This window comes from Acipenser ruthenus, chromosome 54 (assembly GCF_902713425.1).
Source record: "Acipenser ruthenus chromosome 54, fAciRut3.2 maternal haplotype, whole genome shotgun sequence".
NCBI lineage: Eukaryota > Metazoa > Chordata > Actinopteri > Acipenseriformes > Acipenseridae > Acipenser > Acipenser ruthenus.
Window position 1 is genome coordinate 4,661,704 of NC_081242.1, and position 72,089 is coordinate 4,733,792.

At 42.4% G+C, this 72,089-nt stretch overlaps 1 protein-coding gene and 1 long non-coding RNA gene across 2 annotated transcripts; one reads left to right on the forward strand and one right to left on the reverse strand.

Moving 5' to 3' along the window:
- Positions 1-28,172: 28,172 nt before the first annotated feature.
- LOC117398356 (leukotriene B4 receptor 1-like) lies at positions 28,173-50,284 on the forward strand. Its single transcript, XM_033997365.3, has 3 exons — positions 28,173-28,246; positions 47,005-47,538; positions 48,576-50,284. The coding sequence occupies exons 2-3, from the start codon at positions 47,045-47,047 to the stop codon at positions 49,108-49,110; spliced, it is 1,029 nt and encodes a 342-aa protein (XP_033853256.1). The 5' UTR covers positions 28,173-28,246; positions 47,005-47,044; the 3' UTR covers positions 49,111-50,284.
- A 9,587-nt stretch (positions 50,285-59,871) lies between these two features.
- LOC131723235 (uncharacterized) lies at positions 59,872-68,078 on the reverse strand. Its single transcript, XR_009320189.1, has 3 exons — positions 67,991-68,078; positions 63,507-63,604; positions 59,872-62,990 (listed from the first exon to the last, which is right to left on the reverse strand). It is a non-coding gene; the product is annotated as an uncharacterized LOC131723235 (long non-coding RNA).
- Positions 68,079-72,089: the final 4,011 nt, after the last annotated feature.

A 72,089-nucleotide genomic window follows, 5' to 3' on the forward strand; every position in this document is an offset into this window, starting at 1 on the left:
TGTCTTCATAGACAGGTACTTATCTATGGAGTGTATAGGCTCAAACGGGGCCTTTGTGAGAGCCTCCAGTACAACAACAAGGCTCCACTCGGGGAGAACGGTCTTGAGAAACCGGGTCACCACAAAATGCGCACCCGGAGATACCGAATCTATGGGGGAATGGCACGCAGAGATAGCCACTAAACACACCTTCAATGTGGAAGGTGACCTACCAGCATCAAGCAGTTCTTGTAGAAACTGCAAGGTAACCGGCATGGGGCAAGAGGTTGGGTCATGCTTTCTAGTCAGACACCAATTTTGGAAATACTTCCACTTATAGGCATACAGTGACCTAGTGCAGTCAGCCCTAGAGCTCTGCAGAGTACCCACAACTGCGTCTGATAGCCCTAGGGCTGTCCAGCATTCCTGTTCAGAGTCCAGACCCATAATTGGAACCTCAAGGTTCTGGTTGCAAGAGAGTGCCTCTCGTCTGACCAAGAAGATCCAAGCGAAGCGGGATCTCCCAGGGCTGGCCATGTATGAGCTTGTGACAGGGTGGCTGGGCAGTGACGTCAAGTCAGAAGTAGGAAGGAAACTGACAAACACAAGTTAACAAACACAAGTTAAGAAACACAAGTTCTCCTGAGCCATTGAGGGGCCGCTAGGAGAACTGTGGCAATGGTACTGGCGGGAACACGTAAAGGAGCATCCTGGGCCACTCGTGGGCTTGGGTGTCAACGCAGAGTGGACCGCCGAAGAGGTGGAGGGAATACCACAGAGGGAAATGTGTCATCTCCGCCGAGGCGAAGAGATCATCCTGCGCCTTCCCAAACCATTCCCAAATGCACTCCACCACCGGCGAGAGGAGTCCCCCACTCTAATGGATGCTCACCCTCCCTCGACAGGAGGTCCACTGCCCAGTTCGCCACTCCAGAAAGATGCATTGCTCGTAGGGACAGCAGGTTCCGTTGTGCCTAAATCAGGAGCCGGAAGGTAATGCGAATCATCCCCAGGGACCAGAGGCCGTCCTGGTGGTTGACATACACCACCACTGATTGGTTGGACCAGTTCGGACCAGCACATGTTTCCCATGAAACACTGGAAGAAAGTGCTGGAGAGCCAGAAAAACAGCCTGCAGCTTCAGCATATTTGTTTGCAGGGCTGTCCAATGGTCTGACCAGGTGCCACGGACTCCTCTTCCTTCACAGACCGCCCCACAACCCAAGTTGGAGGCGTCTGTTGTCACCACTTGGCAAGTTAATGCCACTCCCATCCACACACCCCTGCACAGGTGAGAGGGCATCTTAAGACCGCGGAGCACGTGTGAGACACTGTCAGCCGACGGTGTCTGTCGCGCTTGGGGTGTAAGTGGAACGCATTGAGCCACGCTTGGAGTGGGCGCATGCGTAATACACCCAGCTCAATGGCTGATACAGCTGTGGCCATCAGACTCAACAATTTTTGGAACTGCACCAAGGGGGCCTTCGATCTCTGTTGGAAAAGGGAGAGACAACCCTGAATAACTGCTACTCTGTCGTCCAACAGGTATGCGTGCATCATACTAGAGTCCAGCCGGAGCCCCAAGTATGTCATGCACTGCACCGGTATAAGCCGACTCTTTGCTCTTTGATGGTGAGGCCCAGCCTCGCCAGATGTGCGTCACAATCACTGTGTCAGCCACTGCTCCGAGGGCACCAAGCACGATGCGCAACGGGTGCAGTAAGCACTGAGCGCACTGTGTGCACCAGACACCGAGTGCACTGGACAATGCGTGCACCGAGTGCACCGAGGCACTGAAGTACCAAGGGCTGAGCGTGCACTGAGGTACGAGGCACTGGGGGGCAGCTGAAGCAGCGGTGCCTACCCTAACCATGTGTAGTCACACGCCTGGTCAGCGTGTAGCTTATACCAGGGGACACACAGGCTGAAGCCACGGCGGGGGAATCTGTGGATGGAGTACAATGAAATATATACAGTCACAACAATATTACAAGGGAGCAGACTGCTATTGTTGTTGATTTATTTTTTTTGAAGGCCCGACGCACCGAGGTGGGCAGGCCAGGGCAGCCGACGAGGTCTACTCTACAGCGGGTGGAGGACATGGCCTGCTGTTGTTTTGTTTTGTGTCTGGTGCACACAGTGCGCTCAGTGCTTACTGCACCCGTTGCGCATCGTGCTTGGTGCCCTCAGAGCAGTGGCTGACACGGTGATTGTGACGCACATTTGGCAAGGCTGGGCCTCACCATCAAAGAGCAAAGAGTCGGCTTATACCGGTGCAGTGCACGACATACTTGGGGCTCCGGCTGGACTCTAGTATGATGCACGCATACCTGTTGGACGACAGAGTAGCAGTTATTCAGGGTTATCTCTCCCTTTTCCAACAGAGACCGAAGGCCCCCTTGGTGTATTACGCATGCGCTTCACAGAGGACTGCTGGCATCAGACAACTCCTGGCGCCAGAGGGAAAAGGCTTGTAAGGTTTCAATTGAAAATTAAAAAACTTGGACCATAATACAGAAACTGGCACCTTATCCCCACATGACTGCTCTAGCACATCAAAAATGTGTCGAGGTGTACACCTAGACCACTTCTCAAAAAATGAAAATTACTCACTTTATAATATAATCACTAAGAGAATAAACAAATATCCCCACAAGAGGGCAAACAAACACAAAGAAAAGCAACGGCATAAAGTTAAGAATAAAACAAACAATAAGTCCCTTTTTGCAGCCTCAGTAGAAGAAAAATACAGTCCAAAAAACAATGTTTGTCTTTATCTTGTCTTGATCTCCACTGGTATCCTAACTCTGTCTTCTTAAAGCTGGAGGAGAGAGAGAGAGAGAGAGAGAGAGAGAGAGAGAGAGAGAGAGAGAGAGAGTTTAAAATCCATTTATTGAAACAAAAAACAAAATACATAAAACAAGATGAAACCATCACAGCAAAACAACAATTAAGCAGTCAAAAAAACAACCAGTTACAAAATAAATCTTTTTAGAGTGACAAGGTTAAAATAACAAACTGAGCTCCCCCTCCTCACTCACATCACACAGCCCACCCCCCTCACACCACCTCTGTTTAAACTTGTCCAAGTCCTTTACCAAACGGTAATAAAAAAAATCTACCTGAATCCTGCTAACAAGCAGGACTCTAAAAACACTCCAGGCATCAGTAAAACCAGTGGCTAAAATCTTGTTTTTTCAAGATTTATAAATGGCTAACTTCGCTTGACCAAGGATAAAATTAACAAGCACACATTTTTGACGCTGTTTTGATTTGTAGGTGATACTAAAAACAAGTAACGTTTTACTAAAAATAACACCAAAAGATGCCAACAGGTCTGTTAAATGCTGGAAAAATGGTAGTAATCGGGGGCAGTCAGTGAACAGGTGATACACAGTCTCGGAGGCAGAGCAGAAGGGACACTGTTCACTCACTCCAGGCTCTACATGGCTCAAGTAGCGGTTTGTGGCCACAATGCTGTGCAACACACGCCACTGCAGGTCTCCTGAGCGTTTGGGCAGGGGCAGTTTATACAGAGAGTGCCAACTCGGGAGCACGGCCTCGCTCACCCCCAGGTGTGCCCTTGTCACAAAGACGGCCGGAGTGGGTGGCGTCAGACCAGAAGCAGGAAATAAACAGACAGAGAGGTGTGGTTTGGTGAAGCTGAGCGAATGCTTTCGCTCAGCATTTAATAAACAGAACAGAAAATAAAAGGTTTGAAACAAAAACACAGGACACGGCACTTGCGCCAAAATAAATAGACAAACAAAACGTACTAAACACTTAAACAGACAGACGAACAAACACGGTGAGTGAAAACACTTATTATTTACTTATATTTACTTTTCTCCTTCTCTCTCTCCCGTTCTCCACTCACCGAACACCCAACCCCGAGTGAAAGAAGTGTGCATCTATATATACTGTTGTGCTGGGATTCAATCACTAATTAATTATTCACTTGAATCCTAGCACGTGAATTAATTCTGTGCAACCCCGTGCTCACATACTATCTTTAACCAGCACATGAAGTGATTTGTGCCCTCCTCGTGCCTAAATACAAATCTACACTCTTTTTAAATACACGTGAAACACAGACCCATTTATATCCCGTGTACCAATCTATACACCAACATTAACACACACACGCAACATACAACACATAATATGCACACAGGGGCGGGGCACATTGCCACATATACCCCCCCTGTGCAAAGCACACATGGCCTCAACGGCCACCTCCCCCCTTAAAAATCCAGCAGTCCAGGACAAAGTCTCGGGCTGGGAAGGGAGGCTTCAGTGGGCCCATGGCTGGCCATGCTGTCAGCAGACGTGCTGACAGCTCCCAGACTGACTCCTTCAGCCGGGGCAGTCCTGGCAGCGGAAAGGCTGCTTGGGGAATGGTCTCCTGACCTCCCCTCTTCTTCGTAGCCAGCAGCTCCCTCTTCCGGGGCTCCGGCCACAGTATCTTCTGCAGCACAAGTGCTGCAGTGGGAGCAGGTCTCCGGACCTCCTCCACAATCTCCGGCAGCGAAACTGCTGCAGTGGGAGCAGGTCTCCTGACCTCCCCCACGATCTCCGGCAGCGAAACTGCTGCTGGGGTTGGTGGTCTCCAGACCTCCTCCCCCTTCTTCGTGGCCGACAGCTCCCCTTTCTGGGGCTCCGGCCACCGTATTCCCTGTGGTGGAGGTACGGGAAGCAGAGACAGCTCCTGCTATTCTGCTTCTGGCAGTGGCGGAGGCAGAGGCAGCTCCTGCTCCTCTGCTCCTGGAAGTGGCAGAGGCAGCTCCTGCTCCTCTGCTCCTTGCGGTGGTGGAGGCAGAGGCAGCTTCTGCTCCTCTGCTCCTAGTGGAGGAAGCGGTGGAGGTGGCGGAGGCAGAGGCAGCTCCTGCTGCTCTGCTCCTTGCGGTGGAGGCAGAGGCCATGGGGCTGATGCTGGCCACTCAGAGGGAGGCTGTGGCGGTGCTGGCTCCCTCTGCTGTGGCGGCTGGGCTGGTGTGCGCCGTGCTCCCTTCAGCAGCATAAATAGAGGCTGCTGGGGGACACCATCATCCTGCCCTTCTCCCCCCCAGAAAAATTCAGGGGGTTGAGCCTGTAATTCCTCCCCTTCTGGCTCTTGGGACGGCAGCGATGGCTCCTCCCCCTTTAGCTCTCGGGATGGCAGCAGCAGGTGAACCAACAGGCATGCTTCCCTGCTGGTGTAGATGGGGACAGCAGGCATTGTTCTTCTGCTGGTGGAGGTGGAACCAGCAGGTATTCTCCCTCTGCTGGCAGCTTGGGTCCTAGGGCTGTGGAAGCCCCGACTTCCCTCTCTTCGGGCTGTGGACGCACCGACTCCTCCCTTTTGGGCTGTGGACGCACCGACTCCTCCCTTTTGGGCTGTGGACGCACCGACTCACCCCTCTTGGGCTGTGGACGTTCGGGCTCCCCCCACTCAGGCGTAGGACGTTCGGGCTCCTCCCACTCAGGCGTAGGACGTTTGGGCTCCTCCCACTCAGGCGTAGGACGTTCGGGCTCCTCCCGCTTGGGCTGTGGACGCTCAGGCTCCTCCCGCTTGGGCTGTGGACGCTCAGGCTCCTCCCGCTTGGGCTGTGGACGCTCAGGCTCCTCCCGCTCGGGCTGTGGACGCTCTGGCTCCTCCCGCTCGGGCTGTGGTCGCTCTGGCTCCTCCCGCTTGGGCTGTGGAGGCAAAACCAGCAGGCATTCTTCCTCTGCTGGTGGAGACGGGGACAGCAGGCATTCTTCCTCTGCTGGTGGACCTGCTACCTGGGCTGTTGTTCCACTTATAACTGCCTCCAGGTAGCTGAGGACCAACTCCACACCTTCCTCCTAGGTGCTTAGAGTGTGTTCCCTTGCATACGCCTCCCATCGCTCGCTGTCCATCAACCGCAGGAACCGGACGGCTACTGGTATAGACTGGGCCTCCAGCCCAGCATTTTCCAGGATCCAGTCCCGCAGTTTGATGGCGTCTTCTGCCATTTTTTTTTTTTTTCTTTTTCATCCAAATATGCGGTTCCTGCTCTGGCCTGAGTCCTGGAGGCGCTGTAGATCCCTCGCAGGACACCACGTGTCACAAAGACGGCCGGAGTGGGTGGCGTCAGACCAGAAGCAGGAAATAAACAGACAGAGAGGTGTGGTTTGGTGAAGCTGAGCGAATGCTTTCGCTCAGCATTTAATAAACAGAACAGAAAATAAAAGGTTTGAAACAAAAACAAGAGACACAGCACTTGCGCCAAAATAAATAGACAAACAAAACGTACTAAACACTTAAACAGACAGACGAACAAACACGGTGAGTGAAAACACTTATTATTTACTTATATTTACTTTTCTCCTTCTCTCTCTCCCGTTCTCCACTCAGCGAACACCCAACCCCGAGTGAAAGAAATGTGCATCTATATATACTGTTGTGCTGGGATTCAATCACTAATTAATTATTCACTTGAATCCCAGCACGTGAATTAATTCTGTGCAACCCCGTGCTCACATACTATCTTTAACCAGCACGTGAAGTGATTTGTGCCCTCCTCGTGCCTAAATACAAATCTACACTCTTTTTAAATACACGTGAAACACAGACCCGTATATATCCCGTGTACCAATCTATACACCAACATTAACACACGCACGCAACATACAACACATAATATGCACACAGGGGCGGGGCACATTGCCACAGCCCTCCACTTAGTATCCACCAGATCTCTCAACTCGGGGGAACAGTGAGATTTTACACACAGGTGGTACAGTTGTTTGGATCGGGTTCAAGGACCACACGTTCCGTCAGACACCTCTCCACAAACCCAGAGACAGCCGGGCTCAAGGAGGCCTTCAGGTCAGCCAGCATCTTCTCCAGGAACCTCTCTGATCTGATACCCAACAACACACTCAGTTCCCTGCTGGACCTCCACCGAAAATCTGTGAATTTAATAAGATGGCCCAGTTTTGTAAGTCCAGCATTTAAAAACACACCACACATAGTGACAGAATTAAAATGAGCGTGATTAAAAATAGGATTAAAAAACAGGGGTTCTTCGAAGATCCACTGGCTGCACAGGGAGGAGTCAGTCCTGCTGGTGTGAAGGAGGTGCCAGGCATTAAACATAGTACTATAAAAAGTGTCCAGTCCTGAGTTGGGGAATCTGTCAGGGGAAATTAAAAAAAAGATGTTTGTCCAAACCTAGCCGGCCTGCCCGGTGCAGCAGAGAGAAGGCCAGCCCCTGCCAGCACAGCCCTGTGCAGTAAAGCAGCCACTGGGCTGCCTGCAGTCGGAAAACAGCCACCCTTCAAGAGAGGTTAATCAGTCCCAAGCCCCCCTCGTTTGAGGGAAGGTACAGCACCACGGGACGCAGCCAGTGATGCCCGCTCCAGAAAAACTGCAACAAGCTCTTCTGGATTTGCTCCAGCAGTCCAGGGGGGGGGATTCAGGCACACCAGTCTGTGCCACAGCATGGAGGCAGCCAGATTATTAATGATGAGCACCCTCCCCTTGAAAGACAACTGGGAGAGAAGCCACTGCCATCTCTGCAGCTGCCCCTGAATCTTCTCCAGCAGCCCCTCCCAGTTTTGCTGCATAAACTGTTCATTACCCAGGAACACTCCCAGGATCTTGAGATCAACTGTATTCCAGGACAGGGTCTGGGGTAAGGAGGGAGGGGTAGAACCCTTCCAGGTGCCAACCAGGTACGCCCCACTCTTGGTCCAGTTGACCCGGGCTGACGAAGCCCTCTCAAAGGTATGGATGCAATCCTGCAGGGTGGCTACATCTCGGTCTCCAGTGACAAAGACATTCAGGTCATCAGCATAGAGTTGTATGGGCAGGGTGTGGGGCAGTGCAGGCACTGCCAGGCCAGTCAGGTGCAGACGGAGCTGATGCAGCAGGGGCTCTATGCAGAGGGAGTACAGCATTCCGGAGAGACAGCATCCCTGCCGAATCCACCTCTGAACTGGGAAGGGCCGACTCAGACTGTTGTTCACCTTCACTGTACTAAACACATTAAAATACAAAAGATTAATATAAGAAATAAAAACAGGACCAAAACCAAAAGCCTTCAATGTGGTAAATAAATATTTGTGATCAACCCTGTCAAATGCCTTCTCTTGGTCAAGCGAAATTAAGCCGAAATTCAGGTTAAAAAGTTTGGATACATTTAAAAGGTCCCGAATTAAAAAGAGGTTGTCGGCGATGGAGCGACCGGGCACACAGTAAGACTGATCCCGGTGCACCACTGACGCCAGACAGCCCCGCAGCCGGACAGCCAGAGCCTTGGAAAACAACTTGTAGTCACAACAGAGAAGAGACACTGGACGCCAGTTCTTAAGGTTACACAAGTCCCCCTTTTTAGGCAGCATGGTGATAACGGCTCGGCGACAGCTCAGTGGGAGTATTCCCTCCCTGATACACTCAGTCAACACATGGTACAGATCCTGACCCAGCAAGGGCCAGAAGTGTTTGTAAAACTCTGGCTGCAGTCCATCGATGCCGGGAGCCTTGCTGTTGGACAGCTGCATAACAGCTTTGGAAAGCTCTTGAAATGTGAGGGGGGAATCCAGTTCACTGCTCTCCCTCTCACTCAATCTGGGGAGACCTTGATGTATTTGTGCCGCATCCAGCAGGTCGCAGCCTTCAGATTTATATAATTCACTATAAAATTCCACTGCCGCCTGGCGCAGCTCCGCTGGGCTGCTCACCTCCTTCCCACAGGGCAGCCTCAGACAATGTATCTGTCTCTGTTCTAGTCTCCTCTTCTCCAGGCCGAAGAAGAAGGCTGTGGGAGCATCCATGTCTCTTAGCTGAGTGAAGCGTGCCCTGAGCAGCGAGCCCTGCACCCTCTCCTCCAGCAGCCTGCCCAGGCACTGCCTCCTTTCCCGTAGGTTCTGACACGCTGTCTCACTGCTCTGGCCATCCAGCTGTCTCTCCAACTCCAATATCTCTCTCTCCAGCTCACTGACTGCCGCTGCCACACACCTAGTGGAGTACTGAGTATACTGTTGGCAAAACACTTTAATCTGTACTTTACCAATGTCCCACCACTGTCTCAGGCTGTCAAAGTGATGCATCTGTGTCTGCCAATTGGCCCAAAATTTTTTAAAATTTTCACAAAACTTTAAGTCTTGAAGGAGTTTGATGTTAAAATGCCAATAAGATTTAACAGGAATTTCAGAAGGTAAAGAAACAGTGGTGGACACAAAGTGGTGATCAGATAATGGCGAAGGGGAAATATGGCAACCAATAAACTTATTGCTATGAGTTCTAGTGGTATAAAATCTATCTAACCTCGCACCAGAGAGCTGACTATGTTGTAATTTAATCCAAGTATATTGTTTAACATTGGGGTGAGCAGTTCTCCAAACATCCACTAGGCTGTGTGTATTTACAACAGCAGTCAGTTTACAGACAGACTGGGGATGGGGTTCCCCGTGGTTGCGATCAAGATTAAAATTCAAAGTACAATTAAAATCCCCCCCCCCTACCACGAGTAAATGTACCGGGTCACACTTTCCCAATAACTCTGATAATTTATTAAAAAATAAAATCCGTTCTCCCACTAGGTTAGGAGCATAAATATTAATAAGATCAATAGAAGTCCCCCCAAGCTTAACGTGCACTCTTAAAAGTTTCCCTGGTATAAATTCATCAATTGATAAAATCTCTGTGCCCAATCCAGGAGAAAATAAAACAGCAACCCCCCCCCCAATGAGATTCGAGCCGTGGCTTAAAATACAATCGCCTTTCCACTCAGACAGCCAGTGAGCCTGGTTAGCGCTGTCTGAGTGCATCTCTTGTAAAAAAAGCTAAATCTGCCCGTTTTTGGCTAATAAAATCAAATGATTGGGCTCGCCTCCTCAATCTCCTGGTCCGCAACCAATGCCGTCTCTGCAGCTCCAGTCGGCTCAGAAGGAGCATCCGGGGTTAAGACAGCGACAGCACCAGCATGAGAACTGGTGCTCACGTCCTCAGCCTTCCCCGAACAGGAGGGTTCGCCCCGGCCAAGATGAGAATCAGCCTTGGCGCTCCCTTCTAGCTCCGAGTCACCCGGAGCGGCAGTATGGGGCGGGTGTGCCTGACCCTGACTGCCACTGTCCACGGAGACGGAGCTCGGCCCTGCCGCACACAGGGGCTGAGACCATCCACTGCTGGCTTGGGAAACGTAACAACATGTAACAACACAAACACTTGCCGCCTGAAAGACATTGCATGTTTAATTTCTTCTGTTTTACAGCCCAGCGGAATCATCTTAAAAGGGGACATTATCTTCCCATATCGAGACAGTTCTCTATCTAACAGTGCATTATCTATAAAAGGAGGAACATTAGAAATAACAACTTTAGTGAGGGGGGTCGACAAATGCATCGCTGTAACTAGGGAATTTCTAACTGAAAAACCCTCCTCTACTATACGATTTACCAATCGCTCCTGACTCAGGAAAACAACAAGGGCCTTATTCATCCTCGAAGCAGATTTAACATTATCAAACCCAACCACTTCTCCCACCGCTAACAGCACCTCTTCCAAAGAAATGGAGCTCTCAGGAACACACCTGAAGCCATGTCTCCGGGTTAAACCACCCAACCCACCCGAGCGAGAACCCATCGGGTTCCGCAAGTCTATCAACTTGTTATATAAATAAATAAACAAACAAACAAACAAATAAATAAATAAATAAATAAATAAATAAATATAATATAGAAAAAAAGAATGCAGTTAGAGCCGACTAGCAACAACTCACACACGCTCCCAAACTTACACGCCCCTCCCACAACCCACAATCCTCAGAGAGAGAGAGAGAGAGAGAGAGAGAGAGAGAGAGAGAGAGAGAGAGAGAGAGAGAGAGAGAGAGAGAGAGAGAGAGAGAAGGGAAGGGAGTATCCACTGGTTCCACCGGGTACATCTAGTTGCTTGACTCTGTAGGCAAGAGCAACACTGTAAAGTCAAGGGCTACTAGAATCAGGAATTATAAAGAGGGGACTGAAAAAAACAACAGGTAAAATACTGAAGGTGGGGCAGAGTACAATGTTGCTAAGGACAGGTTAAATGTTATAAAATACCAAAAAATCAGACAGAGTGCAATGTGACTAAGGACAGGTTAACTATTCTAAAATAATAAAGGTGGAGCAAAGTGCAATGTTGCTAAGGACAGTCTAGTTATAATGGGGGGCTAAAAACAGTTAAAATGACTATAAAATTCTAAAAGTGAGTTCAATCTTACTTAAAATATACTAATTAAAATCTCTAAAAACAAAAGTAAAACTAAAGTAGCATAGGAGCTTAAAATGAGAGGAAGTAATAACTAGTGGAATTTGGCTCCTGCTATAAACACCACAAGCAGTCGCCCACAGTCAGTAAAGTCAACATGCACAACGCTCTCCCCAAAATGCAGCTTCACTTCTCTCAAACTGCTGCTGCTGCTGCTGTTGTCAATGATGATAATGTTGCTGATTCTGGTTAAAAGCCTCAGAAGCTGTCTGTCGATCCGTCCTCGTTCATATATCAGCTTTTTTTTCTCTCCTTGTTCTAACAACTGTCCTTCCACGCACCACCTGTCTGTTCTGCCCCCCCTGTATTCAATTTCCAGTCATTCAGTGTAGCGAGTCACTTCAGGATGGCAATATAAAAAAAAAGACGTGCAACCTTCAAATCAACAGAGATAAATACAAGTCAAAAGCAAAGTACAAAATTTAAACAAGCAAAAGAAAATAGCTATTTAAACTACAGTGAAAAAATGATAAAGCAAAAAACAAAATACTCAAAAGTGAAATCAAATCAATAGTGCAAGGTTATATTCTATAAATAAAACAAATTACAATACAAGTAGATAAATCAAAATGCAAAACTATTACAGTGATCGTCACCCTGTGACATGACTATCTCATCGGGAGCTCAAAGCAACCCACAGACACATATGAGTGAGTCTTGACTGGGCTGACGGACCACCCTGTAGTGAATGAACTATCCTTAAGAGTGCAGAAAAAATAAACCGTGTTCACAGCGCTGTTGTGGTGCATAACCGTAGAACTGTATAAGAACAATATAGGCTATACAATAACTCCACACAGATGGACACACACTGATAACATTTCTCACATTTTTATATTGCACAGTAGGGAGAATATATATTTCAATCACATTGAATATAAAAAGAAGAAGAAAAAAAATACAATTCTCAAGCAGGGCCGGATTTAAGGGGGGCGAAGGTGAGATTTGTCCAGGGCCCAAACTCCAGGGGGGCCCACGAACGAACGCTGCAGAATGGGAAAATTGTTGATCGTGAGTGGTTGCTGTACTCGCCGTCAAAAGGGTGTATATTTCGTCATCGGTTTGAGACTAGGCTATTCCTTTGCCGACCGAGGACTGGAGCTCCCAGGGGGTGGCGCACAATTGGCCAAGCGCCGCCCGGGGGGAGGGAGGGTTAGGTCGGCCAGGGTGTTCTCGGCTCACCGCACACCATTGACCCCTGTAGTCTGGCCGGGCACCTGCGGGCTTGCCTATAAGCTGCCCAGAGCTGCGTTGTCCTCTGACTGTAGCTCTGGGTGGCTGCATGATAAGTCTACAGTGTGAAAAAAAGCGGTAGGCTGATGGCATACGCTTCGGAGGACAGCGTGTGCTTGTCTTCGCCACTCCCAAGTCAGCGTGGGGTGGTAGCGGTGAGCTGAGCAAACAAAAATAATTGGACACTATTAAATTGGGGAGAAAACTACAAAAAAACTAATTGGTGACTACAAAATAAAAAAAAGGTGTATATTTTGCTTTCTGTGCAAATTCTTTTCATGACAGAAAAGTACATTGACTGATTCAGGATTTGATGATTGGAAACACGCTGCTATAAGAGTTGGGGAACATGAACACTCACCAGAACATACGTGATCTATGCTTATGTGGTGTATGAGGCGACAGGAGGCTGGGAGAATTGACACCTCGCTGGAAATTCAGCTCAAGCAGGAGCAACAATACTGGCAAAATGTGCTAAAATGTGTTGTTCATGTAATCAAATTCCTTGCTGAACGTGGCCTGGTATTTCGTTGGGATAATGAAACTCTTGGCTCACCACATAACGGAAACTTTCTTGGAATTTTGGAGCTAATTTCACAGTTTGATCCGTCCCTGTCAGACCATCTTGCCGACGTTTGGAAGTTCAGGAAGTGGAACTTCATCATATCTTTCGTCCAGTATATGTGAAGAGCTAATTGGACTGATGGGGAATAAAGTAAAATGTGCAGTTATTCAAGAGATTAATGATGCAAAGTATTTCTCTATCAGTGTTGACAGCACACCTGATCAATCAGCTTGTCTTCATTATGCGCTACGTAGATGTGACTGATTGAACAATTCTGAGTTTCCTTCTATCACTGATCATTCAGGTGAGAATCTCGCTGATGTCATCTCGAACTACTGTCAAGAACTTTTCAAACTGCAGAAGCCAAAAATATGATAACGTAGCAAATATGTCTGGAAAATACAAAGGTGTCCAAGCCTGGCTAAAAGAAATAAACCCAAATGCCGTTTACATTCTGTGTGCTGGACATTCTTTAAATTTGGTTTGAAACAAGGCAGCTGAGTGCTGTGTGGATGCCATGTCTGTCTTTGGTATTCTAACAGGAATATACAATTTGCTCTCCTCTTCCACTTATCGCTGGGAAATACTTCGTCAAAACCTGGGGAAAAATGGGATTGTTGTCAAGAGATTGTCAGACACAATGTGGTCAGCAAGACACAATGCTAGGGCATTTTAGAAAGGATATGTGCAGATAAAGAACGCTCTAGATACAGTCACTCAAGACAGTGACCATCAACCACCAGAAAGTAGACACATGACTAAATACTTCAGCAGCCAGATGGACCATATAGAAACAGTCAACAATGGAGATTAGATAAAGGGGCATTCAGAACAGAAAATAGGAGGCACTTTTTTTACACAGAGAATTGTGAGGGTCTGGAACCAACTCCCCAGTAATGTTGTTGAAGCTGACACCCTGGGATCCTTCAAGAAGCTGCTTGATGAGATTCTGGGATCAATAAGCTACTAACAACCAAACGAGCAAGATGGGCTGAATGGCCTCCTCTCATTTGTAAACTTTCTTACGTTCTTATTCTAGCTGACTTGTGGGATACAATCCTAGAGAGATTTAATGCAACAATTAGGTCGGTCCATGCAAAAGACATCGAACTGTCACAGGTGATTAAATTACTGGAATCTCTAAAATCATATCTTGAAAACATGTGTAATGTGCCATTCAATTAGCAGTTGTGAAGACATACCGGAATGTAACGCGACGGTAGAGACGACTGCCCAGTGCTCTGAAGTGCGTCTCCATGGCAGAGACAAAATTCGTAAAAATCCTGGATACCCTTTCAACACATTGCCAGCTCCGAACAAAAGCCTATGTCAATGTACACAACGTGTTTGGCTTTCTGACTGAGTTTCAAGACATGTCAGCATATGATATTCAGAAAAAAGCTGCAGCCCTCGTGTCCGCTTATCCTTCAGATTTGGATGGATCTTTCCCAGCAGAAATGCTTCACTTTGCTGAATTTGTTGTGGGTAAAGAGAAGGAGGCAGCTTCTGACCTCCTTCGCCTCACTTTAAATTCCCCCATGATTTCCACATTTTCAAATGTTGCCACGGCTTGGCATATTTACCTTTCCTTGATGTGCACTAACTGCTCCGGTGAGCGGTCATTCTCTTGTATGGGACTTATAAAGAATGAACTGAGAGCCACCATGGGCCAGGATCGTCTCAACTGCCTTGCAATCATGTCCATGGAATGTGACATTTTGAGAAGGTTGGATTTCACTGATGTCATCAAAGACTTTGCATGGGCGAAATCAAGAAGGAGAACATTTTAAAGTGGCGAGTCATTTTTCAGATTGCTTTCAGAGTGCACTGTATTGCAATGTAGTAAGAACGCATAGTAACATTGTATACTGTTATTTAAATTGGTTTTGGGCAATTATATTTTGGTCACAGGGTTTTAAATCATTTTTTTTTTTACTTTAATTTTATTTTTACTTTATTTTGGGGGGGGTGGGTCTCTTCTGCTCTAATAACTCGGGGCAAATATACTTAAATCATTTATAAATAAATAACACATTAACCCTTTACCTGGTCCGACATTGCAATTTTCTTTTTCCGGTCCAATGTCGGACCCTATCCGACATCATCAAAAAGACATAAAAAACAGGTCTCTAGTCTAGATAACATGGACATAAACAAACAAGATAGCTGCTTCTGCATCCAGCGCTCAAAGAATATCACAGACATTTGCAGAGCTTTTTTTAGATGTTCTAGTAATAAAATAATGACTTGGATCGCATTATTGAGGAGTTTGGTGATAAAACGAGTGATCAGGAGATGATTTATCGTTATGCACTACTATGTAGAGGTATGTGAAAAATACAGCGAACAAGGGGTGAGGCGGGGCTGGAGATGCAGTACTGAGTGTCCTGTTGATATGCAGTGCCTTTTAAACCTGTTTTACTGTGAAAAAAAATACTTTTAAAGCACGTCTAAAATAAACTGCGCGTGTGAAAATAAATTGGACCTGACGCGCTGAATAAATGGACCGTTAAGGGTTGACAAGTACATACACATATGTGGAAGGGTGTGGGTATTCACTGACATGGGAGACAGAAGGGTGTACTTGAAACACCGCACAGGTGCCCAGTTTTATTTATTACTTGTCCATGGCCTGAGTACCAGTGATGGTAAACAGGACCACGGAAATACCCACAGGTAAACAGTCTCGCTGACGCACTCGCAGGTGCTCTCAAAATAATAATAATAACAAAAGGCGAAATCAAAAAGAGAAAATAAAACACAGTAATCAAAACTACAAAGAAACGGTGCTGCACTAGGCAGCCCTACCCCGATCGTTGCTACCCACACGGCCCGGGTCCCCATCCTAGACTTTCTCAGCTCCCTCAGCCTGCTTTTTATGCACTTTATGGGGTCTGCCCAAAGTTTCCCTGCTACCAATATTTTTTTTGTTTCTTCTCTTTGGGGTTTCTTTTCGTTTCCTTTTTCTTTTACCAGCCGTGCTCGGTCCTGGAGCAGAGCTCTCGCTAGTTCATTATGTCGTCTTATAGGGGCTGAGCTGAGGGAACAACAGAACCTTATTTATAGGGCCAGCAAGCCCACCAATGATCTATCTATCTATCTATCTATCCTATCTATCTATCTATCTATCTGTCTATGTACGTTGAGCTCTCCTTTCCCAGTGTAGAGAGGCATCCGTCAAGGGTGCTCTCTGTCTGGGATATTATATTCCTTCTCCATTGAACCCCCTATTGAGAAATTCAGGCAGCTCTTACATGGCCTTTCTATTCCAAACATCCCAAATCAGTCATTTAAAGTAGTGGCCTATGCAGATGACAAAGCAACGATTGTGACAAATAGTCAGGATATTAAGGCTTTGAGTTACTGCCAGGATATCTTTGAGACAGTGTCATCTGCTCGTGTTAATTGGGCTAAAAGTGACGCTTTTTCGATGGGTGATTGGGAGGGTACCAGACCGCAGTGGAACAAGAGGGTGTTTCGGCATCTCAGAGTGTTCCTGGGAGGAGAGGGTACAGCACTTGAGAACTGGGAGGGAGTGTTAGATCAGGTGAAGGGGAGATTGCAGAGTTGGAGGTGGCTTTTGTTAAAGCTCTCCTATAAAGGTAGAGGTTTTGGCATAGGTTAAGGTGTGTGGACCCCCGACCATCTTTTTTTAAAGGAAATCCAGAGAATGCTGCAAGATTTTTTTTGGGATGGGTTGCACTGGGTGAAGCAAAGTATGCTCTACTTACCATTAGAGGAAGGGGGACAGGGCCTGATTGATCTTACTAGTAGGATGGCTGCTTTTAGACTGCAGACTCTACAGCAGTTACTATACGCTCCATGGAGGGATATTGCTTTTGCTTTCCTTCACAGGGTGGGAGCGCTGAATTTTGACAGATAGCTGTTGTTAATGAACACCAGCAAGCTGGCCTTGTCCTGTTTACCTGCGTTTTATCGTGGGATGCTGCTTACCTGGCACACGATGGCAGTGAGGAAGAACTTTGAGTTGGGAGGGCTGTATTGGCTCCTAGAGGGGCCTTTAATTCACAATCCTACTCTGATATGTCCAATAGTTTTTTTTTTTATCTGTGTTGGTTAACATGAGGGTTACTAAGATTAGACATTTAATAGATTTAGAAAATAGAGAGTGGAAGAGTGCAGATTCTCTGGCCTCTGAGTTGGGGTCAGATCAGTGCGGTTTATCAGCTTGTTTTTAATGCAGCTGCGAGCGGTATTAGCAGGGGCAGGTTTGGGGATCCTGAGTGAGTTTCTTTCTGGGAGTGCTACTCCAGAAATAGAGCCTCCAGTGTTCGAGTTGCAGGCTGGGCCAGCTGTAGATCAAAGCTGTGATGAACCAGGGCATCTCCTGTGCTTTGGGACTCTGGTGATTTTGTTTCTGTTCTTCAGAGAAAAGGGATTTATATAGGCTTTGTGTGAAAGTCACCCACTACAAAGCCCTTAGAGAAATGCCAGACATGCACTGGAGGGAGAGGATGGGTGTAGAGGAAGCTATAGTTACGGTTTGGAGGGCACTGTATAGCCACCACTTCAGAAAAAAAGGCGAGGATTTACAATGGAGAGTGCTACACACTATCATAGCCACAAACTCCTTTATGGTGATTATTAAGCCAGGAGTTGAAGACAAGTGCCCCTACTGTTTGCAGAGAGAGAGAGAGTGTGTTTCATTGTTTTATGTACTGCCCCAGACTGCAGGCAGTGTTTGGGCTTTTGGTAGATATGTTTAGGTGTCTCGAGGTACAGTTTTGTGAAAATGTGTTTATTTTTGGGGTGAGGTACTTCAAAAGGGCAAAGAATAAGTGCCAATTGGCAAACTTTTTAGTGGGGCAAGCCAAACTAGCAATCATTAAAAGCAAATATAGGCAAATAAAAAATAAAGTATCTGATGTTCTGACAGGGGATGTGATTGCTGTATTTAAAGTGATCGTGGCATCCAGACTCAAGATGAAGCTTGCTTATTGCAGTGTTCTAGGAGGTGTGGGGAACAGAGGGGGTGGTGTGCTCTGTGGTGGAGGGGGAGCTGAGGATGAAATGCTAGATATACATTTTTCAGTCTTGCTTTTTGAAAGGCTTGTATTGTCTATATCTATTTATTAAAATGTATATGTGTATGTATGTGTATATATATATATATATATATATATATATATATATATACACACACACACAGTATATACACACATTATGTATATGTATGTATGTATTTATTTATTTATTTATTAATGTAATTAAAGAATAGTAATGTTTTAAGACGATGGTTGATTATGATTGTGAAATGTAATGTTTTATATGATTGTTTACCAAATTTGATAATAATGGTTATTTTAAAAACTAAAACTATGTATTATGTACTGTATGTATGCATGTATGTATTGTAGAAGAGCAGGGAGGGGGTTAAAATCATCCTTGCCAAAAACATGTGTAAATGTAATTATTGTTACTCATCACCTGCTCTTGGCAATCATTGTACATTAAAGCCAGGTGCAGAGACAGCTGCTGAGTAGAAGGAAGCAGAAGGGTGTGCCCTCTTTCCGAGCAGTCACAAATGTAAGTACTGTATGTATGGTTCTGTGTATAAAGTATCAAACTATGTGTTTAGGTCTACTGGTAAACAGCTTAGCTGTCCAGTGTATTAGTTAGTATTAGTATTAGTGTATTAATCCCTTGTCCCGGCATCATGGACACCTTGCTGGAATACCCGGACCTCCCTCCACTTGACCTTTCTCCCAGGTTGCAACACTGCCAGGCACAATTGCTTGCCTGGTACCCTACTCCCCCTGAAACCGCATACGTCACTGCGCCGGTCCACAGCCGCACACCTCTACCTACCATTTCTTGCTCCCAGTCACCGGCCTGTGCTGCGGTCGCCCTGGTCAGCTGTCCGGGTCCCTCCTCGCCGGTTCTCAGTCCCGCCATGGAAGAGCCGGAAGGACCTATCCACCCTCAAGCCCAGTCGTGGAAGAGGGCGAAGAAAAAAAAGATGGGACTTGAGGGCGGGTGGTCCTTTAAGGGTGGGAGGATGTGTATATAAAATTACTTTGAAATTTTGAGGAGGCACTGCCTCCCTTGTCTCCTCTAGGAAGCCTCCACTGGTTTAAATATTTCGAATGATTTGTCATTGACATTCTAATGGCCATTGCAAACTGGATCTGTTCCGTCATTCATCATCCGTCATCCAAAAAAGTCATGCGTCAGTCCATTGCACACTAGATGCGTTAAGGTCGCCCTGGTCAGAGCGCTGGTGTGCAGTGGAGGATTTGTAGTAAATATACCTAGTTTCAGTATTTTAATAAAAAATAAATACAATTCTGTTGTACATAACTTTGAACACAAAAAAAATGTTAAATGTAGTATAAACTTAATGATCAACAAATGCTGATGGAATGTTTGCTAATTATTACGTTTCTATTAGATCTATAATAATGTTCTTACGCAATACATAATAAAAACATTAAAACATTTTCAAACACTCGCTCTTGTAATAAATATATATATAAAAGTTGGGAAGCTAGCAATGAGCTACTGAAAATACTTTACAACAATGACCTTCTACTACGTGTATGGAGCCAGAAATTCCATCACTTTCATGTACTGCCCCTCTTTTCTGACTGTTAAGCCCTGACCGCTCTTGGTTGCCCTGTCACACTTCTTTCTCTGATATGTGTCTCCAGGTTAGGCTATTGTTTCTTTACTTCCTCGACTACAACTGAAATAAAAAGTATATGCTTGTAATAACCTATACTGCACAAAATCTATACAGTGCATTAGTAAGACCTCACCTAGAATATTGTGTTCAGTTCTGGTCACCTCGTTACAAAAAGGACATTGCTGCTCTAGAAAGAGTGCAAAGAAGAGCAACCAGAATTATCCTGGGTTTAAAAGGCATGTCGTATGCAGACAGGCTAAAAGAATTGAATCTATTCAGTCTTGAACAAAGAAGACTACGCGGTGATCTGATTCAAGCATTCAAAATCCTAAAAGGTATAGACAATGTCGACCCAGGGGACTTTTTTGACCTGAAAAAAGAAACAAGGACCAGGGGTCACAAATGGAGATTAGATAAAGGGGCATTCAGAACAGAAAATAGGAGGCACTTTTTTACACAGAGAATTGTGAGGGTATGGAACCAACTCCCCAGTAATGTTGTTGAAGCTGACACCCTGGGATCCTTCAAGAAGCTGCTTGATGAGATTCTGGGATCAATAAGCTAACAACCAAACGAGCAAGATGGGCTGAATGGCCTCCTCTCGTTTGTAAACTTTCTTATGTACTTATGTTCTTATGTGTTTATGTATGGTATCAGTTCATAATTTCATGTTTTATAATACAGTACAAGTCCGTGGCATTCTTTTCTTTTTTTTCAAAATCTTTGTAGCCTTTGTTGGATTTATCATAAAGTAATTTTTGCTTGGCGGCACACACAATTAGATTTTCCATTTTGTTCAGGGAACTGCAAGAATCCCCAAAGGGGATGAATGTCACAACAGGCTTTCTGCATTGTGTTTTTGCAGGTAGCTCTAGGCCATTGCAATGAGTTGCTGACTGCAGACTAATTTTCTATTAAACTCCTCGAAGGCAAACACAGCACCAAAGGACTGGGGAAGATGGCACCGAACCCAGCCAACTCTATCATGCTGTGAGTAGCACCTGGCCACTTTATTATACCTGTACCTAATACCACTGTTTGCCCTGATCGCAGCCTGACATGAAACACAGGCTCCACAATGTGCTGGCAGCAGTGTGGAGTAGTGGTTAGGGCTCTGGACTCTTGACCGGGGGGTTGTGGGTTCGATCCCAGGTGGGAGACACTGCTGCTGCACCCTTAAGCAAGGTACTTTACCTAGATTGCTCCAGTAAAAACCCAACTGTATGAATGGGTAATTGTATGTAAAAATAATGTGTAAAAAATAATGTAATTGTATGTAAAAATAATGTGATATCTTGTAACAATTGTAATTCGCCCTGGATTAGGGGCGTCTGCTAATAAATAAATAATTAAAACTTAGAGGTACTCATTTGAAAGTGGAAGTAAAACATAGTTGAGTTGCCATCACTTTAAAAAATAAATAAAATGTATTTGATAATATCTGGTGCTCTGTTAGTGAACATAGTACTTTTATAACTGCTTGGATTGATTTATTCATATTCTAAAATGTAATTTATATGGCAATGGATTGAAACTGAACTTTTGTCAGAAACCTTCACAACCCCGCAACGTGCGTTGACTACCAGATTCTGAGGTCGACTGCTGCTTTGCTTTTTGCCGATTCTGTAGTTCTCATTAACATTAGAACCACTGCTGTTATACTTTACCACATATAAAGCACTACTTCAAAAAATGAAAAACTATAATAAAATAAACATTTCAAAAGAAACTAGTGTGTAAACAGGTATATGTACATACAAAACTGTGAAAAAGAAATTCTTTTTTAATTTAAAATGAAAGTAACATATGTTTTCTCTTGCGTGTGTGTCACTCGGTGCAAAACAGAATCCAGGTTGAGCTGTTGCAGCCTTCTGCTTTGCAGTTTTCCGATCAAAATATTTCTGCTGAAGCGCTGTGGCTAGCTTCAAGATGAAATCTGTCCTACTGATAATTACACCAGTGCATTCCTTGTACAAAACTAAATAATTAATGGCTGCCAGGTCCAATACAGATAACAACAGGCTTGTATATAAAAATAAAATAGAATACTGTAGGTTATATTCAAAATAAAAAACATGTATTGTAACAGCAGTCAAAATGACTGCTCTGGCGGTTCTAGGTAGAGAGGATTATAACTTCTTTATTTTTGTGATCCTGCCTTTCAAACATCATCAGGGTATTTAATACATGTATTTAGGAAGTCAAGAACAGACAACCGTGTATCTTTCACACATGCACAGTAATTTAAATTGTAAACATGAAAACTGTCAAAATGACTGAGATGGGAGAGTGTGGAACAACGCAAGATCAGCTGGCAAGACCTATGGACAATGGAACAGAGAAGGATCAGTTTCCTCATTAGATCAACATATGATGTTCTCCCATCACCACAGAACCTAGACCTCTGGGTGGGTGAGGATCCCTCATGTCCTTTGTGTTATCACCTGCAACATTAAGGCACATTTTGACAGGATGTAAATTTGCCATGTGTCTGCCCAGTTCTGCATGCTGTCTAGATCATTTTGAATGACCTTTGCTGCTGCAACTGTGTTTTCCACTCCTCCTATTTTTGTGTCATCTGCAAATTTAAAAATTTGCTTACTATACCAGAATCTAAGTCATTAATGTAGATTAGGAATAGCAGAGGACCTAATACTGATCTCTGTGGTACACCACTGGTTATATCGCTCTATTCTGAGGTTTCTCCTCTAATCAGTAGTTTCTGTTTTCTACATGTTAACCACTCCCTAATCCATGTGCATGCATTTCCTTGAATCCCTACTGAGTTCAGTTTGAGAATTAATCTTTTATACAGGGCTTTGTGGTAATCTAAATAAATCACGTCATATGCTTTGCAATTATCCATTGTCGATCCTCAAAAAAATCAAGAAGGTTAGTTAGACACGATCTCCCTTTCCTAAAACCATGATGACTGTCTCCCAAGATACTGTTACCATATGGTTAATTTTCCATTTGGATCTTATTATAGTTTCCATAAGTTTACATATAATAGAAGTCAGGCTTATTGGTCTGTAGTTACTTGGTTCGGGTTTGTCTCCCTTTTTGTGGATTGGTATTATGTTTGCAATTCTCCAGTCTGTCGGTACAACCCCTGTCTCAAGAGACTGTTGCATGATCTTGGTTACAGGTTTGTAAAAAACTTCTTTCATTTCTTTGAGTACTATTGGGAGGATCTCATCCGGCCCAGGGGATTTGTTTATTTTTAGAGCTCCTAGTCCATTTAACACTTCTGCCTCTAGTTATTTAAGACTGGATAGGAACAGCTAGACATGTGGGGCATGTTATCCGTATCCTCCTTTATAAAAACTTGTGAAAAGTAATAATTGAGTACATTTGCTATTTTCTCTTTGTCTATGATTTTTCCATTTGCATCTCTTAGACATTTGACCTCCTCTTTGAATGTTCTCTTGCTGTTACAATATTGGAAAATCTTTTTGGAATTGGTTTTAGCCCCCTTAGCCATGTTCATTTCTATCTCTCTCTTGGCCTTTCTAACTTCCTTTTTTATTTGAGTTTGCATTTCCAAGTATTCTCTCTGTGTACTCTGTTCTTGGTCCCTTTTAAACACTCTGTAAAGTGCCAATGTTCAAGGAAGGTAAAGCCTAACTGTGAGCACCACGATTTCATCCATGCATTTAGATTTATTTACAGCTGTCCATATGCTCCTTTGCATGGTGCTGGCGCTCACCACGCTGCCACCATTACAGGTTCCTGATGTGATTGTTAGCTTGTTTTAATTTAAAAAAGAAAGCTCATCATGAACTGGAGAGGATTTATTGATTGACACTTGGGCTCAACTTACTGATTGGTAGACAAGGGCATCTGGGGCGGGTTTAGTATGACCTACAGGTCTCAACTGGTATGTGGCAATGTGCTCCACCCCTGTGTGCATTTCTGTGTTGTATGTTGCGTGCGTTTGTTAATGTTGGTGTATAGAGATGGCTGCACGGGATATAAATGGGTGTGTGCAGCACGAGTTATTTAAAATGTATAATTGTATTTAGGCACGGGATTGCACATCACTTCACGTGCATTTAAAGTATATAATATGTGAGCACGAGGTTGCACATAATTAATTCACGTGCTGGGATTCAAGTGAATAATTAATTAGTAATTGAATCCCAGCACAACAGTATATATAGATGCACGTTTTACTCACTCGGGGTTGTGTGTTCAGTGAGTGGAGAACGGGTGTGGAGAAGGAGGTAAAATAAACGATAACAAAAAGAATAATAATAATAACTGTTTGACTCACCGTGTTTGTTTGTCTGTCCGTCCACCATTTGTTTAAGTGTTAGTCTGTTTTGTTCATCTATTTATTTTGGCGTAAAGTGCCGTGTCCTGTCTTCTGTTTGTTTAAACCCTTTATTTATAATAAACCGCGCAACAGCGCTTTCATCATTTCACCTCATCTGTCCTGTGTCTGTGTATTCATTTCCTGGTTCTGACATCACCACTCAGCCAGCCGTGTGACATGGTAGTACCGTCAGGCGAGTCAAATTAGACCTACATTTTAAAATGAGTGTCCAAAATAAATTAGAAAGAGCTACAATCAGTAGCGGATCATGTAAAAGAATTTGGAAGCCAAATATATACCAAGTAGTGGTATGAACAGAAAAATACATTACAAGCACTGCAGGACAAAAAAATCAATAAAATAAATGTCAGTAATTTCAGACACTTCACATTTATATTTCTTAGCCTCTGGATAGATTGTCCAGCTACAGACCCATCCCTAGCAATGTGCTGTCTGTCAGTTCCAACAAACTCTGTGAATGCAGAGACCGCTGTGTCTAAATACAGACAGGTATTCACACCGCAGACAGAGGGAATGAAGAAAAACAGCATTTCAGAATAGTTTTTAGTTAATGTTGCATACAATGACGTTTTAAAACCAGAACAGTTTCATTTTCTTCTAGTGTTTCTAATGTGTTAGTCACCTGCTTTTGTTAACTTCAAGGCTTTACATTTTTATATTTTGCCGTTTTTAACTGCATGTTCATACTTTGTTACACCACCGTGAAATTTAAGATTTAAATAGTTAAAAACCTTCAACTTTAAGATTTTAAAAATGTTATGGCCATAAAATTTATGGAAATGTACCGTCAATTTGGTAGGGTCCTATTAATAAGTAACAGACTCCAATTATAGCACTCAAGCATACAATATCCACTCTCTAGCCTGGTCTGAAAATGGTTAGATGGACCACAAACACAAACCAATTGCACATGCCAGTATATGGTGAGACATAGAGGGGTTAAAAAGTAGCTGATTCGTTGTTCAGCATACAGCTAACTATTTGTTACTATTACAGGTATCAATTGAGATTGGCTAAGAGATTACTGGTGGTCTGAACTGTATGCTGGAACAGGGGAGCCCTGCTGAACTGTATGCTGAAACAGGGGAGCCCTGCTGAACTGTATGCTGAAACAGGGGAGCCCTGCTGAACTGTATGCTGAAACAGGGGAGCCCTGTACCTGGAAATATTTTATTAAAAATATTTTCGTTATTGAATGTTGACGTGTATGCTGAAACAGGGGAGCCCTGCAGGAAATGTTTACTCTGCCAGCACTTTACTGAACTACTACATGCAGGCAGGCAGAGGTGAGTGAGAGAGACTGCTGTTTGATAAAGTGACTGTGCTAATGTAGTGAAAAAATTAATCTGACAAATGGTTTTTGATTCAAAAACACTTTATATACAAGAAAGGTATACCTCTCCACTACAATCATATAAGCACGAGATTCAAACTGACTTTGGACAAGGCCTCAGTACAGCTCAGTGCATATGTTTGTATTAGAAAGCACGGATATCCATGGAGTCAATTCAAAAGAGATGAAAAGACTGACAAAACTTTACAATGTTTGATATTTATACCTTTGTAAACAATTGCTGACTCCACTTGAACCCGATTGGTTTCTGTCCAATAATTGATGTAGTCTCTCTCTCATCACACACAGCGAGCCTACCACATGCTTCCTCTGTGGGAAAGTGGGCAGTCTTTTTATTCACCTTCCCCCCCATCTGTGACTTTGAGTCGTGTTAGACTGTACAAAACTGCATGTAACTGGTTTTGCTGATGGGAAATAAAAAAAACTTGAAACTTGAACACAATACTGTATATAAACTTAATATAAAAGCATATTAAAGCAACTGAATTAGTAAGTACATTAAAACGAGTATAAACAACACATTCACACACAATTTAAACATAATGATTAAAAACAACTTAACTATAAAAGACACACACATACACCTAATGCAAAACTTATAATTAATAACATAATTAATACCTCATGCAGAAAGGCATTACTACACTAATGGAACAAACTAAGATATGTACCTGGAAATATTTTATTAAAAATATTTTCGTTATTGAATGTTATGTTAGTTTGTGTGTGAGTTGTATGTTTTTAAGATTACATGAAAAATCAAGGACATACTATTCATTTAGCTAAAAGGGATGCTGTGTGTATTTTTGAAGGGAGTGAAAATAAGCAGAGCTCATCTAGGGAAATACCCTGTCTGTGCTGAAACAAGAAACTGCTGTATTGAAACACTGTAAAGCTTACACTAATGGCAGCACCCTCAGCACGTGTCCATTTTGTCCAATGAATTATTACTGATGGAAACCAGCTGAGGGGGAGGAGTGTGAAAACTCACATAATGCCAGAGGGCACACAGAACAAGTTACTACTACAAGTTTTCCAGCAACACAGAATACAGCTGTTAAACACCTGAGCAGACATCCTGCCAGCACTTTCTTGAACCCAGTACATACAGGAGGATTCATTTTAAATCATGTAGAAACAACTTTTAAACCTTGGTCAATACTGAAATAAATAGCCCTATAATAATAATAATAATAATAATAATAATAATAATAATAATAATAATAATAATAATAATAAGTTTAGTGCCCTCCAGAATACTGAGAGGAATTTAATTAACTGCTCCTTTGACATTACACTTATTAAATATATTTAAAAAAATACATAATAAGAGCCAGTGCTTATAAAAACTATAAAACTATAAAAACTATAAAAGGAGAAGATTATCAGGAATGTTCTTTCTCCTCTTGCTGCATGGAATTCATGTGGTTTTCATTCAGGGAGAGAAAGTATACATTAAATAAACGTAATTTTGTTCATAACGATTTAGGAAAAAAGTAATGATTATAAGTGAAGAGATTTTGTTACACAAATTGATAAAAAAATAAAATACAAACTAAAATACAAATTATTAATAATACATTGGAATAGTAATGAAAGCAAACACTTTTTATAATTGTGGTTATTTTAATGGTTATATTTGGCTATTAAAATACATTTGAAGAAACATTTTTATTTTTGCTTTCATAAAAAGAATGTACCAAAAAAATTGTCTTGAATTAATGAATAATGCAAAACAGTGTAAAGTATGAACAGGGATTTAAGATTTAAGTGCAGAAGGTACAAAATGCTTGTGACTGTTTATTGAGAAAGTGTGTTAATATACACACCTTCCTCTTAAAATAGAGCTTTTTTTTTTTTTTTTAAAGGAGAATAAAAGGCTTAAATTCAATTTTGATGTGTTCTGGGCATTTTGCCAAATGTAGGGATAAGGAATTTAGTCTATGTGATTTAAATGTGTATGTAGGAGGAAGTGTGGTCCAGTGGTTAAAGAAAAGGGCTTGTAACCAGGAGGTCCCCGGTTCAAATCCCACCTCAACCACTGACTCATTGTGTGACCCTGAGCAAGTCACTTAACCTCCTTGTGCTCTGTCTTTCAGGTGAGACGTAGTTGTAAGTGACTGCAGCTGATGCATAGTTCACACACCCTAGTCTCTGTAAGTCGCCTTGGGTAAAGGCGTCTGCTAAATAAACAAATAATAACATACTGACTTGCAAGTTTATAACCAGGACTTTAAAAGGGAGAGACATGCTTGGAAACCATAGCTACAGTAATATGCAAGCCAGCTGTAAGACAACTTTAACTCCTTAGGCCCAGGTACAGTGCAAGCAACTAATTGGGTATGCAATAATAGAAGTGATGTTTGAAGAAAAAATAACTTTAAGGACAGCTGAGCCGGTCTTGGTTTTAGTGAGTCTTTACAGTTGGTTAGATACCATGGGTTTTTGTAAGTCTATTTCTCAAGTCTGGGTGATGTATCAATTATAAGAGATAGCTGTTCGTGATAAGACAAAGTGGAACTTTTTCCTTCAAGGACTCAAACTCCCAGAAGCAGCTCTTCTGTGTCCTTCAACAGGAAGTGCAGCATGGAAAAGAGTTCTTACAAATGCTAGGAAAAATGCGAGCGGTGAGCCGGGGATACAGATAATAATTGGGCATGCTAAATTGGGGTGATAAATAAATAATTGGCGACGACTAAATTTATTTAAAAAAAAAAACAAAAACAAAAAAAACACAAATCTACCTCATTGTTGATAAAAAAAAAAAAAAAATTGCCACGCCCCTTGGTACCTGTACTTCAGGTTACCACACAGAGATTCACAGTTCATACCTGCACGCTAGCCTGTTGTTTCCAGACCTTCCTTTCAAATTAAAGGTAAGGAATGTATTTTACAGTTGATAAAATCGGTTTAAATTATTATAAATGGTTCTGAGAAATGAAATAAATAACATTTAGCAATGGCATATTCCAGTAGTTTTCAACCTTTTTTAAAAAAAAAAATACCCCTTCTGTCTGAAGGTTTCAGTTTAAGTGCCACTGCAATTTCCCCTGAATGGTAGCACAGTTTCAATGGTAAACCTATCACAAAGGCAGAATAATCTGATTAACAGGTTTTTTTTTTTTTTTAAACCCATTTATTTAATATATAATTTGTCACAACGGTTTGGGACTGGCAAGAAACTTACAGAGATATACGTTATACCTAGAAATACCGCAGCTATCATTTTGATAGTTAAAAGTGGGATTGGATTGCTGCTGAATTTGAGAGATTCGCGCTTGTTTTATTTTCAGACGTGATTCATCAATCAACAGCTGTAAAAAAATACTTTTTTTCTATTTAAAAATACTTAGCTAAAATGAATACGCCAATACAAAGCATGCCTGCACAGCAAGCCTCGAGCGTGATTTAAATTGAAAAACAACAACAAAACGTTACTGAATAAAAGTGTACCAAACCAGCTATTGCAAGATTGGAGACGGAAATTACCGTTGAATAGCCAACAAAGTCAAACGCATGCACAAAATAAAAGGGTAAACAGAAAACACTTGTATAAAACAGACAAACAAACCAATCTCAGTCACTATCCTCTTCAGCTCCACAGAGTGTCTTAAGCTCCCGCTGCATGTCAAAAGTCGTCTCTGAGCTGCTAAACCCACTCTGTTTTATAGCCCAGCATTTGCAACCAAATGCACACATCCCCTTCCCACACCACCCCCAAGTCTCGTGTCAGTGGTCGTGTTGTCAAAGGTTTCCCTCACGTGTCACAAACAGGCTGCAAAAACTGGGTCACAGACTATACCATGAAGGAAAACAACAATAACATCAAAACGCTTTTTTTTTTTTTTTTTCGCAAACCAAAGTTTTTACGCTCTAAATATCACAGGCAAGATGGGGGAACGTGTGATTTACAAAGAAATGATGGGAAAAGTGAGGAAATCGGAATTAAAGGTTAGCACCATGTTTGGTATGTTAAAATAAACACGCTGTTTTGACGACATTTAACATAGAACAGTTTCGTAGCGTGGGACGCTGCAGTAGTTTTATACGCATTTAATATACCGCTGCGGTAGTTCTAGGTATGTATGCACCCCCGGTAGTTCTAGTGTTAGAACATAATTCCAAACAGTATTTGTGAATTGCTTCGAAACACACTTATTTGTTTTCTATTCGGCAGATATTATACATAATCTCAAACTGGAAATGGCTATCACGTTACCATTTACTTATAATCTCGGCATTTAAAATATTTACAACATCAAAAACACTATCCTCAATATAAAACTATATTAACTAACAAACCATCTAAATGATAAACTTTTTATTAAAACCAAGATAAAAAAAAAAAATCAAAATGCATTTGGTATAACTTTTTGTCACTTTACACATTCTGCCAACTCTTCTGTGTTTTCTTTCTTTGTTTTTCTTTTGCAAGAGAATCTATACAGAACACCGAAAACAATTCAACTACCTGTTATTGCTTTTAATAAAATGCAGCCGCGCCTAACAAATAAATAAAACATAACCCGTATTGTGATTATTATGTATGTAGCCCAGGTTGAAAACCCCTGTTCTATGAATATCAGTTTAATTATAAATGTGGTTGAAGTGGTTGGGTTCCAATAATCCACTTCGTTTCACTATTCATTGCAGTTTATTATAAAATGGATTGTTAGAATACTGCATGCTGATTCCAAGTCGTGACAATATCCACGATATAGTAGAAATTGCGAACTACTGTACTTGGGTAAAAAGGCAAATTTGTAGACCTGGGCTAACTTTGTATCACTGCGCCTCATCTGAAATCAAAGAAAACGTGAAACAGACAACTAAGATGAGATCAATTTATTATAAAATAGATTAAAACAAAGCTAAGTATACGACCTGGAAGTTGGTTACTTATTCCCCGTTCCTTATTCGTGGTGTAGTTGACAAAGCAGCACGTCCTTTTTCTGTGTGTTTTAACTTACTTACACATCTTGCTCAATTAATATATTGCTACTATTTAAAAAACAATCGCTCCTTTTTAAAAAAAAAACAAAAACGTAAATATTAATAGCAAATCTGTATCAGAAGCATAGCGGTACCCTATATTACCCGCTTGTTTCGCCCCATTTACTATTGTATTGTCATGCTGCCTAGCGGTAATTAAGCAACAATATCAAATTAGCAAAGGTTTAACACTTTACAGATTCATTTCTTTCATTTTCGGGTCAAAGTGTTAGTGGATAATGGGGCTAGTTAGCTTTAGATGTACCTTCATCCATCAGGGTGCTACTTAATTACAGTTGAGCCTATGGACAAACACAGACGTTCATGAAAAATGGGACAACTAGCCATGAGCGGGACAAAAATACGATTTGACTAAACTTGTGGGGACACCGGGACATGCTATCTAGAAAGATGGCTGTTCAGGGAAAATCGGGATGGTTGGTACAGTAGCATTACTACTACCAGTACTACTACTGCGACTACTAATAACAATAGCAATACTATTCTAATAATAATAACTTGAATTTTTTGGAATATTGTATTTTCTATTGTAATACTTGTAAGTCACCTTGGATAAATGTGTCAGCTAAATAGCTAAATAAATAAATAATAATAATAAACACACATGTCTTCTCAGTTGATGACAATTACTAATGTGTTATAATTCAATCTAATTCTGGATCTTAAGTTCTATAGTTTCTGCTGATTCAGTTTGATTTCTGCTGTTTTTGTATCAAAATCCATCTAAATACACATGGGGGACATAGAGGGGTTTGCCCTCTGTGAGAATCAAGTTTGAAATATGTGGCCCAGAAAGATTTAACCCCCGAAATACCCCAGTTACTTATTCAATTTGTGTTACATTTGCGGTAAGCGAATAAGAAGCTGGAATGCGAATAAGAAGCTGGCAGAATAAGAAGCTGGCAAATAAGAAGCCAACTTCAGCATTATACTTTGGACCCCATTTGTCAACAAGTAAGAGCAAAGGGATTCCTATGCATTTTTATTGGTTACACTTTGGGGTGCTGCTGCCTGTGGGGTACGGCTTGCTCACTAAAATCGTTAGTGTTTTTGCAGAGAGGAGACGATAACCTAGGGATAATCTCTGGATACTTCGATATTTGAGCAAGGCGTCCAAGGTGGGTAAATGGGGCGAAACAAGCGGGTAATATAGGGAACCGCTACGCTGCTGATACAGATATGTTATTAATATTTTCTTTTTTTTTTTTAAAGGAGAGTTTTTTTTTTAAATAGTAGCAATATATTAATTGAGCAAGATGTGTAAGTGAGTTGAAACACACAGAAAAAGGACACGCTGCTTTGTCAACTACACCACGAATAAGGAACCAGGAATAAGTAACCAACTTCCAAAGGTGGTTCCAAGTATGCCATATGGCAAGCAAAAATAAAAAAAATCCCTACGAACAGAACAACAACAAAAATGTCACGCCGATTTATGTTTGAAGAGTCAGCTTTGTGCTTCACTGTAACATTTTTTTAAAAAGCCTACATATTACAACTGAAAAATAAAATAAATAAATACATTCCGCTTACAAACAAACCTAAAGGCTGAGTTTGGTGCTGTCATTGCCCTCGTCATCAAACGACAAGCAATGACACCTACTTTAAAACAAGGAAAGAAAGCTCAATTCAATATTCAATAAGTCAATCATAATATATATATATATATATATATATATATATATATATATATATATATACAGTGCCTATAGTAAGTATTCACCCCCCTTGGATGATTTCACTGTTGTGTTACAACCTGAAGTCTTGATGCATTTAAATGGGATTTTTTTCCCTTTGATTTACGCAACCTACTCAATACTTTGAAGAGGCAAGAGAATTTTTTATTGTGAAACAACAGTTAATGAGAAATAAAAAAAACTGAAATGTCTTGGTTAGATAAGTATTCACCCTCCTGAGTCAATACTTGGTAGAATCACCTTTGGCAGCAATTACAGCTATGAGTCTTTTGGGATAAGTCTCTACCAGGTTTGCATATCTGGATCGTGCAATATTCACCCATTCTTCCTGGCAAAATTGTTTAAGCTCTGTCAACTTGGATGGACAGCAATCTTCAAGTCTTGCCACAGATTTACAATCGGATTCAAGTCCGGGCTTTGACTGTGCCTCTCTAGCACATTCACATTCTTGTTTTTAAGCCAAAGAAAAAGAAAAAAAAAATCCCATTTAAATGCATCAAGATTTCAGGTTGTAACACAACAAACTGTGAAAACGTCCAAGGGGGGTGAATACTTACTATAGGCACTGTATAATATATATATATATATATATATATATATATATATATATATATTAATATTATATTAAAAAAGCCACACAACAACGTGGTATTGCAACGTTATTCATTACACTGCACATACGTGGCGGATCAATAATACCACTGTCAGTAACATTTAATTGTCAGCTATCTTCTATTTTAAATTAATACACTACTGCTATATATAAACACATGTTATCAATCAATCTGATTTTCTAAAGCAATGTTGATGCTGAAATTGTAATATAAAACACTTTTCACTATTTGTGTGACTTTTAGACGTCGTTTTTCCTTTGGCAACGAAAGATATTATTAATCAAATCGCTGGTTCCCTTTCAATTCGAAGATGACCACCATTGCTGAATTTCCATAGTTTTTATTTATTTATTTATTTGACCTGACTCAACTACAGTATTCATTTCTAAAGTCCTACACACGTGGAAGGAAATATGTTGTACAGCAACCCATGAAGTGGAGACCACACAAAAAAGGCAACCAGCCTGGTATAATGCAGGTGAAACAGGACTGTTCTAGAGGTCTAAGTAAAACACTGCATCCCAACACATTTTTTTTTTCACCCAGGGGCAGGGACATAAAAATGTGAGATCAGCTACTGAAATGTGTCAACTGGCTTATTACAGTCTTTATGAAAAAATCTGTCCCATGCACATGTAGTGGATTTATTCTCCACTATCCAAAGAGACTCAGGATTCAGGTTTATTGTCAGCTCTAGATATTTTAATCAATGTATACAAGGGAAGAGTCTAAAAGAGACTGTTAACCCAAGTGGGGTTGCAGTTGATATTTATACAGTTTGTACAAGCTTGAAAATAGGGTGTGTCTGGTGTCTGTGTTACCAGAAAGTTTCAGTAGGACAATAAGATAGGGTGTAGCACAAGATAAAATCAAAACAGGAGCCAGTGTTATCAAAGGGCCTAGGGGTGAGATGTAATGTTGTCCAGAAGCTCGAGGGTTAACTGCTACTGTAATCACTGTCTTTTGTAGACTGAAAGGCATTTCATATTCAGTTAAATATATATATAATTGTCAGAATTCAATAATTTTCCTCTGCACACGTGACGTTATCATACACTACAGCAATCCAATAATGAGACCAGCTTTGTTTCTGCATGCAAAATTTTCGAACTGCAAAAACATGCTAGTTATCATCTATTAGTGAAACATATATAATACTGCATCCAGCATACCGTGTATACAGTATCATGAACATGAGACATAAATGAAGCCTATAGTATAAACATTACAATTGAGTGCAAATGTTAAACTTATTTAAGCATTTGAACCCGAAGGAGCGCTATTAGAATATGGATCTGTTAAAAAATAAATAGTTTTTATCCTGATTTTATGAAGAACTAGTTTGTGTTGCTTAGCGTTTACCTTAGTATTCCATGAGTAATGCGGTTTTCTCAGAAAACATCCGTGGTCTGTTCAGGTTCTTTCGGTTTAATCCAAGAGGACCCTGTAGTCTACTTCCAGTTGCGGCATAAATTGCAACTTAATACAGTACCAGATTTAATTTAAATATTCTACTGAAATGCAGCTGTTCGTACCGTGTTTTGTGAAGGGTTTGTTATCGGTATTTTTTTTAAATAGGGTTTGAGTGCATATTTGTATAGCCAGCTAAATTTCAGTAGGTTAGGCTACTTTTTTTTTTAATGTTTTTGGTAATCATGCTGTTTGTTGTGTTAAACAAGCATGACTGTACAGTACAGTGTTTCAAATGGTTTTGTATGTTTGGCATTTCTGTGTTTGTTTTATGACGGCTAATCAAAATATTTTTTTAATTCTATACATTCCATGTTATTTACACTAGAGCATCAAAGTGCATATCTATTTGTTTTACTTCAGAAATAAACAATATTTCTTTGGAAGTTCTTCTGGCTTTTGTGGGTATATGGGTGAGTGTAAGCCTATAGTGTATGCGATTTTTGTAAGCCTAATGTAATGAAAAATTTGAAATCGTTAGGCTACTTACCGTAACCCTGGGTCCCTGAAAAAGAAATATCAACCATTACGAGTTGGGAAATGACCCTCGTGTCACATGACCTGAGCACATATTTAAAAAGCTACCTGATAGGCCCGGTTTGACCACGTGTCTGTTGCATTCTGGAACAAGATGCTACGTCACACAGCAACCTTCGCCATTTGATTCCAAATGGCAATGAAGGCGAGCTAGCGACCTCGCAAATTTAATGGTTGTCATTTCTTTTTCAGGGAACCAGGGTTACGGTAAGTAACCTAACGTTCCCTTTCAATCTCGAAATGTCAACCATTACGAGTTGGGAAATGTAAACCCAAGCTGTCGCAGTGAGCCAAAAACCTTGCCCTGGTGCGAGCCTAACTGGAAAGCTGCTGCGCAAGAGGGCAAGCTGCATCAAGGACTCTGGACCCCACAGAAGGCGCAGCTGAAGTAGCCACATTCAGTCGGTAAAACCTTATAAACATGTGCAGTGTGGTCCATGCTGCAGCGTTACATATGTCAGGTAGGGTGCCCCATGAAACACTGCCCAAGACGTCATAGTCCCTCTAGTGGAGTGAGCTGTAACATGACTTGGAGAGGGTAGGTTAGCCAGCTCATAAGCTAGCCGGATCGTATCCACTATTCAGTGCGACAAACACTGCTTGGAAAGTGTTTGACCTTGAGTGCGTGACCCATAACACACCAATATCTGGGTTGTCTGTCGTCATGATTGAGACCTATCAATGTAACACCTTAGGACAGAGTGTAGTAAATCTGTGATCTGCTTCAGAGGAGAAGGGGGGTAGGTAGAACGCATCCAATTCCACTGTCTGGTTCAAGTGAAACTGTGAAACAACCTTACGCAGAAAGGCCGGGTTAGTGCGTAAAGTAACGTTATCACCGCTGCTGGCAAAGCACAAACAGGAACCCTCTATGGAAAAGGCCAATAACTAACTGACATGTTTGGAGAAAGGCTGTCTTAAAAGACAAGTGTTTAGGGTCCACTCAATGCAGAGGCTCGAAGGGGGCCTTCGTAAGAGCCTCTAGAACCAAGTACCAATGCCAGGAAGAAACCATCGGTTTAAGGAGAGGACGAAGCCGCCTAGCCCCTTTTAAAAACTGCACTGCCAATAAATGAGCTCCGGGAGACAGAGTCAATTTTGACATGGCACACAGATATAGCAACCAGGTACATCTTCAACGTAGAGGGGGATTTTCCCTCCTCTAGGAGGTCCTGTAGACAACACCCGACATGGGGCAGGAGGTGGGGTCATGGTCTCTCGCCAAGCACCACTCCTGGAAAATCCTCCATTTATAAGAATACTGAGACCTAGCATTCTGTAGTGTGGCTATAATGAAGTCTGAGAGTCCGAGGGCACTCAGACGCTCCCGTTCAGGGGCCAGACCCACAGCTGGACTGACCTGGGGGTCCAAGTGCCACAGATGGCCCTGAGCCTGACTGAGAAGGTCTCTACGTAGCGGGATCCACCATAGGTGCCCCTGAATGAGCTGGCTCAGAGCGACAAACCATATCCTCCTGGGCCAGTGCGGCGCAACAAGGAAGACCCTCGCGCCCTCGTTTCGTACCTTCTCCAAGGAGGACGGGATCAAAGCTGGGGGGGGGGGGGGAGGCATACAGCAAGCCCTGAGGCCAGCTGTGGGCTAGGGCATCGATTCCCAGAGGGCCCCCGCCTCTCTGAATCGAGAACCAAAGAGAGCAATGCGTGGACTCCTCTAAGGCAAACAGGTTGACTGTCGTACTGCCAAACCTGTGCCAAATCATGGCTACCACCTGGGAATACTGCACCACTTGGCGTGCCGAAGAGCCCCCCTCGATAGCAGGTCTGCTGCCTGGTTTGAAACCCCCGGCAGGTGGACTGCCCTGAGGGACAGAAAAAGCGGTTGTGCCCAGGTGAGCAACTGGAATGCCACTTGGTGCAACCCCAGGGACCGTAGCCCGCCCTGGCGATTGACATATGCCACGACAGCACTGATTGAAAATGGTGCAGGGCCAGGTGGACTGCCCTCAGTTCCAGCGCATTGATGTGGGCGGACTGCCACCTGCCAGTCAAGACCCCACGGGTCCCCCTGCACCACCTGCACTAACGGACAGACGGGCTTGCAATGCGCTTACCCTGTCGGCTGACAGGGAAGCGAGCATGGAGTGGGAATCCAGCCGGATCCCCAGGAAAACCGTCACTTGTAAGATGCTCCGTCACTAGAGCCGTGTGAGACACGGTTTGCTCCCGTGACTGGCCACAGATGAGCCAGTTGTCCAAGTAAGTGAGGACTCTGACCCCCTGCAGCCGCAGGGGTGCCAGAACTGCGTCCATGCACTTGGAGGTCCAGCTCGAAACTGGAGTGAGTAGCCGGAGTGGACGGTTGCAAGCACCCACGCCTCCATGCTAGAAGGTGGTGCTGGCTGAATGGGTGCAGGGCCTGAGCGGGCTGGGATGTGTTCGGCTGGCGCAGCCTCTGTTGAGGGCGCTGCTGGGGTCTCTGTCTGGCACTGCCCGCCACTGCTGAAGGTGTAGCCGGGGGAGATGGGCGCGTTGAGCAGGGACGCTTTGTCCACGTCCAGAACCCTGGCCTGGGAGAACCAAAGCTGGCGTTGTGCAACCACAAGTGCTCCCAGGTTACGTCCGATAGCTTGGCCACTGTACCGAGCTATGCAGAGCAGCTGGTCATTCACCAGCCTCAGCTCATTAATAATATGAGGAGAAGGCTGGGCAAACGTTCTGCAGCAGCTGCGATTGGTACACAGTCAGCAGACCAGCTGTGTTTGCTAGTCTCGCTGCCAGTGCCCCCGCACTGTATGCCCTTTTTAAGTGCGTCTCAGTGACTCTAAACTGTTTATTTGGGCAGGAGAAGTCACAGGACAGCGTTGAAATACTCGGTGTCTGCAGTAAAGCAGCCACAGCAGTATCAACGGGTGGGAAATGCTGGAGCCCCAGCTTCTCCGCGCCCTTGTGGGCATACAATGCTTGCACCCGTCTGGAGCAAGTGAGCGCTGATGCTGGGCTGCCCCACGAAGACTGCAACTCCTCCACAAAATCCGGGAGGACTGGGAGGGGCTTACAGCGCTGTGTAGTCGACACCAAGGTTTCAAAAACTGATCGGCCGGACCTGGGACTCCTCAGTCCAAGGGATCTGGACCCGGGCAGCAGCTCTGCTCACAAGGGCTGCTAGCTCGTCCGCCAGCGGACCGCTAGGAGCCATAGAGGTCTGTGCCAAGGTGGACGAGTGGTGACGTCAGGCCAGAAGCAGGAACCGAAAACACTGACACCAGTACTGCAGTTACGGTGCAAAGGCAGCGTGCGCTGTTTTATTTAAATAATACAAAAATAAATAAAATATTTAAACAGAAAACACAGTGCTCACAGAGCAAAATAACAGTTAAAACAAAACAAGTCTCGAACACAAAACAAAACAATACAGGTCAGGCTGGGCAATTGCTGTCACTGTTCCTGTATTACTATTACCGTTTCTCTCTCTCAATCCGCTCGTGCTCGCTCTCGTTCCTCCTCTAAACACCCACCTGGAGTGCAGAGAGCTGCAGGTTTTTATACAGGTGACCATCTCCCGATTAGCAACAATTACACAACTAATTAAATTCGGGAGATGGTCACCTTCTGCACGAGGTTTTTAAATTACTGTGGATGGTGCTTCCCACCCATGCTGCTAAACAAAACAGTAACATTTGGCTACGCCGTCAAAACAATAACAAAATACATTTTTAAATAAATACAAATAAACAATAACACGACATTCGCCGTCATATTTACCCCTAATAATTCATAACAATAATACAACAATACAACAAAAGAAATACAAAATAATAAACTGCAGAGGGGTGGAGGGGTAGACCCAGTTATAAAAATAAATAAACAAATATATTTAAAGAGCAGGGCTTTCTACCACCTTTCTACAAGGTCTCAGACAGGTAGCCCTCTTAACAGGAGGGGTCCTCCATTCCCCCTTCGAATTTGCCTTCCTCCACGGAGGCAGCCAGGGACACCACATTGTCCTGCTCCTCCTCAATCAGCTGAGACTGTAGGAGAGCAGGGACCAGTGCTGGAGCTGAGGGGGTCTCCAGTACCCCAAAAGCCAGAGTGAGTGCAGGGGGAGCTGTCAAATTGACAAGACGCTCCAACAACAACTGCTGATTTGCAACCGTGCTTGCTAGCTGCGTCATTTGTGCCCGTAAGGCTGACACATCTGCATTGTGCGAGTGCCTGCACTTCTTTGCTTTCTTGGTCTTGTTCTCCGGAGAGCGAGACACTGCCCGAACACTGCAGCTCGCAGACGGCTCATGCGAGGGGCTCCTCGAGAGTGTCAGCAAAGGCTGCGGAGAGCCAGAGGAGGTGGAACGACCTTCAGCATGGTCTGCCCTCTTAGTTTTTTGAAAGCTAGCGCACATAGCACAAAAGGTGTGATCTGCCAGCGCTAGCCAGGCATGATCAGTGCCCAGGCATTGGACGCACAAATTGTGGCCATCCTCTGGGGGGAGGCTGGCCCCACATTTCACACAATCGTGGAACGACATTGCACGGATGGATAAATGTGCAGGGTGCTCTGCACGGGAGTGCTATGCACCTGTACCGAGCAGAAGGTAAGACACTGGTGCTATGCACGGGAGTGCTAAGTACTGAGGTGTACTGGGCACGGGGACACTGAGGAAGTGCACCGGGATGCATGGGAGTGTACCGGGGCTATGCACCGGGTTAATCAAGATGAATGCACAGGGCACCGAGCACAGGGCACCGAGGGTGCTATGCACAGCAGTACAGTGCACGGGGTGCTGAGTGTACCGGGGCTACGCACGGGAGTGCTATGCACTGGGTAATGTACAGGGCATGGAGTACCGATGGATGTACGGGGTACTATGCACAGGCGTGCTATGTACCACCACAAAAGGCCCAAAATGCTATGCATGAAGTGCTATGCACTGGGTTAATGTGCTATAAGCTGCCGAGCCGGAGCTATGAGGCGCAGCACACTAAAACAACTGTAGCCGGTTTAAGACAGTATTTTTTTATTTTTTGGGGGGGAAAAACCCCAAAACAAAACTCGGTTTGGCACAAGGCACGACGCGGACCAGAAACCGAGACACTAAACAATTTGTGGAGGAGAAAATCCAAAATAGACGAGGCTGGAAACAGCAGCCACCGCTTCTCAGCCGCCAAAACCACACAGCCGTGTGATTTAGACTATAAGAGAAACTACCGTCGCATCCAAAGGAAGGGGCAAGCCAGCTTCCAAGGAGGAATAGTGAGGTACTTTTATATGAAGAGCAAGAGATTCTCAAAAACGGAGCCAGACACATCTGCTCAGGTTGGAGTGAGGAATCAAATGGCAAAGGTTGCTGTGTGATGTAGCGTCTTGTTCCAGAATGCAACAGACACGTGGTCACACCGGGCCTATCAGGCAGCTTTTTAAATATGTACTCAGGTCATGTGACACGAGGGTCACTTCCAAACTCATAATGGTTGACATTTCGAGATTGAAAGGGAAGTGTACATGTAGGTTTTAAATACTCATTCACCTTCTATCACTGACTGACATGGTTTTTATTATTTATTTACTTACTCTGTACAGTACAATATGATGCTTTGTTACGATTGTGAAAAGCTTGAAATGTTAGCTACGATCAGCCGTTCAGTGTGCATTCTCAGTGGGAGCTGTAGTTCAAACTGGAGAGTGTTCCTAAATGATTGTATTGTTACAGGTTCAGTCAGAACTACTTAAAAACGGTTACCAAATTGTACAACTGCGCATGCGTAGCATTCGTTTTTAAAAGTACTTTTCTATATTAAAATACACATTTTTAAACCTCCCCACCCACAAAAGGCACTAAAGACTACTTAAATGCAGTAACGTGCTAAACGGGAGTAGTAACTGTCCAGTAGTTTTTTTTACCCACAGGTGAATAATAAAAAACGCTCTCCCAGCATCAAACTTACATGAAAGAGAGGGGGAAGGCGCTGGCGTCTGGCAGCTACTATGGTAAACCGGACAGTTCCAATCCCCACTGCACCGCGGAGTGACCTGAGGCACCGCCTCCAAGCTTCTGCAGCAGCTAATACCTGGGGCCGTCAGCAAGGATGGGAAAACGCCGGAGGTGGGGCACCAGCACCTTCCAAAGCAGGCTCCGCCCCAGCCTCAGCAGCCCCAGAAGGGGCCCTGAAGGCTTGTGGCCTCAGACCCACCCATTCGCACAACACCAGCTGCAATACTGGTGCAAGTGCACCTCAGACTCCTGGGTGCTCGCCACCGTACACACCAGTTACGTGCGGGACCTCCTCCCTTTTGAGGGATCATGGTCACATCCGTGAACGATCCTCTCCAGGTCTTGGCTCTCAGGCAAGAAGTAGAAACACTACTTCTCAAACAAGCTATCCATCTCATAGAACACACCTCTCAAAAAGAGGGGTTCTACTCAAGATACTTCTTGGTGCCAAAAAAGCACGACCTGAGGCACCTCAATGGGTTCTTGAGGGAGAGGAGGTTCCAGCTGGTCACACATCGCCACATCCCCCAGTCTGTCCGGCAGTGGACCTAAAGGATGTGTACTTTCACGTTCCTATTCGTCCAGCTCACAGGAAATATCTCTGCTTCGCCTTTCAGGGGAACGTCTTTGAGTTTTCCATGCTGCCATTCTGTATCTCCTTAGCCCCCCGCACATTTTCAAAGTGCATGGATGCCATCCTCACTCCCTTGTGGCTGCAAGGGATCAGGGTGATGGACTACCTGGATGACTGGTTGATCTGTTCCCAGTCCCAGGAAGGAGCAGTGGCCCACACAGCGATTGTGGCAATTAATTGCCAAAAGCCAATTAATACCGGTGCAAAGTACGGCCTACTTGAGTCTCTAGCTGGATTCCTTTACGATGCGAGACTACCTGTCGGACGATAGAGTAGCTGCCATTCGCAACTGTCTGGTTCTGTTTCAACAAGGGTTCACAGTACAATTGGTGTTGTGCCAGAAACTGTTGAGTCTGAAGGCCGCGGCTTCATCAGCTATCCAACTGGGGTTACTCCACATGTAACCACTCCAAGCGTGGCTCAATGCCTTTTGTATTTAAATGAACAATTAAACATAAAAGGGTTCATTTTCTAATATACCACAAATAGCACTACTTCAAAAACTATAAAAATGAAAGTAGTTTTTTTTTTAAGTAACATAATTCAAAGTAGCATATAAGTAACACAATCCACACAGATGTATCGCTTCTTTCCCTGTGCATTTACCACATACTGCTCTTTCACAATGTGCACAGATACCAGAAGTTTTATTTTTATTGCATTTAGCTAACCCTGCATTGTTTTCTCTTGCGTGTGTCACTGGGTTGAGCACTGAATCCAGGTTGAGCTACATTTGCCTGCTGCTTTGCAGTTTTCTGATCAAAATGTTTCTGCCAAAGCTCTGTGGCTAGCTTCAAGATAAAATCTCTCCTACTGATATTTTCCCTGGTTCATTCCTTGTACAAAACAAAGGAATTCATGGCTGCCAGGTCCAGTACATTGTAAAATACAGCAACTGGCCACCGACGAGGACTGGCTTTCACTGAGTACTGGCGTGCCATCTGGTCTAAAATGTCCACTCCATACTTTGTATCACTGTATAAATCCATAGTCTCTGATTTCTTCTTGTCAACAGGCAACTGACATATGAAGGGAGCTGAGAATAATTACATTCTTTCTCGGATTGCACTTGTAAACAGTAGCACAGTCATTGAGTTTCAAAATTGTACTGGAGTACAGCTGTGGTTGCAAGTTTTGCGCAGATGGTGGAAGCTCTCTTCTTGCTTTGTTCACTGTTCCAACCAGGCTGTTTTGCCAATCATCATTTTGTTGAAGTTTTGTGGTGTAGCATTCGCATATCGATCAACAAATGAAAACCACTGAGTGCTATCGATGTTGCATTTTGTAAGTCAATAAAATGAAGCGCATTTTGTATCGTGTTTACCCGATCATGGGCCCAGAAAGACATGATCATATATACACCATCACAGTCCTTTTAAAGGTTAATAAAGAGGGTAACCTAACCCAAGCTCCTATTGTATGTTGTGTTCAATCTGCAGTTTGATATGCCCTTCTTGGAGCATGCTACTTTGAAACACAAATATAAATCTGTGTGCTGTCTTCATAGCAGTGCAGAGGCTGGGCCCTAGCCAGTGACCCCACACACTGCAAGTGAACATCTTAACCACAATGCAGAAGAGCCGGGCTCATCGGCATTCATGGTTTTAGAACTTATAACTTCTTCTCATCTCACTGAAAGTGGACAGAATCTGGAACAGCTGTGAACAGTACAACCTATAATGTAATTCTGCATGATGTTTGAGTCCTGACCAAATCCCTATTGAAATGAATGGTTACATACCCTCTACAATCCGGAACCTGTCTATTGTGGAATCCATTTGTAAGTCTCTTCTGCCTAAATTCAATGTAAATCTGTGTTTTTTCTTTTTCTAAGTTTAAAACTAGCATAAAAAACAAGCAAAAACAGTTTACACTCACATGTTTCATCAGCAGCATTCCAAATGCTCAAACAACAAGCTATCTCTTGAAAGAAAATGTGCTCTTATCAAAAAAGCTGAATGTTCCCTGAAACCAACACAAAAACAGCTAAGTGAAATCTAATCTAAATCGCAAGGCAAACCGTTTTAGCATTCTGAAAAGGAAAGATGCCTACTTAAAGCAACACAGAGAAAACCTGCATGCCAGCAGACAGAGTCTGAATCCCACATGCAGCTACAGTATGAACAACTGAATGTCTTTCTATGGGAATGGTTTAAACAAGCTTGTGCTAATAAGAGGTACAGATTTTGTTGAGGCATTGTTGATTAAAGTTTGCTGAGGCATTATTGGCACTTGTTTTGTGTGTTAGTACGTTTTTGTTCGTCTATTTATTTTGGCCTCAAGTGCCGTGTCCTGTTTTTGTGTTCTCTTGTTTTGTTTATTAAATGCTGAGCACAACCAAGTGCTCAGCTTCACCAACCTTGCTGTCTCTGTCTGTCTGTTTCTTCCGGGTCTGACGTGTCACCACTCAGCCAGCCTTGTGACAGACTGACATTAGGGATTGTTGTCATTCAAATAGATCATGAAGCCTTCCTGGAGATAGGGATGATGGCACTCCAGTTTACACAGGATATAAATATACAGTGAGGTGAACACACAGTGAAGTCTATACATGAGTTGAACACAAAGTGAAGTCTTTACAGTGAGCTGAACACACAGTGAAGTATATAAATGAGGTGAACACACAGTGAAGTCTATACACAAGGTGAACACACAGTGAAGTCTATACACAAGGTGAACACACAGTGAAGTCTATACACAAGGTGAACACACAGTGAAGTCTATACATGAGGTGAACACATAGTGAAGTATATACCGTGAGGTGAACACACAGTGAAGTCTATACACCAAGTTCTATTATGTTCTTTTAGTTTCATTGATGAGGTTTTTTTTAAAACACATTCCCCACAATATGCATTAGTCGAACAGTTATAATCAGTGGTTAAATCCTGCCAGGCCCAGTTTCTCCACGACTTCCAGTGAGGCAAGCTGCGAGGCTTGCTTCAGCACACTTGGTGCTGAGGCTAGACGATCCCAGGAGGAGCATAACTCCTCCATGAAGTCAGGGAAGGCTGGGAAAGGTTGCGGGCGAAAAGCGCAAAACGGACCAGCATGGTTCAGCCGCTGTTGTTCAGGGGACCTGCAGGAACATTGCACCGCATCCCCTCAGTGCATCCCATAAGAGCTCTGGCTCCACTCCTACCCCCATCTCATCTCACCCCAGGAGGCTGCTAATGAGAAAGTGTCCTCCTCTGCCAGCTGGGACGACTCATCCCGTGCACCCTGATCTCCCCTGAGGGAGGGAAGATACGGTATCTCTGGTGGCGGTTGAGCCAGGGCTGCGGCCAGAGCCGCAGGTACCTGCTGTCTGGACAGGAGCTCCAGGACCTGAGCCATCTGCGCCTTGAGATCCATTATGTCCCTGGCTTGTCTAGAGCACTTCACCCGTCTTGCTTACGGAGAACGGGAGTGGCTACGAGGGGTCGCCACCGAAGCATGGTCTGAGGAGGAGGGGTTCTGGGGCTCCAAGTGCCGCCGACGGTCCAGCGACAGGGTACGTGAAACCCATCCATGTGGCCCTTTCCAGCCGTTTCTGGCGTACCCAGGGCTGAAAAGCCGCACCGATGTCGCAGGCCACCTCACTTCCAAGGGCCAAGGTGGTGTGTTGGATGCCCAAGCATCACGCACACAAGGTAGGCCTGTCTTCCTGAGGGATATTAGCCCTGCAGGACGTGCAAGCATGGATACCGGCCTTACTCAACATTACGCTGGGGTATCGTGTGCCTCTATTGCCGCGTTACCACCGAACACCATGCAGGTTTAGTGGAATAAGCACCACATGCACTAAGTGTGTAGCGTGCTCCTACATCGAGCGGCAAGTGTAACCCGCATCGAGGGCGCTATGCGCACCGAGGCACTAACACTGCACACTGTGGGCGCAACGAGTACACCAAGCGCTGTTGTCTACATCTCCCTGCTCCCAAATGATAAATGTAACTCTCCCACGAAAAGTAAGATGCTTCAGTGTGTATAACCAGAGGTAATACTATCTCTAGGTTCTGGGTACAGGAACCTCTCGAGCTTTGCTGTCTAGGTTCCACTGTCCCCAGAACCGCTCATACTGAACCAGCCATTATTCTATTTATAATTTCTCAAAATTGTTAATTATTATTAATAATGGTAATAACACAACAATGCTACAGCTGCTACGACTACTACCAATAATAATAATAATAATAATAATAATAATAATAATAATAATAATTTAGTGTCACAGGTTAGGTATCAAATTAATTGTATTTTATTGTCCCTTGATAGACAATTATAATTGTAAACATTTTCAAGGCTTGTAAGTACACCTTGCTTTTAGGGAAAAATTGGTATTTGGGTGTTCGCCTCAAAAATGCATTGAGCACAACTGGCAACGCACAGAAAAGGCAGACTGGGAAATGCCAGCAACAATTCCGACTGTTTAAAACATGCTTTCAAAAGTTCTTAACAAATTGATGCAATTGTAAGTGTTGCAATTGTCTGCAGTTTTAGTACATCTCATAATGATAATAATAATAATAATAATAATAATAATAATAATAATATGAGAACCCTCATTTGCACTCCAAACCATTTTTGCAAATTTATTCAGGAACACCCATAATTACATATTCATCTAAGGCTGAACCACAAAGAAAAACTGCTGCCGCAAAGCATTCCCTAAAAAGTAACTGATCATGATCTGATTTCTTTTTGTAACTAGGTGACATATTAGTTGTGTCTATTATTATTATTAATTTCTTAGCAGATGCCCTTATCCAGGGTGACTTACAATTGTTACAAGATATCACATTATACATTATTTCACATTATACAGATATCACATTATTTTACATACAATTACACATTTATACAGTTGGGTTTTTACTGGAGCAATCTAGGTAAAGTACCTTGCTCAAGGGTACAACAGCAGTGTCCCCCACTGGGGATTGAACCCACAACCCGCCGGTCAAGAGTCCAGAGCCCTAACCACTACTCCACACTGCTGCCTAACAATAAACGTTTATGCTATAGATGTGTAACTTTTGACTATTGGAATCAATAAATGGAAACACTAACAGCCATTGCTTTTGTGTGCACTCATTTGCAGACATCAAATGAATCACATTTTTCTTTACAATTTCAGTTTCACACAGCTTCACCAAAATTGCAACATATTAACTTTAATAAGAGATGACATCTCTTGTGGCTGTAGCTACTGAAACTTATGAATCTTATGATAAGAGACACCCTACACACAATATCTTACCTTATTATAATCATAAATTATTGTAATTGGGAGCTACTATAAAACATAAAAAGAGTTATGGTATTTAAACTTTAGATCTGTACTGTAGTTTCTTATGCACAAGATAAGATGCTCTGGAAATATAATGGTGATTCGATGATTGCTCTCATGTGAATTATAATTAATGGAAAAATGAGGAAGGTCTGTACCAATAATTGAACATTAATTTTCCCCCATTGAACTGAGATCGCTATATTTATACAGGAGCAGTCCAGCATCTTTTTTCTTTAGCTTCTGCAGAAGCCTCCTATTCCAAACCAGACCAATTCCTCCAGACTATGAACCTTCTCCCCCTCCCTTTGCCACCTTCTTCTTCCCTTGGCCTCAACCTCTCAAATCCTGGGCACTTGACCTTGTTATGTTCTTGCGAGAAAATGTGAGATCTCTACTTCTTTAAACCTGAAGAAAACATGTGCCTTTGTTTTTCCCCTTTCTTTTCACAGGATCTTGATTCCCAACCGTATTCCAGACCAGCATCAAACAATGAATTTCTCCTCTTCTCCCTCCCCATCCTTCTCCTCTTCTCCCTCCCCATCCTCATCCCCTGGCTTATCTCCAGTCCTGGGCACTGTCATCCTGACCTTGGCATTTGTTCTGGGTTTCCCCGGGAACTTGTTTGTGTTGTGGACAGTGTTGTGTCGTGTGGCCCGTCGCTCTGTCACCTGCCTGCTGGTCTTGAATCTGGCCGCAGCAGACACCCTGGTTCTGCTCACCACTCCCTTCTTCATGCGTTACGTCGCAGGGGGGCAGGGATGGGAGTTTGGGATAGCCTTCTGCAAGCTGGTTCATTACTTCTGCAGTGTCAACATGTTCACCTCCATCTTCCTCATCACTGCCATGAGCCTTGACCGCTTCCTGGCCGTGTCCCGTCCCTTCCTGTCCCAGCAGCTGCGTACCAAGAGGGCCCTGCTTAAGACTCTGCTGGTCATCTGGAGCTTGGCTTTCCTCTTCGCAATTCCCATGCCCGTCTACCGCAGGTGAGCTTTTATAAGAGGAGATATCGGGTGCATTTATAAGTGTGGAGACTGGGGCACATGCTTTTAGAAGAGAAGAGATAGGGGACCAATAGTCTTCTACTATGGGTGAGTGTTTATAAGGAGTCCTAATGCCTTTAAAGGAGATAGTGACCGCATGTTCAGACGAGAACATTTTAATATCCACATTTATAAGAGAAAATGTCCATCATCTTCTTGCTAAAGACCTATAGAGTCTATGTATCTTGGTAATGGAAGAGAGAGGAACCACATGTCCTTCAAGAACAATTCCAGTAAATCGTATCCAGTATGCATAGCTATCATGTTATTTTTTTGCATAGCCTTTTAAACAATACAACTAGTGAGTCTCTTGCACTCTTTTCCGTGCTGCTGAATTTGAGTCCATCTCCAGAAAAAACAGAAGTTAAAGTAAAAAACAAAATGTTGTAAATGTTTGCCATTTATTTATTCCAAATAACTCCCAGAAGCTATACACATTTGAGTACCATGGGGGGGGGGGGGGGGGGGGGGGGCACATACAAACAGACACACAGACAAATACACACAAACAGAAATGCCCACACACAAAAGGATGGAAATAAGACTCCTATTACATAGCACTTTCACCCATTGCCCCCATAGCAACCATTACATGTATTGAACTAGTTCAGTTATCAGCAATAAGTAGTTTGTCAATTAAATTATTATTAAAAGTACCATATATTAAAATACTAAAAATGTTAAAAGTACCAGATGTTAACAAGCAGTTGGTAAATATTCTTCACTAAATGCTTCAAATAAAATACCATAAAAAATTCCCCTCTACCATATGTGTGTGTTTTTCATATGTGAAAGACCTACAACATGATGGCAAATATATATTAGGTAAGATTTACTGGAAGTTTTTTTTTGTTAGCACCATGGACTGGAATATTGAACTGAAAAAAGAATGTTCTCAACACAACTTATTAAAAGCAAGTGTAAAACACAGCCCTACGTTACTAACAAACTATTATTTTCTTTTTCTCCTTTTTGAATAGCGTTTTTCCAATTGGAGGATTGTTTTACTGCATACCATTCCACAGCGATCCAAAGCACATGATTTTCCAATACCTGATGGAGACCATCGCTGGGTTTCTGATTCCCTTCACCATTATCCTATTCTGCTCTTTATACATTTGCTGGAAATTGAGAAGCACCGCGTTTGAGAACAAAAGCAAAAGCAGACAAATTATCCTTTCTATTGTGGTCGCTTTCTTTCTCTTCTGGATGCCCTACCACATTGTGAACCTGATCCAGGTTTCGGGTGCTTTAGCTGGGGAAGAATCAGTCAAGAAAGCCCTCCTGGATGTTGTGGACACCACCAAACCCAACGTGACGGCTTTCGTGTTCTTTAGCAGCAGCATCAACCCAATTCTCTACGTCTTTGCCGGGAGCTCTAACATCCAGAGCGACGGCCTCAATTTCATGGCTGTCATGTTGGAGAAAACCAATTCCGAAATGCCGGGATCAAGGGGTTTTTCCCAGCCAAGAAGAGATTCACCAGAGAATAAAACACTTTCCCTGTCAACTTGAAGCAACCCGATGTCTACCGGTAGAGTAGAGCCTAATTGCAGTCTAGAATTTCACAGAATTTCAACTAATACCTGTGGAGAAGACAAATTGGAAGCTCTACTGATAGAAACTCAGTGGGTTATCTAGCCATGTTGTTAATGCTGAATTCCTGGGATCCTTTAATTTGTGTGCCATTAGATTGCTGTTTTTTCACTCAGGATCAATCATCTAGAAGCTTTCACAGACAACATGTGGTCGGTGGTTCTAATTTCATTATGTTAGTGATAAAATACCTTCATGTGACACAGCTGTTAGACCTAATTTACACCCTGCTTGAATGCTAGCGCTGGCCAGCGTTATGAAGCATACTGTACCAGGCGTGTGGGTAACTTGAAAAATATCTCTTGGCAATTGAAGCTAGACTTACTGGTCAACAGTTTAAAATCAAAGGTTTCTATGATGATTGATCTTTTTTTAAAAAAATACCTTCTTGTACATGAAAAGGAATATATGGTGAACTGTCTATGGCTCCATTAAATCATAGAAATTAATGAAGGCCTGGTAAAACAAGTGAGGGGGAGCAATAATAACATAGGACCATATTTAGATTTAGTAAGAATGCCATACGTCTGGGAAAATGTTTACAGCTAACAATGAATGACCTTGGCCAGAAAGCAGGTGATCTAAAAACAGGATTTTTGTAAAAAGAGGGAGGTCACGTTTAGTTTAAAGCATTGAATAGGTAAAATGGGGCTGTTATATTGACTATGTTCTTGATAGACTGGATTTAAGTGAAAATAATTGGATCTATAATTGTAGACTTAGAAGTTTGCTATGAAACTTCTAACAGCCTCTATCCAATACGTTTTAGTTAATTTTTAAACCACATCTATACATGTAATAACCAACTTACTAAGGAGGATGTCTTTTGATGTTAAAAGGGAAATATATTTTTAATCCAGGATTGGAATAATTGAACCAAAGTAAGTGATATATATTGAACACATCTTTCTATATGTATTCTTCTATAATTTTTCACTGTATTGTTTTATGCATTTTTTTACTGTATATCATGTATTATGCATTTCATTGTATTTAAAGTAATATGGATTTTCTTATGGTTACTTCATCTTGTAAAGAGCTTCGTGATGGTGGTCCACTGTGAAAGGTGCTATATAAAATGAAGATTGATTGATTGATTGATTGATTGATTGATTGATTGATTGATACTTGCACTGTATTCACGTGCATGCTATTTTCCCTTGTACCAAAAAAGAATAACATGAGTTTAAAAGTTCACCTCACATATTTTGGAAATGTAGGGGAGGTGGATTATAGGATGATGGCCAATTAGAAAGAGTTACTGGGTGTATTTGAAAATGTTATTCACTTGAAGGACATGAGCTGTCAAGGCATATTAATGTTTAAGAATTAATTATGCCGTCTGACATAAAAAGCAAAGCAAAAATTCTATAAAATCTGAGGTAAAATCCTAGTCAAGTGTCACTTAACTTGCTAACTACAAGCTGATGTGATCCATGCTCTGAAGATCTCTGATCGAGCTGATTGCTGTTGTTGTCGTATTCAGAAGTCTTTGCCTGTGAAGACAGTTTCTGTCCTTACATTATATTCTACACTTCCATATATATTTTGGAAGGTAAGAACTATTTAGAATCTGTATCTCTCTTATATTGATGCATTGCTTATAAGGTATAGGATTTATGTTTTAGTTGTGAAGAGTGATATATATATATATATATATATATATATATATATATATATATATATATATATATATATATACATACAGTGCCTTGCAAAAGTATTCAGACCCCTGACCAATTCTCTCATATTACTGAATTACAAATGGTACATTGAAATTTCGTTCTGTTTGATATTTTATTTTAAAACACTGAAACTCAAAATCAATTATTGTAAGGTGATATTGGTTTTATGTTGGGAAATATTTTTAAGAAAAATAAAAAACTGAAATATCTTGCTTGCATAAGTATTCAACCCCCACACATTAATATTTGGTAGAGCCACCTTTCGCTGCAATAACAGCTTTAAGTCTTTTGGGGTAAGTATGTACCAGCTTTGCACACAGTGTCGGAGTTATTTTGTCCCATTCTTCTTGGCAGATTTGCTCCAGGTTGTTCAGGTTGGTTGGACGACGCTTGTGGACCGCAATTTTCAAATAGTGCCACAGATTCTTAATGGGATTGAGATCAGGACTTTGACTGGGCCACTGTAGGACATTCACTTTTTTGTTCTTGAGCCACTCCAATGTTGCTTTGGGTGCTTGGGATCATTGTCCTGCTGAAAGGTGAATTTCTTTCCAAGTTTCAGTTTTTTAGCGGACTGAAGCAGGTTCTCTTGCAGTATTTCCCTGTATTTTCCTCCATCCATTCTTCCTTCAGTTTTAACAAGATGCCCAGTCCCTGCTGATGAGAAGTATCCCCACAGCATGATGCTGCCACCACCATATTTCACTGTAGGGATGGTGTGTCTTGAGGCATGGGCAGTGTTAGGTTTGCGCCACACATAGCGCTTTGAATTTTGGCCAAAAAGCTCTATCTTGGTCTCATCTGACCACAAAACCTTTTCCCACATCGCAGCTGGGTCACTCTCATGCTTTGTTCGCCACAAAGAGGTTGTGTGGTCTGGTGATTAAAGAAAAGGACTTGTAACCAGTCAGTCACTGTGTGACTTTGAGCAAGTCACTTAACCTCCTTGTGCTCAGTCTTTCGGGTGAGAAGTTCTTGTAAGTGACTGTGCAGCTGATACATAGTTCACACACCCTAGTCTCTATAAGTCGCCTTGGATAAAGGCGTCTGCTAAATAAACAAATAATAATACTATGGAGGGATACACAGTACTGTTGTCCGTGCTGTCCCTCTCAGCCAGGCCTCTGTTTGGAGTTCATGAGTACTGGAAGAACTAAATAAACTTCAAAACAAACCAACGGAACCAAAGGTAGTAAAAATCACTTGTTTTTATTTCATGCGGCAACATTACCTCGGGCTCCAGATGGATTATGGGTAACAAACCATTGAAGGGAAATGTTATTTGGCCTATTTCTAAAATTATATTTTGTGCAGATTCAGAAAATGTAAACTACTGTCAGGGGATCTCATTCTTTGGTGGCGTACATGAAATTGGCGTGGGTGCTATAGGTTGCATAGTACAAAGTAAAAAAGTGGTCTGGTGTCAGTCTAGGGCATGTAAACGCCTGGAAATATGTGTAAAGGTGCACATATTTGATATCTTTGAACTCAAGACACTCCAAGGAATTCATAAACACTGTTCAACAATGAAACTAAAGCTGTCAGATTCAGAAGTCCAAATATTGTGACATACAATGACATTACTTCAGATTTCAGAAGGATTATGAGTAACAAACCATTGACTAGAGATATCATGTTACCCATTTCTAAAATCCATATTTTGTGCAGATTCAGAAAATATATACTTTTGCCTGGGTATCTGTGGCAGGATGGCTGGGTGGGTGACGTCACAGAACAGGAAATGCAGGCACACACACAAAAACCCCGGGGTGAGTCGCCACTGCTCTCTTTCTTTTATTTAAATGAAATAAACCAAACAAACAAACAACTTGTACAACAACACACAAAACAAAAGGCATTCTTTGGTGGCATACCGGGCACATGAAATTGGGGTGGGTAATATACACTATGGGTTGCATAACTCAAAGTGGAAAACTCAAAGTGGCCTGGTGTCAGCCTAGAGCACGTGATACCCCCAAAACAAATAAAAACAATTTACACAACAAACATTAGCATTAGCAGCTTAGATGTCTGTAAAATCTTACATGAAACATGAGGATTTTAGGGACTAAGGATGATGTACTGTATGTATGATACATTTTATGAAAAAGTTGCATTTTGCATACAATAATAGCTGTATTTTTATGGTCACATGACTAGAAATCCACAAAAACTTGTCACCAATGAAAATATATGTTGTAGCAATCTTGGTTCCCACAGGCAGGTGCATCACACAGGGCGAGGCAATCCACACACAGGCGGAGGGCGGGCGCGAACCCAGGACCTCTCGCACTAAAGCATAGCGCCGATACCACTGTACAAAGGAGCCGGCTCCTTTGCAAAGAGCGCATATCGGGCTCATGTCTCTGTGTGTGATTAAGTCACCTACCAGCCCTACTGCTGCCTTCCCCCGTGCACGCTAGACTCTCCCCTGCCAGCCTCAAGTCCGCCCCGAACTTGCTAACCAGGCTACAGTCCGACGAGTGCGTACCGGGGTACCTGCGTCCACTTCTGACACCAGTAGCAATCTTGGTTCCCGCAGGCAGGCTCAGCACACAGGGCGGAGGGCAGGCGTGAACCTGGGACCTCTCCCACTAAAGCATAGTGCTGATACCGCTGTACAACATATATATATGTGGAGTAGAGGTTAGGGCTCTGGACTTGACTGGAGGGACATGGGTTCAATCCCAGCTGGGGGGGCACTGCTTCTGTACCCTTGAGAGTAATGTTGTTGAAGCTGACACCCTGGGATCCTTCAAGAAGCTGCTTGATGAGATTCTGAGATCAATAAGCTACGAACAACCAAACAAGCAAGATGGGCTGAATGGCCTCCTCTCGTTTGTAAACTTTCTTATGTTTTTAACACGTTTTTTAAATGTAATTTACTCTGCCTGTCTGACAGATATTGGGCTGTGCATTTATGACTTTTCCTAAATATATGTCTTATTTATCCTGACAAAGTCTGAGACGCTGGGTTGCAAAAATAAGCGCGATATAATACCCTCATACCTAGAACTAACAGACTCGGTCAAATGAACCAAAACATGAAAACAAACGTATTTTGCTTATACAGTACCGTATTTTATTTTATTATTTGTATTTATCAGCCGGGACTCTTATCTGATCACGTTTCAATAGATCACCGCAGTCTGTAGCCCTTGCATGGCATCTTTTAATCTGAGTCTATTGTACTTCAATCTGCCTTATACTTCAGTCAGGCATGTCAGTTAGCAGGTACGGTATCTCCTCTTTTAAGATATTCAGATTCACTCAGATTACTAAACCTGTCAGCACTAATCACAGTTTAATAAATAGATTGTGACAGTCTGCAGCCTTTAGCTTACTTGACTTCTTGTCTGAGCTGTAAAAATGAGTCGCCAAACTGCTAATCAATTCTTAGAATTACTACAGAATGTATCTGAAGGTGAATCTCGAGACAAAAAAGTTGTTGCCAGTGACAGAAAACTGAATGATGAAGAATTGCGTTGGAGTAAAAGCCAGACGGAGGCAAAACTGCCCGGACGAGGCAGTAAAACTACTCAGATCATCATAAATCATACATCAAATGATTACCCCCTCCCCATGCAGTACATAACAAAAGGAATTACCATTCTTGGATTTGTAGTTTTTTTTATTTTTTATTACCACATATGTTGTAAAACAAAGTCATAAATCATACATCAATGTATTACTCCCTCTCTGTACATTACATACGAACAGGAATTATCATTATGGCTGTTTTCCTTAATGAATGTTTATGTTTCCAGACAAAAACAATAATAATTACCACTTGTGGTGCTGAAGACAGCTTCCCGTTCTAGCAGTGCAAGACATGTAACTTTCAGATGATATCAAGCTTCCTGACTTTAAACATCTTTGATAGAGAAAGGATCGATGCTGTAAATCTCCCTCCCGATTAGAAAGGGCGCTGTGTAAGGGGGAAGGTAAGCTGCCTCCTAGATCTGCCACCTCGATGGTAGGTAGAAACCAGAAGTTTACCATATTAGGAGGGGCGCGTAGCTGCAAGTACTCAGGACGATTCCATTGCAGTCAGCTGCGGGGCAGCCCTCTTGGAGAAACCATGGCGACATGTTGACAGCAGGGAGGAGTTTGCTGGGTACAAAGGGGAAGCAGCTACATCAATTCCTCCTCTTGCACTGAGAAACTGAGCCACCAGCCGGAGCGTTGTGTTTTTTGGATTACGTCTTGTTTGTTGTGTGTTTTCAGAGGCGGAGTAGGAGCGCGGGACTGGAGCCACGGAGACAGTCCCAGACCACAGAGCACTACCTTCCCTTCACCAACATCAGCACACTCAGTGTGGATTACAGAGCACTTTCATGCACAGGACACTAGGGATTTCATTGTGGACACTTTCTGTTTGTTTTTGTATTTTTGTTTGTCAGCCAGCTGTGTTCCCCCCAATACCCTCGCTGGTAAAGGGGAGTTTATTTTAATAAACACAGATGTTTTTTGGGGAGAAATACTGGTTCAGGACTGTTATTTATTCACACACCACTCACATCCGTCACAGCATCTTATTCACAATGTAATATGCTTTGTTTTACACCATATTTATTTATTTCTTAGCAGACGCCCTTATCCAGGGTGACTTACAATCGTAAGCAAATACATTTCAAGTGTTACAGTACAAGTAATACAATAAGAGCAAGATAAATACAATGACTTTGGTTAAAGCAAGTACAAGTGTGACAAAATACAATTCAATAATACAGCAGATAACAGTGACAGTGATAGTTACATCAAGATATGATTAAATACAAAATACTACAGATTAAACACTTGACAGATTACAGTACTCTGAAGTACAGGATTAAATGCAGTAAAATAGGGGGCAGATAAGAGCAAATAAAGTGCATTTAAGGAAGGGTGATAGTGTCCCAGGGGAAAAACAGGAGTTCTACAGGTGCTGTCTGAAGAGGTGAGTCTTAAGGAGGCGCCGGAATGTGGTCAGGGACTGGGCGGTCCTGACATCTGTAGGTAGGTCATTCCACCACTGTGGAGCGAGGGTGGAGAAGGAGCGGTCTCTGGAGGCAGGAGAGCATAGAGGAGGTAGAGCCAGTATTCTAGTGCAGGCGGAGTGGAGAGGTCGAGTGGGGGTGTAGGGAGAGATGAGGGTCTGGAGGTAGCTGGGTGCAGTCTGGTCAAGGCATCTGTAGGCTAGTACAAGAGTCTTGAACTGGATGCGAGCGGTGATCGGGAGCCAGTGGAGCGAGCGGAGTAGTGGAGTAGCGTGGGCGAAGCGAGGCAGAGAGAACACCAGGCGGGCAGCAGAGTTCTGGATGAGCTGGAGTGGACGGGTGGCGGACGCAGGGAGGCCAGCCAGGAGGGAGTTGCAGTAGTCTAGGCGGGAGAGTACCAGGGCCTGGACCAGGAGCTGGGTGGCGTAGTTGGTGAGGAAGGGTCGGATTCTTCGGATGTTGCTCAGGAAGAATCGGCAAGTGCGTGCCAGAGTGGAGATGTGCTGGGAATAAGAGAGGCAGGGGTCCAGGGTGACTCCGAGGTTCTTAGCGGAGGAAGAGGGAGAGAGTGTGGTAGATTCCAGAGGAACAGAGATAGAGAGATCAGAGGAGGGGGAGGAGGAGGGAAAGAAAAGGAGGTCAGATTTAGAGAGGTTGAGTTTGAGGTGATGCGAGTGCATCCAGGAGGAAATAGCAGACAAACAGGTAGAGATACGGGAGGAGATAGAGGAGTCAGAGGTGGGGAAGGAGAGGAGAAATGGTAGAAATGGTATGAGAAACCATAGGATGCGATGAGGGGGCCCAGGGAGCGGGTGTAGAGAGAGAACAGGAGAGGACCCAAGACTGACCCTTGGGGGACTCCTGTTAAGAGAGTGTGAGGTGTGGAGGTTGCTCCACGCCAGGTTACCTGGTAAGTGCGGTTGGAGAGGTAGGAGGAGAACCAGGCCAGAGCAGTGCCAGAGATCCCCAGGTCAGCGAGAGATGATAGTAGAATAGTGATCAACAGTGTCAAAGGCAGCAGAGAGGTCGAGGAGAATTAGCACAGAGGAGAGAGAGGCAGCTCAGGCACACTTAAGTGAGTTGGTGACAGACAGGAGGGCGGTTTCAGTGGAGTGAGCAGAGCGGAAGCCAGATTGGAGAGGGTCGAGCAGAGAGTGGTTGGACAGGAAAGCAGAGAGCTGGCGATGTACAGTCCGCTCGAGGGTTTTGGAGAGGAAGGGTAGGAGGGAGACAGGACGGTAGCTCTGGAGGGAGGTGGGGTCGAGGGTAGGGTTTTTGAGGAGGGGAGTGATAGAGGCTTTTTTGAAGGCAGAGGGAAAGAGACCAGAAAGTAGAGAGGAATAGAGAGGTGTTGAGAAGGGATGAGATGAAGGGAAGCAGAGCAGGAGCAGCAACTTGAAAGAGGTGAGTGGGGAGGGGGTCCAGGGCACACGTGGTGGGTTTGTGACCCTGGAGCAGGGAGGAGAGGTCAGAGTCTGAGAGGGGCAAGAAGGTAGAGAAGGAGGGTGAGTTAGTAGGGGATGCAGTGGGTGTAGGGGTTGGAGCAGGAGGGGGTGCGGGGGAGGGAGAGGTGTTAAAGAGTTTGCGGATATCTGAGATTTTAGAAGAGAAGAAGGAGGCAAAGTCATCAGGGGAGATAGAGGAGGGAGGAGGGGGGGAGGGTTTAGGAGGGAGGAGAAGGTAGAGAATAGTTTACGTGGGTTGTTAGTGGAGGCTTGGATTACAGATTGGAAATAAGTACACTTAGCAGAGGAGAGAGTAGAGGAGAAGGAGGAGAGGAGAGTGCGGTAAAGTCTAGGGCAGCAGTGAGTTTGGTTCTCTTCCATTTCTTTTTAGCAGATCGCAGTGTGATTCTTGCCGAGCGGAGCACAGAAGAGAGCCAGGGATGGGGAGGGGAGGGGTGAGCAGGTCGGGAGGTGAGGGGACAGAGGGAGCCGAGGGAGGAGAAGAGGGTGGAGGTAGCAGAGTCTACGGAGAGTTGTGAAAAGGAGTCGATAGGAGGGAGGTGAGAGAGAGCAGTGGAGGCAAGGACAGAGGGGAAGAGAGAGCGGAGGTTACGGCGAGAGGTGACAGTGGGGGTAGGAGGAGCAGAGAGAGGGGGGAGAGACAGAGAAAAGAGATGAAATAGTGATCAGAGAGGTCCAGGGGGGTGACAGAGAGGGTGGAGGGGCAGCAGGCCCTGGAGAAGGTGAGGAACAGTTGACGGCCAGCTTTGTGGGTAGGGGGATGGAGAGAGACAGAAGTCGAAAGAGTGAAGTAGAGGGAGGAATCCAGCAGAGTGGCTGCGGTTGGAGAGATGGATGTTGAAGTCACCTAACAGGACAGTTGGGGTAGACAGAGAGGGGAGGGAGGAGAGTAGATAGTCGAGTTCATCCAGAAAGTGAGCGAGAGGCCCAGGGGGGCGGTACAGTACAATGAGCAGGAGTTGACAGGGACTGCATGAAATTCAAAGGTATTGACAGAGTGAGGAGAGATCGAAGGAGACAGAAAAGAGTAAGGAGGGAGAGAGGAGAAGACCAGTCCCACCTCCCCGTCCAGTGAGACGCGGGGTATGGGACAGGATGTAGAGAGAGGACAGGGCAGCAGGAGTTACAGTGTTATCAGGGGACAGCCAGGTTTCAGTGAGAGCAAGGAAATCGAGAGAGAGGTGGGAGGCAAAGGCAGAAATGAAATCAACTTTGTTAGCAGAAGAGTAACAGTTCCAGAGTGTACCAGAGAGTGTGTGGGAGGGGGGGAGAGGCGGAGGGATGAGGTTGGAGGAGCAGCAGCGGAGAGAGGGCAGAGGACGAGGACGAGAGGACAGAACAGGGATGTGAGAGACAGTCATAGCAGGACTGGCAAGACAAAAGGCACAGTAGGAGCAGTGGGGTGGAGGGTACAGACCTGACTAGCAGATGGCTTCTTCCAGAGCGCTGTTAGGTTCGGATCTAATCGAACAGCGTCTCAGCGCAGGCCTCCCCTTGCTGGACTCCCACAGCTAGACTCCCGGCTCTTTTATTGAGGCTCTTCGGTTTGCTGGCGCTTCTTGCTGGTGCCGAAATAGGCTGCTTGATTAAGCACCTGAAGCACCTAATAAATGGGCCGCAAAGGGTTAAAAGTATTCAGGTATTTAAAAATCAGGTATTTAAAAAAATAAATGTCATGCTGTCAGTAAAATGTTAAAATCTTCATGTTGTAGCGCTTAGTATTGAGTTTTATTTGAAGTGATTATCGTGTTGAATAGAGCCAGATATGAGCTATCTATGATGTAAAAGCAAAACGAGTGGGACAAGATGTGGGACTGCAAGAAAACATTATTTTTATTAACCTTTTAAACTCTAGCCTAATTTTGCCTTGTTTTGCCTATTTGTATGTTATCCCGTCTAACTCCTGTTTACACGCATGTAACACATCAAATGAAAGGCCATTTGATGAACGGGAGAGAGTGAGGAGATAAATGAATAGTGAACAATTGCTACGTGGTACGTGTTTGTTTAGTGTTCGTCCCTGTGTGTCAGTGTCTGTTCGTTTTGTTTATATATTTATTTTGGCTCAGGTGCCGTGTCCTGTTTTGTGTTTAAAACCTTTTTATTTTGCAATAAACCTTCTGAACGCTACCATTGCGTCTCAGTTTCACTCATCACCACCGTCTGTCTGTGTGTTTCTTCCGGGTCTGACGTGTCACTACCAGCCAGCCTTGTGACACAAACACACAGTTATTGATATATATATTGTAAAAACTCCCCCCCTCCCCCCCGAAAAAAAAAGTATAGCAAAAAATTATCATTTATTTTGTTACTCACTGAGAACAAAAGACCTCAAAGTCTTGCTTCTGAGCATAAGTGCCATATTTGGTAAGAAACAGAAAAACAATAACAAAGTTATGGCATTAGAAACCTTGACACATATTTTCATTTTTTTTTATTGTTTCAAAACAAATACAACAATTTATGAAAAAATTAACAAAACTAGGAACAACTGATCCATGCACATGTGATATCATTGGAAAGCCCAAAGCTTCTGCTTTCTTATGGCATATTGGATGTGTTTCTACCTATAACAGTTGTTTAGTTAGAGGCATTGTAACACACCAACCGATTTGATGTGCAATACTACGGAAGCGTTCTAGTGCCAATAAAAAATAAAAAATAAAAAACTTTTAGACTTTTAACCCTTTGCGGTCCATTTTAGGTGCTTCAGGTCCAATCTATTTTCCCATGCGCTGTTTAATGTTGTTGAAGCTCCCCAGTAATGTTGTTGAAGCTGACACCCTGGGATCCTTCAAGAAGCTGCTTGATGAGATACTGGGATCAATAAGCTACTAACAACCAAACGAGCAAGATGGGCTGAATGGCCACCTCTCGTTTGTAAACTTTCTTATGTTCTTATGTTCTTATTTTTTTTCACAGTAAAACAGGTTTAAAAGGCACTGCATATCAACAGGACACTCAGTACTGCATCTCCAGCCCCACCCCACCCCTTGTTCGCTGTATTTTTCACATACGTCTTAATAATAGTACATACCGATAAATCATCTCCTGATCACTCGTTTTATCACCAAACTCCTCAATAATGTGATCTAAGTTATTATTTTATTAATATAACATCTATAAGCTCTGCAAATGTCTGTGATATTCTTTGAGCGCTGGATGCAGAAGCAGCTATCTTGTTTGTTTATTTCTGTGTTATCTATGTGGCGCCAGGGCTATCTGTATTCATGAGATATGACCCTTTTTTTTCAGCTTCTCTCGGCTCCTATCAGTCTCACTCGGTCATTGAATGGTTTTCTCGGCTTTTTCCAGAGAAAAAACGACTAGAGACCTGTTTTTTATGTCTTTTTGATGATGTCCGACATTGGACCGGAAAAAGAAAATTGCAATGTCGGACCAGGTAAAGGGTTAATGTGTTATTTATTTATAAATGATTTAAGTATATTTGCCCCTGAGATATTAGAGCAGAAGAGACCCCCCCCCAAAAAATAAAGTAAAAAAAAATTAAAGTAAAAGAAAAAACGACGAGATACCTGTTTTTTTACGTCTTTTTAATGATGTCGGACAGGGTCTGACATTGGACCGGAAAGGGAAAATTGCAATGTCAGACCAGGTTCAACATAGGACCACAGAGGGTTAATCTATGTAGGACTTTTAACCCTTTGCGGTCCTATGTCGGACCTGGTCCGACATTGCAATTATTCCTATCAGGTCCAATTCCTATCAGGTCCAATATTGCTCTCTAATACTTTGTCAAATTCACTTCTGAATTCCACAGGTGTGTGCACTTTGTTCAAAGTCCGTCATTGGTACCAACTCTACTGCGATTTTGTCAACGTTCAGTAAATTGGAGCCAGTGCAGCAGTTGCGAAGGAAGAGGCATAACTTTCGGTTACTCTTTCACATAACTTTTCGCACACCTCGTTCCCATGCTCATGACAGAGTCAGGCAACAGTAACCTACGGAGAACTCCTTTGTTAGATGGAATTAGCTTACTGTAAATGCCATCCAGCCTCTCATTTGCAATACAGAGTTCTTACAGAATGATCTTCCAGCAAATCGGAAACAAACGTTGATGTTTGGACCATTTCCTTGTCTGCGATTTCTAGCAGTACTGCTAGAATATTACTCTCCTTGACCTTAGTCCGGCAGTCGTGTGTGCCCAGCGCTTCAATCATATCTTCATAGTCGACACTGGAAAAGTCTACAAGTGCGCTTTGAAAGATGTCTTTATCCTGAACGGCAATGAAAGCATAGAAGTCATGAAGTAGCTGCTCATTGGAAATCGCAAGTTCTGGGAAGAGGCAGTGATGAATAAATGTTTTTGATAACTTTATTGGCCAGTACCCCATGGCTTTCCAGCTAAAAACAAGCACTCTACCTATGGCTTTCCATTCTTCTCGGCCTATGTTATGACGGAGACATGGAACCTTTATGTCTCTCCCAATTTGCTATAGAAATCCTCCGAGAATTCAGTCAGTGTATCTTTTAATACACCCCCCAAATCATGTGCTTTTTCAATGTAACCATTTGGCAAAATGTGCACAATGTTTATGTTTGTTTAAGATGGTGGGATCCTTGAAGTTACTACAAATCTCAGTGAAAGCCATTGGGCCACAATGAATGGTCATTTCAAATGGTGTGACAGGAATGGTATCATCCAAGTCACTGTGCTGTTAGAAGTCATCCCCAGATTTAACTGATTTCAGAATCACTTAGGTCATCCAGTAAAAAAACGTCATCGCTGAAATTACCGACTGCTTTAATAGCACTGCTAAGGACATCACTCTGTGTTGACACTGAGGGTTGATGATGCTCAGTTGAAACTCTGCATGCAGCGCCCTCATCACTCCGTGAAGGTGTTGAGGTGAGCGTACTTTCAGTGGTACAAACAACACTGTCATCGCTGTGTGCTGATGTTGAAGCCACTGGGTTTCCCCTACCAGTGGATGCCCCAGTGTTTTGAAATTCTGTCCCCTGGTTGTCATATGACCCTTTGTAGACTGTCCATTTGGAAAAAATATGTCTTTTCCGACTGCAAGTAATTCATTTTTTTAGCATACCGTAATACATCAATCTTACAGGTCCTACCTCCCTGACGTTTTCTGACTTGTTTTTTTGTTGTGGATCCATCTGAATTCAACTCGTCGAGTAGGTTTTCACTCTGCTTTACCCATACCTTTGTATTCAAATTGTTCATCCGTACTGGTAGATGGTTAGTTTTCTGAAGCATTGTCAGTTCTGGCTAGTTTACTCTTTATTATTATTATTTGTTTATTTAGCAGACACCTTTATCTAAGGCAACTTACAGAGACTAGGGTGTGTGAACTACGCATCAGCTGCAGAGTCACTTACAACTACGTCTCACCCGAAAGACGGAGCACAAGGAGGTTAAGTGACTTGCTCAGGGTCACACAATGAGTCAGTGGTTGAGGTGGGGTTTGAACTGGGGACCTCCTGGTTACAAGCCCTTTTCTTTAACCACTGGACCCACATAGCCTCCTCCTCTTTAAGACTTCAAAAAGCTGTGTAGGCCTGGTGTTTTTCTTCTTTAAAGACTGCTGAGATGAAGCACAGAAATTCCTCAGTGCAACTCTGTCACCTGACTTTTCAATGTATTTAGCCAGTGTTGGGTCGTCAATTCCCAGGATAGTTTCAGCATCAACCTTCAGCAACAAAGACAAAAATATTAAAACAATGTATGACAGAATAATCCTTCATAAAAGTACAAAAATATTATTACAATATTAAAAACTGCAATAAGTCATTACCACACCCATAATGTGTTGTTCTTTTACACATTACTGAGTATGATTAAGGACACACCTTTTGTGTTAATTTTAACACAGGCACTGCGTTAGAATATTTCGGAGAGACACAGTATTCTACACAGAATGTGCACATAACTACATCAAATATAGGATTGTTTTTGTAAAATAAGGAATACAAATACACATGGACAATAAAATAATGTGACAATGAAGGTTTAAAATTAAAGTTACAAGGTCAATTATTACTCTATTATTTTTTTTTTAATGAAACGCATCAGCTTCCTTGAAACTGGGTGATGCAGTATTTATCATTAGTTAGGCCATTTAGGTCTACATTTCCATCTATTATAAAGATACCAAAGGTCTCTCAATAATCATGAAAATCAAATGAGATTAAACTATAGACAATACCTTGTCTTTTCTCAATCGCTCCAGGACAAACTCCGGCACTTTGCGAGAACGCAGGAATGATATAAGTTCGTCACTCATGATATCTGTATTTCATTACACTGTGAAATAAATTGAAAAAATAATATTTAACTTTCAAATAATGGATTTCAAGAATTTAGTCCGTTTTTTTACTTTAATGCATTATTTATTTATTATTCATCAATAGTTTATTAATTAATTAAGCCTTTACTGTTCACATAAAGCTGGAATGGGGTTGGGTTGTTTTTGGTATCAATATAAATTTAAACAAAACACTGCGACAAACACAGTACCTACACAATACTTCATTACCCTTCACAGGAATTTGTTTTACATTACAGAGTCTCTGACAAGCAGACAACACAAACACAAAAAAACACATATAAAACACACAATTTCTAATCTGTCACAATACATTAAAAAATCACACCAATTGCAATGTCAGACCAGGTTCAACATAGGACCACAGAGGGTTAATCTATGTAGGACTTTTAACCCTTTGCGGTCCTATGTCGGACCTGGTCATTCCATCATTATAAATTCAGACACAGTAATTAAATGCAGTACTTAAAACTACTAAAATATACCACCATCATAAACGTGCAAACACTCTATTAGCTGGTTTGACAGATCCCGATTAGCACTAGTCTTGGACTTCCTTGCCTAAATGAACATTGAGTAGTCCAAGATTAGCACTAATCTGGGTCTGTGAAACCAGCCATTAAAGTATTCATGATTCAAGATTTGTTTAAAAGTTGAATACTTATTGAAATAAATTAGGTTAAAGTTCTCTTTGGTCAATCGTGGCACTAAATACTGCCGGCCAGAGGGTAATAAAGCATACTCCCTATGTAAGATATGTGAAGTGTCACTTACAATTCTAAATGATAAATTTAGGGCTTGTGATGGATTTAAAAAAAAGTGTGGAAATACTATCGAAAGCCACGCCAGCAATTTTGCTACCAATTTTAACAATTTTATGTTGCTTATTTTTATTTTGAAAAGAAAGACTTTTTGAAAACAGGCTTTTTCTTGTGGAGATCACCCAGTAAACTAACAATATAACCACTCACAGTATTTACCTTTAAACATACTTAGTGGCTGAGGTAAGTACACGTGCAAAGCGATCAGCAACATGAGAAGGCGTTGAAACAGTTTGATAGCCGAGTGCCAGGACACATAGCGCTGCTAGGTGTTCCGGAAGTGCCTGAGTGGCCTGTATTGGAAGCTGTATTGCTGTGAGTGGCCTACAGATCAGTGGTGGCCTGCAGCACCACCGTAACAGTCCAGGGCCCAAACAAGAAAAGAGACTTAAAGATTTTTTGCCCTCGAGATGAATACAATTTTACTCGAGTCAGCCTGATAGAGGGGCTCCAGGAATTCAAAATGAGGTAGAGTGTCAGTCTCAGATCACTGGCAGAGAAGCAGGTACTCCCTACATTATAAGTACACTAAGCATACCTGTCAACATAGAGTTTTCAAAATACGGGAGCTTTTGTAAACTGAAATCTCATACCTGTCAACTTTTGGTGCGTGGCTAAGTATGTGAACTTGCCTCACGCACTGAATGCATGACTGCCACAGGACTCCCCTGGGTCCTAAACCGTGCTATGTACAGACGGGGATTGCAGGAATCACACCCCGGCCATGAATTTTGTACACATTAAGGTTTGCTGACATAAGGGTGTTTAATAGTAAAGTACAGTGTCCTGTACTGTGTTAAACAGGCTGTTCTCATTGTACCAAACATTCTGAACTGTTTTATTGTAGGCTTCTGTAAAGATTAATTTCAATTCAAGTTTAAAAACAGTAATAAATATATATATATATATATATATATATATATATATATATATATGGCTTTTTGAGCTATATATATATATATATATATATATATATATATATATATATATATATATATATATATATATATATATTTGGGATAGTAGGCAAGTGGCATTTTGTTGGGTAGTAATACAGCCTATAAAAAATTAACTAACTTTTAATTTATGTTTTTCATATTAACCTAAGGATAAAACATAATGCATATGCAAATAACTAAATAAAATTAATTGAATGCAAAAAAAAGGAAAAATTGATTTTTTTGGCAGTCAAACTTTGATACTTTTAAACTTTAGTACAATATCACTAACCTAAATTAACTAACCTTTCTGCAATACTCTCCTTTGTGCTCTCTCTTTGTTTTATGGCTTCTTAAACCGGATGTGAGTAGGCAGATTTTTTAATAATGTTACATGTTGCAAGTACAGTATTTACCGTATCATGCGTATCCAGTCAAATAGAAAATGCACGGATTCAATTAGAAAATGAAATGGAAGATAATGTACGCTTTTGTCCCAAACCAGTAAACATGTCTGAACTGCCACAGGGGATGATGGGAAGGGTGGTTGCCCAATACAGTCTATGGGAATCAGGAACAGGGAAAGCAGGAGAAACAGTCTGAGGCAGGGAGCAGCAACCACCGACAAGATCACCACAATATGCTGCTTTCATGCTCTCAACTGAACCGTCAGACAGTGAAAAGTTGATCAATGCTGAATCAGCTGATCAGGAGAGTCATTGCAAATTAGCGCTATTATTAATTAAGACAAGATGAAAAGCAAATTTTAAATATTGATAACTGCAAAATGCATAACTAAATCATAAAAGGTCTACATAATTATTACATCAATTGAGTATTCAATTCAGTAGAAGCAGCACATACAGTGGTCCTTAATATTACTGATTAAATATGTTTGGACTGTAATTGATTCTTCAATCTTGCAACATTGTTTCCACCATACTAGTACAACATTGCACTGACATGAAACATCTACTACAGCAACTACAAGAGGTGCAAATACTGCAAGAACATAAGCAGTTTATTGCTGGCATGCCAGCACTAGTCCAGTACTGAGGGGAGAAGGGGTTGAAACAATTTGACTATCACGTACGTACGTAATAAGTCTTTTTTTTAATTTTATTTCTGCTGTTCAGGGCTTTTGTAGTAAGTGGCTTGTACTGTGCTAGAACACTGCCACGAGTGTCCTGCATATCATTCCAGGCAATGTTCTAGCAGAGTATACAAGCAAGTTTCTGTTGCAGATTATAATTATCACGTCCGACAATACCACCCCAAATAATTCTATACGTAATTATGAATAATTATCATAACAGCAACAACAGCAACAGTAATAATAACAAAATATTTCAAAAGTTTACCAGTAAAATTATTAGCGATAATAAATGGAAAGTAGAACAGCACCCACTACAGGTAGCAGGCACGTCTGCGCGGCTTGAATCTTTGGTAGTTAAATGGAAGCTCAGACACCTCTGTATGAGAAGCCTTAGAAAAGCTTGTGCTGTATATATACACGGCTGCCCTAGTTAGAAAAAAATATATAGTCTACAATTAATTTAAATATATGGCAAATGTAAATATATATATATAGTTTACAGTGAATTACACAGAGGTGCTTTTTTCAAAACAACATTTATATGTTGTCCTCTGAATAGAAACATAATGTCATTGTGAGGAAGCAGCCTCACATTGGAATAACTTTAAAAATGTTGAATGTATTTGTACAATTTTTTTTTTTTATATACCCTGACTACATCATTGTTTTTGTGAAGGATGCAATAAGAAACCGTTATTTCAGTGTGCAGCTTGAAGCTACAGTGTTTTATATTTATGACGGTATATTGTATAATAATAATAATAATAATAATAATAATAATAATAATCCTAAATATATCTAACGTCTTGAAAACAAATACTACACCTGGAAGTTTGGTACTGTGATAAGCGCATTGCATGTAGGCTACTGTGCACACAGTATAAAGAAAATAAAAATAAACAAGTAATTGTTTTTATATTATGTGTTTCAAATGTAAATATTTGAAAGAATATGTTTTTGATATAAAATTAAAAACTATTTTGTTAAGGCTGGGAGAATGTGAGCTTGGTGTTGTGTTATTTGTAAACGTATGTCATTGTTAGTCTGTATGTCTGCGTTTTGTAATTAAATGTTACTAGTGCCTTATTACTAAAAATATAAGAAAAATAAATCTTGTACCTGGAAATTCAACCAAAAGCTCTGAGTGTCATGCGTGTCACCATGGGCATATAAATTAAATGGGAGTTAAAGAATGTAATAAATTTGATTGTGAGATTCAGATTACCTGTTATTATAGTTTTGTTGGAAATATATGAACCGATTTAAAACTTGAATTGAAATTAATCTTTACAGCAGTCCACAATAAAACAGTTCACAATGTAATAAAAGCGTATCTTAAGGAAACAGTTTTCGCATTTTTTTACAACAACCGAGGATTGATTTATAGTCTAGGCCTCCACATTCATGTTTACATAGGCTATATATTATCAATCACTTAGCACCAACTGCCACAACATTTGTAATTGTCTGACATTAAGGTTTTCAATGTGAAACATTAAAAGTACTTACTGAGAAGTGCAGCGCCGGTTGCCTCAACTTGTGAAAGCAATCTAGATAAACTCAGGATAGACGCACTGGCTTTCTCCATTGTTATTTCGAATGCTCCATCCGTGATCATACGATGAAGGTAGAAAGTCCGACGTAGGAGTTTAAAAGTCCTACGTAGGATAAAAAGTCCTACGTAGGAGTTTTTTTTTTTAATGGCACTAGGACGCTTCAGTACAATACAGCACTGCACTAGCGAATTTATTGGATGGTTAGTTTCTGTAGAAACATCACATCCGGGCATGTGTGGTGTCTTTGGGAAGCCCAAACAAAGATATTCTATTTAACAAGATACTCGACTCCGCTGATTTTCAATGGAGACTTCCGTCTCACTGCGTGCAAAGCATATACAGAGAGAGCTTGGCAGAATTTTTTATATGGAGAGTCAATGGTGGCGTAAGATATTTGCCGGGTTGGTGCTGGTTTTCACCATGTTAAAAAAATGCATCAAACTTTTGAAGCAGATATCACATTTGCCCAAGGCCTTTTTGAAGAAAACGGCAACATTAGCAAATTATGACAATACGTAATTATTATGAAAAATGCTGATTTCTGAGCATTGTCCCGTTCGGTGGCGCATGCGCAGAAACATCGCTCTAAAGAAGCGACGACTGCTTGCAAGTCCAGATGTGTGCAGGAAAGACAGGCAGGTGAGTATTTATTATTCTTAACATTGAAATTAAGTTAAAACCGTGTTTAACAATCTTTTCAATTATTTTTATTTATCTATATATATTTACATATAGGTTATTATAATTGTAGGAACAATTCAATAATTGATAATTTAATGTGTAGTTGTTCTCTTATTAATAATATTTAATTGACATGTTACAAAGATTGAGGATTTACTATGAACACACATACACAAAATTTTACAATGCATTAGTAAGACCTCACCTAGAATATAGTGTTCAGTTCTGGTCACCTCATTACAAAAAGGATATTGCTGCTCTAGAAAGAGTGCAAAGAAGAGCAACCAGAATTATCCCGGGTTTAAAAGGCATGTCGTATGCAGACAGGCTAAAAGAATTGAATCCATTCAGTCTTGAACAAAGAAAGCTACGTGGCGATCTGAATCAAACATTCAAAATCCTAAAAGGTATAGACGATGTCAACCAAGGAGACTTTTTTTACCTGAAAAAAGAAACAAGGACCAGGGGTCACAAATGGAGATTAGATAAAGGGACATTCAGAACAGAAAATAGGAGGCACTTTTTACACAGAGAAATGTGAGGGTCTGGAACCAACTCCCCAGTAATGTTGTTGAAGCTGACACCCTGGGATCCTTGAAGAAGCTGCTCGATGAGATTCTGGGATCAATAAGCTACTAACAACCAAACGAGCAAGATGGGCTGAATGGCCTCCTCTCATTTGTAAACTTTCTTATGTTCTTATGTTCTTGATGAGATTCTGGGATCAATAAGCTACTAACAACCAAACGAGCAAGATGAGCTGAATGGCCTCCTCTGGTTTTAAACTTTCTTATGTTCTTATGTTTTTAACCTCGGACCTGACTTGTCCAAAGCACAGGTACAGGAAGCGGACAACTTGGTAAACTGGAACCAAGATATGTTCTCGGACGACAGTAATAGAGCATGACATTGTGACGCCCCCAGGAGTTAAGGTCAGGGTACGACCCTATCGCCTTCCGAAAGCCAAGAGAAAAGATGTGATTAAGAGGTAGAAAACATGTTAAGACTCGGTATTATTGAAGAATCCAATAGCCCATGAAATAGTCCAATCGTGATGGTTGCCAAGCCCAATGGCTCGTGACGATTTTGCAATGATTTTAGACAATTGAATAACATCTCGAAGTTTGACGCATATCCAATGCCACGGGTAGATGAACTGATTGAAAGCCTAGGCAAAGCTTAATATTTAAAAAACACTGGACCTCACTAAAGGCTACTGACAAATACCATTATCTCATACTGCCAGAGAGAAAGCTTTTTGTACTCTGTGTGGACTCTTCTAATATAAGGTAATGCCTTTTGGCCTGCACGGGGCTCCGGCTTCTTTTCAACGCCTTATGGACAGAGTGTTAAGACCCCACATGGAGTATGCGTTGGCTTATATAGACGACATTGTAGTTTTCTCAGAAACGTGGAAAGATCATTTACAGAAGGTAGAGCCAGTGTTAGGAAGTCTTTAAGGAGCAGGGCTCACTGCAAACCCAGAAAAATGTTTTATAGGTCTCACCAAAGCAAAGTATTTAGGATACACTGTAGCGGGCGGAATCATCAAACCCCAGGTGACCAAAATAGAGGCCATTAAGAACTGGCCCACTCCTCTTACGAAGAAACAAGTTCAAACCTTTTTGGGTCTGGCTGGATACCATAGGTGCTTTGTACCTGAGTTCTCTACCATTGCAGCCCCTCTTACAGATCTAACAAAAAAATTGGCCCCTAACAGTAAAGTGGATAGCAGAAACAGAACGGGCATTTCATCAAATAATTGATATTTTGTGTAATGAGCCAGTATTGATGGTACCGGACTTTGATAATAAGTTTGTGGTGCAGACAGATGCATCTGAGATAGACCGGGGGCGGTATTATCTCCGATAAAAAACGGGATAGAACATCCAGTAATGTACCTGAGCCGGAAACTGTTGCCTAGAGAAACTGCGGTGATCGAAAAAGAGTTTGGCAGTAAAGTGGGCCATAGAGGCATTAAAGTACTACCTGTTGGGAACAAAGTTTCTACTTGTCACTGATCATTCACCATTGAAGTGGATGTAAGAAAATAAAGAACAGAATGCTAGGGTGACTAGGTGGTTTTTAACATTACAACCATACAAATTTAAAATTGAACACCATAGTGGGGCACAAAATGCCAATACTGACGGACCCTCGAGGGTACATACTAGAGGAGAACAAAATCGCTCAACCAGTAGGTTGGAGTTGAGGGAAAGGGTATGTGGCAAGAGTAGGCTTGTCAGGGCACAAAAGGAGATGAGGGGTAGGAAAAACACTGCAGATAGCTTTGATAACAACTGTAATACCACAAACACACATCTGTTTTCAGACAGTAGTTTCCAATCTCCCAAAATCGTCGATAGAGCCAAGAAGGCAAAGTGAACTCCAATACCCAGAACTACTGCCGACATCATTCACAGGGTTTTCCTGGGAATGAGAAACAGATAAAGGCTGACATCAGGGGAATGAATGAGAGGAAGAGAGCAGCATTTACCTGTAACTGAAAAGAAATAAAAAAGCCAGTGGAAACGAGACTGTGTGATTCAAAGATCCTATGAAGTTAACCCAAAAGTTGAATTACTTTTTGTTGTTGGGTCAAAAGAAGAAAAATATTCACCGCCGTGTGAAAAGTATTGCTTGTATAAAGTTTGTTGTACAATGGAATAATAACATTATGGAAAAGTCTATACAAGTATAAGGAACATGTAATGCTGTTGCTCTGTCCAACCACGCTGGATTGTTTTGTTTATGCCAAAAAGACATTTAACCCGTGTCGCCGTTGCGATGCATAAACACATCTGATAGTTTTGTTTATATACGGAGAAACGGCCCGTTCCATAGGTGAGAGAGGGTGTTCCGGTATGTTTGTAGTCAGCGCTCCTGGGGAGTTAGATGTTTGTTTGTTTTGTTTTATTTTTGCCGTAAATAATACGGGAATGCCAAGAGTGTCCGCGCTCATTGTAAGAGACTGAAGTCATTTTGTTTGAGAGTCGGGTTTGGTTTTTATTTTAGATAATAATGATGCACGTCTGGAGAAACTGTAACCCCACAAGTGAATGCAGATTGGGTCTGTCTGTGAATGCAGAGAAATGTAAAAAAAAAAAAAAGTAAACAAATAAATTACACAGAGAATGCATTGGGAACTTTATTTTATTTTATTAAAAGAGACATTATTTATGAACAGTGCACCAGCATTCTAGGGACTAAGTGATACCTCAACCAGAGACAGTAAACCACTTGAAGATGAGAACAAAGGAATTATAAGATGGTCTTGTACTACAGCCATCTCCAATTTAATCTTTTTGGATATATGCATACTGACTTTGGATACTTACCTGATCTCGTTCAGTGTTCTAGAGAACAGTGCC

Excerpts from the sequence above, each read along its gene's own strand:
- LOC117398356 (XM_033997365.3), top strand. The coding sequence starts at position 47,045 with ATGAATTTCTCCTCTTCTCCCTCCCCATCCTTCTCCTCTTCTCCCTCC. Across the intron at positions 47,539-48,575 it reads CCCATGCCCGTCTACCGCAG|CGTTTTTCCAATTGGAGGAT; the intron begins GTGAGCTTTTAT and ends CTTTTTGAATAG.